Source organism: Macaca mulatta, chromosome 7, assembly GCF_049350105.2.
Source record: "Macaca mulatta isolate MMU2019108-1 chromosome 7, T2T-MMU8v2.0, whole genome shotgun sequence".
NCBI classification, from domain to species: Eukaryota; Metazoa; Chordata; class Mammalia; order Primates; family Cercopithecidae; genus Macaca; species Macaca mulatta.
In genome coordinates this window covers 51,388,160-51,452,137 of record NC_133412.1, presented here as the reverse complement: position 1 = coordinate 51,452,137, position 63,978 = coordinate 51,388,160, and the positions used below count along the sequence as shown (strand labels likewise).

Here is a 63,978-nt window from a genome sequence, read left to right as displayed (position 1 = left end):
TGAGGCAGGAAGATCACGAGCTCGGGAGGTTGAGGGTGCAGTGGGCTATGACCGTACCACAGAACTCCAGACTGGGCAACAGAGTGAGACCTTCTTTAAAAGAAATAAGAAAGAAAAAAAAAAAAACCCAAAGATGCTGAGAACCTTCCCCCATCAATTACGGTGCTCCGGGTGCAGGGCTCGACCCTGGCACACACTCACTCAGACCACAGTGCTGGGCCCACATAACCCACCAGGAGGCAGACACACTCACCCAGGACTGGGGTCCCGGGATCCCAGACAGCTCCTGGGAACGGAGGCAGCGGCAGTGACAGACAGATGCTGAAGGGCAAGGTGGTCCAGAGCAGATGGAAGGGATAACTGCAGGCCCTGTATGCTACTGAATCAGGCTCCACTCTGAAGTCTCCGAGAGCCCAACTGGATGTGAATTCCAAGTACCATCTCTACCCTGTCTAGAATCAGTTTTTCCAGCCACCCTAAGTTTTCTTCACTTGCACATTCTTACTGCCACAGGGACTGGCTAAAAAGGCAGCTGAAACAATTGGCAACTCTCCCAACACTTAAAATGTATCCAGAGATCCCACTTCTAGGGCTCCATACTGTAGAAACTCGAGCACAAGCCTGCATTATTTGTGTCTAAACTGTAGGAACTAGCAAAATATAGGCTAGAACAGCAGTACTATGAGATACTATGTAGCCATTTAAAAAGAACGAGGGAGTTCTTTGCAAGAAGCTAGATACAAAATAGCATGTACTGCACGATTCCATTTATATGAAGTTCAAGAATAAGTAAAACTAATTGGTGAAAGCAGCCAAGTGGGCAGGGCTGTTGCTTGGGTAGGGACACTAGGGAACTTTCTGGAATCCAGGAACCGTTCTATATCTTGATCTGGGTAGTGGTTATATGGGTAGAGATTTGTGTAAAAATTCATGGAGTCATACACTGAGGATTAGCATCTTATAAATACTAGAGGTATGTTACACATCAATATAGAAAGCAAAGAGGATGAGGACACTCTAGAAGAATTGACTTGGGAAAAGAGTAAAAACAGAAAAAAGCATTGCATAATGTTTGATTAACAAAAAAAAAAAAAAAATTTTTTTTTGTAAATGTGTAAGACTGGATACAACAGTCTAGAAGGAGGCCAGTCTAGTAGCAGAGCCAGGATTGAAAGTCAAGTGTCCTGACCCCCAGCCCAGGCTTCTCCTGCTGCCCAGGGTCTGCGAGTTAAGCAGAATGCTCCAAGCACACAAGTAGAAGAGGCAGGATGATCCAGATGCCCTGGCCATACCATTTTCACCCCTCCTCCCAGTCTCCTTCCTCTGGGTGGTGAGTGGTCAGATCCACTAATTGGTCTTCAAGCCCTGGTTACAAATGGTCCTAGAGGCGAATTCTGGTCACACCTTGAGCCAGGCAAATGAACCTTGCTCTGTCCTCTTTTAATATGGATGTGACACCTGCAGGCTACAGCTTGTCGCACTGTGAGAATTATTTCTCCATTAAAATGCAGGAGTTGGAGCTTTGCCCAGGAAGGGCAGCTAAAAATACTGCTGCCCAGGGCACTTGTCACCAGAGGACTTAGTTGCCACTCTCTTTACCCCTAAGCCTCCAGGCAAGTCCCACACCTGCTGGGTCCGTGCACATGTCTGAGCCTTATCCAGCCCTGTCACAAAGAAAAAGCATGGGTTCCTGTGCCTGTTTTACAGATGAACAAACTGGGCTTCAGACAGCTTGTTCCAAGTCACTGTGCTCAATCTACAAAATCACCTAAGGAGCAACAGTGCGTGGGCCCGACTGCAGGGAGGGAAAGAATAGCCCCTCACGTGTGCCCAGCACCTAATGGTTTGCAGTGTCTTTTTATGTTTATTTATTTTTGAGATGGACTCTCACTCTGTCACCCAAGCTGGAATGCAGTGGCGCGATCTCAGCTCGCTGCAACTTAGACCTCCTGGGCTCAAATGATTCTCCTGTCTCAGTCCCGAGTAGCTGGGATGACAGGCACGTGCCACTACACCCGGCTTTTTTGTATTCTTAGTGGAGACAGGGTTTCACCATGTTGGCCAGGCTGGTCTTGAACTCCTGACCTCGGGTGATCTGCCTGCCTCAGCCTCCCAAAATGCTAGGCTTACAGGCGTGAGCCACAGCACCCGGCCTGATTGCAGTGTCTTCTCACCCACTTTGTCCAACCCTCTCAACAGTGTTTTGAAACAGGAACTATTACTGTCTCTACCTTACTGGTAGGGACTGAAGCCCAGTGCGGTGAAGCAGCAAGCTCAAGGGCACACAGTGGGTTGGAGGGGCAAAGGCGTAAGTCTTTCAATCCTAATACCCACCCAGAGCACCAATGACAGGACCTCAAGCAACATGACTGATCTCACCCCTAGGGCCATCAACTTTGTAACAAACCCTGCAGTTTGTAAAGGGTGCCACATACTTTTTGGGAGATGACCTGTCACCCCTATTTAATAGATAAGGAAAGTAAGGCTCAGAGGTATGAAGGACATGGACACAGGTTACTAGCAGAGGCAGGACTGAAAGTCAAGTGTCCTGACCCCCAGCACAGGCTCCTCCTGCTGCCCAGGGTCTGCAAAGCTCCAGGCTGTCCCAGTGCCAGGACACTGTCATCCAGGGGCAAACAAATGCAGTACCCTAGGCAGGCTCCCAGAGCCCTGAATCTGGCTCTCTGGAAGCCTGCATGCCTCCTCTCAGTCTTTCAAAGTGGAAGGTGGTTAAAACCTCAGTTCTGTTCTTCCTTTTTTCTTTAGAGACAGAGTCTTGCTGTGTTGCCCAGGCTGGAGTGCAGTGGTACAATTACAGCGGATTGCAACTTCGACCTCCTGAGCTGAGGATCAAGTGATTCTCCCACCTCAGCCTCCTGAGTAACTAGGATTACAGGTGTGTGCCACCACACCTGGCTGATTTTTTATTTCTGTGCAGAGACAGGGTCTTGTTATATTGCCTGGGCTAGTCTTGAAATCCTGGCCTTAAGCGATCCTCCCACCTCAGCCTCCTAAAGTGTTGGGATTACAGGCATGAGCCACTGTGCACCGGTGGCTATTTTTCATACAAGAAAGCCAAGGCTCAGAGAAGGGAAATGTCCTGCTTAGGGTCATAGGGCAGAACTCTGTCCTGGGAATGGACCTCTGATCCCTGGCCCGGTGCCCATCCAATTGAGTCAGCCAGAAACAGCATTCAGAATTCTTCCTGGTGCCAGCTTCTTACTGAGTCTCAGCTTCCCAGTCTCTAAAATGGGTACATCAGCAGAGGTCCTAAACAAGCCTAGGTTTGAGTTTTCTGAGGGAAAGAAATTGGGTGATGCTTCCACTGGGAGGAGCCCCATAGAGTGACCAAAGGGCCTGGCTTTCTGGACAACCAACTTCACTTTATCCAGGGGGAACCTGAAGGCAAGGAGGGAGCCAAATGGCCTTGGAGATCCAGTGATTTCAGGACAGTGAGATAAGGAGGGCCAGGCTTCAACATCCAGGAGAGAATCCTGCCGGTTGAGGCCTGGGGCCCACCCTGCTTCCAAACACTTCACAGAGAAAACGTTTCTTACAAAGACATTTATTTTCCCCAAAACATACCTCCAGTTTACAAAATCCCTCCGAGTTCCACACTTAAATTAGAAGTCCTCACATCTTCCATTCCTGGGGCAGGCAGAGATGACATCCAGAAGGCATCAGAACATCTGAAGTCTCACTCTACTGGAGGCTGGGAGCTGGCCAGAGGCAAGCCAGGAAAAGACTGCCCCGGCCCCAGAATAGCACCATGGTGGGGGCGGGGGGCAGTCCCCTCTATGTCCCCAAAGCACTCCTGGCCCTGCCCTGCCCCGGGCTCTGCCTCTTCTGCTGCTATGAAAGGTCCAGAGGGCCTTGGTGCCTGCCCACCTGCCCACGCCTGCACAGACACTTTGGATACCACCAGATTCTCTAGCTGTGGTGAGGGGCTATGTCCCTCTCTCCAGGTTTCTGCCCCAACCCCATGCTCTGGGTAAGAATTAGGGGTGGGGTGGGGGTGAGGTATCCAGGAAGCCTTGAGCACAGAGGAGGTGTGGAGCAGGGAGCGAGGCAGGGGCCCCCTGCAAACCGCAGCGTGCAGTGTAGTTAGTTGTCTGTCTCCCAGCTGGATGGGGAGTCCTTGAGGGAGGAACTTGATCTTCCCAAGCAGGGCCCCCAGCACCTAACGCAGTGCTGACATCTGTAGTTGCTCAATAAACATTAACTGAATGGATACATGAAAGGAAAGGAACAAAGAGGTGGGAAGGCAGAAGGACAGAAGCTGACCCCCAGGGGCCCCATCACAGATCCCCGGAGAACCAGTGTGACCAGCACATGCTTCCGTGGGGAGGATGGGCAGGGGAGAGGGGCACTGCAGAGGAGGCTGGGCCGGGGGGAACCACACGTGTTCCAGCACGTGCATCTGCAGGTCTCTGCACAGCTGTGCAAGTGGTGGGCGCAGAGTGCCCACTGTCTTCACTTGGGGCAGAGAGGGAAAAGGCCAGTATTGGAGGAAGGAGGGGAGAGGAAACAGCTTCTAGACTCCAGGAGATGCTGAGGCCGCATTGTCCCTGTCTGAGAAGACAAGATTCTATGCAGGTGGAAGCCGGGCTGAACATGATCACTAGTGTATCAGGGCCATTGGCCATTGGAGAAACAAGGCCAGGGGTGACTATGCATCGTGTCTTTGGTGAAATAAGGCAGGGGGTCAGTCAGTCTGAATATTGCATCTTTTGGAGAAAAAAGGCAGCCAGATGGTCCACGCAGCACTGGAAGAAGAGGGTGGCGATGTGGTCAGTGTGCTGTGTCGCTAGGAAATGTATGTACGGTGAAACAAGGCAGCAGGCAGGATGACTTAGAGAGATAAGGCTGTGGGTGGTCTGTGTACTGTGTCTGTAAGAAATAAGGCAGCAGGATGACTTGGGAATCATGTCCATTGGAGAAATAAGGCTGCACAGTGGTCTGTGTATCACATCCATTGCAGAAGGAGCCCACCTGTCAGAGCAGGATGCATCTGTTGGGGGCAGGGGTCACAGTGCAGCTCCATTGCAGCCAGAGGGTAGGAGCTGTAGGGAAGGGCAGCAGCTCCCTGGTCCTCATGGTCAGGCTAATTCTTGTCCATCATCTTCATTTCATGAGGGGAAGAAAAGAAAAGGGATGGGAAAAGCATTAGATGCCAGAAGCATCTATTTTGGGGATCGTGCCAGAAGCCCAGGAACCTGGTCACACTTCAGGTGGGGAGTGTGTGTGAGACAGCAGCCCAACGGAGAGCCCCCATGCTGACCACTGCCGTGGAGGCCCAGACACAGATGCAGGTGCCAGGCATGCCGGGGCACCTGAGGGGGACCACCTCACGCAGCCCCCTCTCAGTCCCCACAGGTCCACAGCCCTACACACTTCCCTTCACTCCCCTCTAAGTGCAACACTTTTCCCTTCTCATCTCCAGATCCCATTCACCCTCCAAGGCCAGGCCCAATTCCCTCGTCCAGCAGGCAGCATACCCAGTGTCCCCTCCACACTGGTTTCCCTGAGAGTGACACGGCAGGGGCCTTCCTCCTTCCCCCGAGCTTCCTGTCTCCATGTGGAGGGCCATCCCAAAGACTCATATTTCAGACCCCACTCTGCATCTGGAGCTGAATGGAGACTTGGGAAGAAGGGCTTGGGCCCTGCCCCTGCCCTCGCCTTCACCCATTCTTGCGGCTCTGTGTGTCCCTGGGAAGAGGAGCTCTCCCATCTGGGCACTGCCTCTGTGGTTGTCCAGCATGGCCAAAGACTGAAGGGGCAGGCTGCCTCACCAAGGAGCAGGATTAGGAAGCAAACTGGTTTGTCCAACCAGGCCAGAAACTCTTCAAAACCAAGCTGACTTTTTTTTTTTTTTTTGAGATGGAATCTCCCTCTGTCACCCAGGCTGGAGTGCACAGGTGTGATCTCAGCTCACTGCAACCTCCGCCTCCTGGGTTCAAGTGATTCTCCCGCCTCAGCCTCCCAACTAGCTGGGATTACAGGCATGCACCACCACACCCAGCTAATTTTTGTATTTTTAGTAGAGACGGGGTTTCACCATGTTCGCCAGGCTGGTCTTGAACTCCTGACCTCAAATGATCCACCCACCTCGGCCTCGCAAAGTGCTGAGATTACGGGCGTGATGCACCACACCTGGCCTAAGCTGACACTTTTTTTTTTTTTTTTTTTTTGAGACAGAGTCTCGCTCTGTCCCCCGGCTGGAGTGCAGTGGCGCGATCTCGGCTCACTGCAAGCTCCGCCTCCCGGGTTCCTGCCATTCTCCTGCCTCAGCCTCCCAAGTAGCTGGGACTACAGGCACCCGCCACCGCGCCCGGCTAATTTTTTGTATTTTTTGTAGAGACGGGGTTTCACTGTGGTCTCGATCTCCTGACCTTGTGATCTGCCCGCCTCGGCCTCCCAAAGTGCTGGGATTACAGGCGTGAGCCACCGCGCCCGGCCAAGCTGACACTTTTTATCTCCATCTGCCCAAATCTTCTATGGTTATTTGATTCTGAACAACAGGAAAGAAATGACTTATCTCCTACATTTCCAAATGTCATCACTGACATTATAACAATAGGCCTCATAATGACTATGGACATTTACTAACCACCTACTGTGTACCGGGGACATGGCTACCCAGCTGAACATTTCTCTAGCCTCCCCTGAGTTAGGGCTCATATGCCTGGGTTCTGACCAATGGGATGTGACGCAGGCTACTTCCAGTCAAGTTCTAGAAGGAAACATATCCTTCCTTTTTCTCCCTTTGGCTCTGGAGGGGGTGTGTGAGCTCGAACAGCTTCTTAGACCTAGGAATGAAAGCTTGAAGTTGAAGAGGGCAGAATCCAGGTAAGCGGAACCTGGCTTCAGGTCATCAGTGGTTTTATGATTACCTATGCTGACACTATCACAGGAAGGAGGAATAAACTGTCCTGGTTAAGCCTCTGTCATATTTGGGTCCCATTAGAGCAGATGGGACCTTGGTTATTCAGCCCTCTGCCATCTCACCACGGGGAAGTTGAGGCTGCTCTTCTGCAGAGGGGGCCTCAGGTCACCAGTGAAAGGATGATGCCTACCCACCCTCTCAGTCTCTCACACACAGATGTGTGCACACACAGACACAATCTCAAGCCCAGGTGTCTTTACCTTCTTTGCTGTCAGAGTGTTTCAGAGGCTGCAGGGCTGTAAAAAAAAAAAGGAGGCATACATGGTGAAGAACTGTGGGAGGTGGTGGGGTAGGGAGTCAGGCAGAGGAAGGAGTGAGGGCTGGAAAGGGCAGGAGAAGTTAGCAGAGTGGGACCACTTCACAGCACAGGGGAAGGGGCCCTAGGCTGCTGCCCGAAGCCCCAGCCCCAGGTCCCAGTTCCACTCTGTGGCTTGTCATTCTCTCTGGGCCTTAGTTTTCTGCATCTGCAGAATGGGACAACCCTTGAGCCCTCCACCTCCAGCTGGAGTTGCGGAACTGCCCTGAGCCCACTCTACACACAGGGTGATGTGAGAAGCTAAAGGAGGCTGGCAGATTTGCAGGTGGGCCTGGGACCATGTGGAATGAGACTAACCAACTCCCTCACCCACACTCTTCTCCCCACTCCCTCCCTTCTGCCAACTACATCTGCCTCTGAGCATGAAAAATGAGGTCTGATCCCAGAGCTGTCTCTATGCCTGCCACACTGGGCACCAACAGGCAAAGAATTAATTGGCATAATTTATAGCAGTCCCCAAGTGTCAATCTCCTGCCCTTCCTTCTGCGGGGGTGGGGAGGAAACCGGCATTAACTGGAACCATCCCAAATGGCTCAGCGGAAACCTGCCTCTCCCAGCCTAGGATCCCCTGGAAGTTGGCCTCCAGCAGCCATGGGCACCAGTGCCTGGGCACCACCCAAGCTGGGCCCCCAGCTTACTGTGCCATGCTCCTATGTCCTTTGCAAGTACCTCCCTCTCCAGTCACCTGAGAGAGCTTCAAAACAGCCAGGGCAGGGTCAGGATGACATTTTACAGATGGGAAACTGACACCCAGAGGAGCAAGGCACCTTGCCCAAAGCTACAGAGCCTGTAACTAGAACAGGATTGTCTTAAGCTGTTTGCCTAATAGTAATAGGACTCCAGCGTATTAAGCACTTGGCACTAGGTATGGTACTAGGTCCTTTATGTATGTTATCTCAATTAATTAAATTAATAATTCAAACAACCTGTGAATCTGTGATTATCCCCATTTTACATAAGAAGAAACTGAAGTCAGAGAGGCAAACCATCTTGCTCAAGGCCACTCTGTTTACCTGAGATGGAGCTGGAACTTAAACCCAGACTGCCCTGTCTCTGGAGTCCCTGCTCCCACCCCTAGGAAGCTACCAGACGCCACACTGTGGGGCCAATCAGGTGGAATCAGCCCTGGCAGATGGGGAAAGGTTGGCAGGAGAAATGAAGACACACCTGGGAGGGAACCGGGTGATCCACCTCCTGCCTAACTCTGGGCAAAGAGCAGACTCACCGGGGTGGCAAGGCCTCAGTCCAGAGAACACATTTCATTCAAACCTTACAGCAAATCTGTCCCCTCCAGATCCTAGAGTCCTCTCTCCTTTCCCATATGTCCCTCTCCCAGCCAAGAGTGCCAGCTCCAAGTTCAGACTCACCTGTCTTGGATCCTTCTCCCTCCCCATCCTGGTCCTCAGCTCCTGCAAACACAAGAACTCAGAATAAACAAAACTCTTTCACAAGCCCATTTTCATGCCAGCACTTTCCCACCCAAGAGTGCAGGAAGCTAGTGAACAGGGCCTGAGTGGGCCTGACCTGTGGTCCGAATGCTAGACACGGGTTGGAGCCCGAGAGCAGAGCACAGCAGAGCTCAGCCTGTGACAACATGAAGGGGCTCCCGGCCTGGAGCCCACCACTCACCCAGCCAAAGACCACCCACCCAGCCTGGAGCCCACCACTCACCCAGTCAAAGGCCACCCACCCAGCCTGGAGCCCACCACTCACCCAGTCAAAGGCCACCCACCCAGCCTGGAGCCCACCACTCACCCAGCCAAAGGCCACCCACCCAGCCTGGAGCCCACCACTCACCCAGCCAAAGGCCATCCACCCAGCCCGGAGCCCACCACTCACCTAGTCAAGGACCATCCACCCAGACTGCAGCCCACCACTCACCCAGTCAATGACCACCCACCCAGCCCAGAGCCCACCACTTACCCAGCCAAAGGCCACCCACCCAGCCTGGAGCCCACCACTCACCCAGTCAAGGACCATCCACCCAGACTGCAGCCCACCACTCACCCAGCCAAAGACCATCCACCCAGCCTGGAGCCCACCATTCACCCAGCCAAAGACCATCCACTAAGCCTAGAGCCCTTACCACATACCCAGTCAAGGACCACCCATCTACCCTCCACCAGCCCACCCACGCATCACCTCACCCATCCGCTTGCTCAGTAGCCCTGCCAACCATCAACCTCCAACAGATGCAACCAACCAGCCGTCTACCCGCTCATCCTTCCACCTGTCCACCTCACAAGTACTCACCTATCTGCCACCTGACCACTCTCTTCTTCCCTCTCCTTCCTGACCTCCAGCCATCCCCAGCCTCTGACTACCCATCTACTCTCATGCATCTGTTTACCCACCAGGGTCAACTCACCACCCACTAATGTCCTCTCACCCACTTGCCAGTCACCAATGCCAGCTCAGGCTGACCCTCAGCCCCACAAATGGCAGCTGCTTCAGACCCTCTCACTCTGAGGCAGGCATGTTCCTCCCCAGTGCCATGCCTGCCCCTGGCGTGCCGACATTTGTGCCGCACAGCTTCCATGCTCTGGCCTGCTCTCTCACACTTACACTTTCACAGGCACACTTGTTTACACAGACACACTCATCCCCTTGTAGCACTTGGCCTTACACTCCCACCACCTTCCAGTCACACTCATCCACACTCATCCTGTGGTATCTACACATGGACAGACAGGCTCATGCTTGTTCACACACACAAGACATAGACTCAAGGTCACACACAGACAAATCCAGCCCCCTTCGCACACTCACATTCATTCTGTCTCTAGAAAGTGACACTCTATTGACACCAAAGACACAGCAACATACCCCAAGACACGTAAGTGCACACACACACACCCTCACCTGCATTCTCCTCCTCACAGCTCTGTTTGATCTTTCTCCAGCACACGAAAGCCAGGGCCACCAGCAGTGCAACGAGACAGACAGAGAGCCCCACGGTCACCCACAGGGCCTCCGGGGGGAATGTCATGGGCTGCCCTGAGAGAAAAAGTAGGAACGGTGAGACCGTCAAGCTTGGCCCCATGTCCCGGAGGACAGCACCATTGGCTCCAAGTGTGAACAGGGGCTCCCACCCTCACTGGGCCCTAACACTATGAATAAAGCTCACTGAAGTTCCCATAGTCCCTTCGCCATACACTCCCCAAACCCTGATACAACCCTGGCTGATGGGGACACGCCTCAACCAGGAAGGATTGAAGAGTCTGTGGTTGAATGATGCTCAAGAACCTTCTATGGCTCCCTAGTGACTTTAGAATAATGCTTCAAGCTTCAAGGGTGATTCAAGGACCTCTATAAGCTGGCTGCTGCTTACCCTCCCCTAACCTTTCTTTCTAATTCTACTGTAGGAGCCTCAGCTCCAGCCAAACTGGTGTCCTAACCATTCTCCCCAGAAGCAACTGGCTCCTTCCAACCTCTGCACTATTGCTATCAGTTTCCCAAACTCTCTACCTAGCTCACTATTCACCTCCTCCAGAGGCCCTCTTTTGACTGCTCCAGTCCCACCGGGTGACGTTTTCCATTCTACGGATCAGGAGGCAGCAAGCGACGGCCCATGGGCCGAAGCTGGCTTGTGGCCTGTTTTTGTACAGTCCACAAACTAGTGATGGTTTTTACATTTGTAAAGGAATACCAAAAAAAGATGGGGGAAGGCGGAGGAGGAACAGAAGGAGAAGCAGCAGCAACAGAGATGGTGTGTGGCCCACGATGCCTAAAAACATTTACTCCCTGGCCATTTACAGAAAACATGTGCTGAGCCCTACATACAGATGAGGTCACTGAGGGGGCTGGAGCGAGGGCTGGGAGTTTCCCCAAGGAGTCAGGTAGGTCTGCAGGGGCCTTGCCAGGGGGATATTTACGTGAAACACTGAGGCCCCTCCTCTTAGAGCTCACATCAAGAGGGATGAAGTTGAGAACCCAAAGCTGGGCAGGGCCAGGAGCTGTTCTGAGCACAGCCTGTGTGGCTCCATCTTACACACCATCCTCCAGGCTGGCCCCTGCACCCAGCTGGGTCCTGGGCAGAGGTCTTGAGAGGAAAAGTCTGAAAAAGACAGTGCTGCTTTCCTTTGCTCTCTGGAGACGATGCGTGCCCAGGGCCTCAGCACCTTCTGCAGGAGGCCCTGTCAGTGCAGTGCGCAGTGCCATGGACCCTTTGGCAGCAGAGACCCCAGCATAGGTGCACCTCATGCAGGGATCTGTAGATGTCACCTTCAATAGGCACCGCTGGTAAAACTGCTGCGCTGGCCATTGGAAGCAGAGGGATCCATCGCCCCAGTGATGAAGAGAGGTATGCAGAAAAGGAGGGCAGCAGCTAATGTGGTGGCCAAGAGGGCCCGTCCACAGAGCACACAGTAAAAAAAACAACCACCGCCACCCTGGAAATCCCATCATGGGGCTCTGACGGCAGAGGAGGGGGCAGAGCCACAGAAATGCTCAAGCAGAGGGTCTCTTTCCATGTTCCCCCTTAGCTGGTGTTGTCCCTGGAACACAAATTAGATTTGCCCTGTTCACCCAAGAAAGGACAGAGCTAGGGTTCAGGCCACATCTCCAGGGCTTGCTCCATAAATCCCCCTCTGAGAGGCCCTGCACAGCACATTCAACTTCACTAACTTCGTCAGGTATGGGACAGACCAGCTGGAGGACTGAAAGCCTGATCCCAGAATGTTTTACATGACACAAAGCTGCCTGAAGCAAAATACAGGCCAAGGGCTCCAAAGTAGGCCAGAACTACTCTAAGAAAAACAGGAGGCTGGCTGGTGGGGAGGAGAGGAAATTAGGCTGAGAGGCCAAAGTTGGATTCTGATCGTGGCTCATCTCCTCGCTGCAGGGCGCTGGAGCCTAGGCCTGCGGATCCACGGAGGAGTTTAGAGAGGCAGCGAACCCTCCAGAGTTACATGCAAACTGCCGCATTGATCATTTATCCAATTTTCAAAGAGGGGTCTGACCCCAAAGACTCAGAACCATTGTGCCAGTCTGTGACCTTGGGAAAGCTCCCCCTTCTCTGTGGACCTCAGTTTCTTCATCTGTGAAATGTGCTTGGCAACAACGGTCTCAATGAAATCACTCTTTTATTTTTATTTATTTTTTAAGACAGTGTCTTGCTCTGTCACCCAGGTTGGAGTGCAGTGACACTATCTCAGCTCGCTGCAACCTCCGCCTCCCAGGTTTAAGCAATTCTCTTGCTCCAGCCTCCCAAGTAGCTGGGACTACAGGTGCGTGCCACCACACCCAGCTAATTTTTGTGTTTTTAGTAGAAACGGGGTTTTACCATGCTGACCAGGCTGGTCTCAAACTCCTGACCTCAAGTGATCCACCTGCCTTGGCCTCCGAAAGTGCTGGGATTACAGGTGTGAGCCACCACACTCGGCCCTAAATTCTTTTGAAATCACTTTACATGTTAGCTACTCAAGTTTAAAATAGAGAATTTTCTCTTAGGTGAGAAACATTCTCTTTGCAATCACATTTATACTCACAAGTCCTTTCTGCACAGCATCTCAAATATCCAGCTCAGCCCAGGGTACAAATGACCACGAAGACCCCTTATGCTTCAAGGCCTTCTCAGCTCCCACTTGCCCCTGGAGGTGTCCTCACGACCACCCTCCCTCCTCTGAAAGCTTCATATCCTCTGCCAAGATCACTCTATCTTGTATTTCTTCTTTTCTCCTGTGAACAGCATTTTCACCACTAGACCATATGCTATTCTCTAAAAGGTCAAGGACATGTCTCAGAACATTAGAGAGCTCAGGGCAGCCACTCTCTCCTGGATAGCACAGGCCCATGGGGTCTCCAGGAGGGGAGTGGTTTCCATCTTGGGGAAGGGGTGGGCAGAGGGAGCACATCCTTGCTGGAAGGAAACACCTAAGAGAGAAGGAGGAGTGAGCCTGAACTCCAAGCAGACGATGTGATGGGCCGTGGCTCCGAGCTTGTCAGAAGTGAGGACCACATAGGGCTCAAGGGGAAAAGGACAGGAATAAGTCAGTGAGTCCTGAGGTGCGTGCAGACCTGGAAACTGGGGGCGAGATCAGAACTTGGATGGGCTGGGGGTCAGGTGGAAGTCGTCAGAAGACAAGAGGAGAACCAGACAGACAAAACCTGCTGTCCTGACCTCACTGTGTACCAGGAGGAGGTCCCTGGGAAAGCTCAGAGACAGATACTGAAGAGCCAGACTGAGCACATCGGCCCAGGAAGTGACTAACTAGAGGCCTCTCAGGGCCAAACACAGATGGAGACTGTGGCTCTTGACCTCAACACCCTTCACACCCTCAGGCACAAGAGGTGCCCACCAGGCTAGGACCTGGAAACCAGAGACTAAGACTCACTAAAGGGGCAGCCTCTATCTGGTGTTTGACCACATGGGGGCAGCAGAGACAGCCCCTGCCCATCCAACTGCTGCCTGGGTGGAGCTCAAGTCTGCAGGAAGAAGAGCTGACGTTGACTCAGGTGTTGAGGACTAACTGGGGAGGTCCAGCTGTCACTCAGGGCTTCAGAATCAGATGGCATCCACGGACCCAGAATACCTTCCTACCACTCAGAGGAGTTGCTGTTGGAAAGCACACTCACACAAGTCCCCTGGGCCATGCCTTGTGGCTGCCCCAGCATTCCTGCCCATGCCTCCAAATTCCGGGCAGGTACTTTGTCCTCTGCATAAGAAGCATAGGTGCCACGAAAAGCACTCTTAGGAAGGCAAACATTATAAATGGTTCTTATCAGCTCGAGTCCCTTAAGGACTTGTGGGGAAGAGTGTGAGCACCTGACGTCTATGAAAGGGATTTTGAAAAAGTCTTCTGGCCACCCAAACCTACGGAAATTCCACCTTAGGGTCCGGTAAAGAGGCAGTTACTCGCGCTGTCCTTCCCCAGCTGTTCATCTGCCCGTACCTGTGATGGTGACAGAACCATGCGCGTCCTGCTGCAGCACAGGGTTGCGCACCAGGCAGCTGTAGGTGCCGTTCGCACCCAGCACCACCCGCAGGACGCTGTGCACATCGAACAAGCCCTGCTCATTGGCCATCTGCGACGTGGTCACGTTGCCAGTCAGGGGCGCACCCTGCCCATCCTGCCAGAACACCTCGGCCTCAGGGTAGCCCCGGTAGCTGGAGCACGTGATGGTCACCGTGTCCCCGGGCCGCAGGTCCTTGTTAGGCTCCAGGGTCATGCTGGGCTTCGAGTAGGGAGCTGGAGGTGGCAGAGGACAGGGGTCAAGGGCAGGGCAATGGCAGATGACGAAAAGGATGCATGGGGCTGAGTACAGGAATCAGCACTGGGGCTGGGGTTCTGGGAGCAGTGGTGTAGCAGGGGGTGAGCTGCAGGGGGAATGGAGGATGAACCAAGGGGAAGGCGTCCCCCTCCCGGTGCTCACCGGCCACCTGCAGGCTGACTGCAGCGCTGCCAAAATCCCGGATGCTCACGAAGCAGGTGAAGCTGCCTTCGTCCGCCACACGCACGCGCTGCAGCCTCAGGGATGCGTTGCCCTGTGCCAGCAGGTCCAGGAAGAGCGCCGTGCGGTTGGCATAGGCGCTGCCCTGGTCCCGGCCCTCGGTGAAACTGTGCACCAGCTGTTTGGTGTCTGTCAGCTGCCAGATGAGGTTGAGCTGTGCCAGGCTAAAGCCAGGCTCGGGGGAGAAGGAGCAGCGCAGGGTGGCATCGGTGCCCACCAGGGCTACCACCGGGTCCTCAGGGACCTGGACCTCCACGGCTCCTGGGGGCGGGGTCAGAGGGGCAGGGTGGTGAGGAGAAGCAGGACTCTCCAGGCTACCATCCAAGTCTCCCAACCTCTTCCCCCATCAACTCCCAGACCCTGTTCCGTCTTCCTATTTTCTTCTTAGATGCAAAAGTAAACTAAGCCTGAGGACTCTCAGATATGGAGTCTTCTCAGTCCTCTGAGAACAATCACAGCAGGTGGGTCCTGGCCTGACCAGATCAATCCCAGGGCCAGGCCTGGGCTAGATGACCCTCACCGACTCCAGCCCTGGTGAATCCTGCCATCAGGACTCCTTTCTTTCTCCCACCCATCTGCTAACCCAGATGTGGCTCCAGTCTTCCCAGAGGCTTCCAGAGCCTTGAAGTCAGGAAAGCCAAGAAGGCCTGTGATTGCTCCGCCCCCAACCCCATCCAATGAACACCCCCACCTCCCCGTTATCTTTCTCCCTATCATTAGGAGGCAACTCGCTGTTCCGGGAGACTGAAGGTGGGGCCAGATTCGGAGCTCCCAACCCCTGCTGATAGAAGCAGAACCCCCCTCCCCCAGGGGGACATTGAAGCAAAGAAACCTGTGGGGCTTCTCTGGGGTGTGATGGTGATGGAGCCGTGTGCATCCTGCTGCAGCACGGGGTTGCGCACCAGGCAGCTGTAGGTGCCGTTCGCACCCAGCACCACCCGCAGGACGCTGTGCACATCGAACAAGCCCTGCTCATTGGCCATCTGCGACGTGGTCACGTTGCCAGTCAGGGGCGCACCCTGCCCATCCTGCCAGAACACCTCGGCCTCAGGGTAGCCCCGGTAGCTGGAGCACGTGATGGTCACCGTGTCCCCGGGCCGCAGGTCCTTGTTAGGCTCCAGGGTCATGCTGGGCTTCGAGTAGGGAGCTGGAGGTGGCAGAGGACAGGGATCAAGGGCAGGGCAATGGCAGATGACGAAAAGGATGCATGGGGCTGAGTACAGGAATCAGCACTGGGGCTGGGGTTCTGGGAGCAGTGGTGTAGCAGGAGTGAGCTGCAGGGGGAATGGAGGATGAACCAAGGGGAAGGCGTCCCCCTCCTGGTGCTCACCGGCCACCTGCAGGCTGACAGCAGCGCTGCCAAAATCCCGAATGCTCACGAAGCAGGTGAAGCTGCCCTCGTCCGCCACACGCACGCGCTGCAGCCTCAGGGATGCGTTGCCCTGTGCCAGCAGGTCCAGGAAGAGCGCCGTGCGGTTGGCATAAGCGCTGCCCTGGTCCCGGCCCTCGGTGAAACTGTGCACCAGCTGTTTGGTGTCTGTCAGCTGCCAGATGAGGTTGAGCTGTGCCAGGCTAAAGCCAGGCTCGGGGGAGAAGGAGCAGCGCAGAGTGGCATCGGTGCCCACCAGTGCCACCACTGGGTCCTCAGGGACCTGGATCTCCAGGGCTCCTGGGGGTAGGGGAAGTGGGGGACATAAAATGGGGACTGAGGACAGGTGGGAACTCTCTGGGCCTCCCTAGTCCCCCTCCCTGCCCCGCTAAACCCAGGCTCTATCCACCCCTCCTTTTAAGCCTGAGACCCAAAGTAATTTATTGTCTCAGGGCCTCATTCAGTTGAGAATATAGTGAGCACCTGCAGGTGTCGAGCATAAGAGTCAGAAATGCAACAGAGAGCAACACTAAGGTCACACACCCACAGAAGTTACATTTTAATGGGAGAGAGGGACAAACGGGCACACAGATTCTCATCAGCATGTGACTAAGGTATGTGAAGAAAAGAAGCCAGCAGGTTAGCAAGTGAAGCAACAGCTTTTCAAAAATCTGGCAGGTACTTTACACCTGCCTGCGCCATGTGCATTTCCCCATGAGCGTAAGTAATTTTAAAAACTGGGGAGTCCAAAACAGTATCCACCAAAAATGTCAATAGTGGTTTTCTCTGGAGGAGAGAGAATCACAAGTGCCTTTTTTTTCCTTTTCCTAAAGAAACACGATTTGTTTGTATACAAGAGAGAACACCCGTACCTTTAAATACGGTGGTGAGGCATGTGATCTTTAAAGCGATTAAGCTGAAATGTACAAGGAATGAAAAAGAGCTGACATACAGAGAACCCCGTAGAGGAAACAGCAGGTGGAAGGCCCTAAGGCAAGACTGGCCTTGCTGTGTGGAAATATCAGGGAGTGTTCCGTGTGGCAGACGCATCTGATGGGAGGGCATGTCCCACCCAGACCAAAGTTGACTTGGAGAAACCAGTGAGGAATCTAAGTTTTTCTATGAGTAATGGGAATCACTGGGGAGTATTTTAATCATGCATAATCTGAGTAGCAATGCTTAAAACTCACTCTAGCTCCTCTGTGAAGACTGGACTGTGGCAGGGCAAGGGGAAGGCCAGTTAGGGGCTATTTCAGCCATCCCTGTAAGAGGTGAGGGTGGTGTGGCTTCAAAGGGTGGCAGTAGAGAGGAAGAGAGGGGGGCAGATTCAAAGTTAATTTAGGAGGGAGAATCAACAGGACTTGCTGACGAGTTAGAAGGGGAAAAGGCCTGGCGCAGGAGGCCGAGACAGGTGGATCACCTGAGGTCAGGAGTTCGCGACCAGCCTGGCAGATATGGTGAAACCCCGTCTCTACTAAAAAATACAAAAAATTAGCCAAGTGTGGCAGTGCGCACCTGTAATCCCAGCTACTCGGGAGGCTGAGGCAGGAGAATTGCTTGAACCTGGGAGGTGGAGGTTGCAGTGAGCTGAGATCACGCCACTATTGCACTCCATCCTCCGCAACAGAGCAAGACCCCATCTCAAAAAAAAAAAAAAAAAAAAAAGGACGAAGGAGGAGGGGGAGGCAGAAGGAGAGGAAGAGGGGGAAGAGGGGGAGGATGGGGAGGAGGAGGAAAGCTGGAACAGGCATCCCAGCTGTCCAGAGTCAACTCCACTCCCAGAGACAGGGCCAGGTCATGTCCAGAGCCAGAGCCTCCAGCAAAAAGCCCCTGGGCAGGGTCCCTGATCCCATCCCTGCCCTCTATCCTGTGGAGTTACCCCGCAGCCTCCCCACCCGGTCACCTCTGTCTTCATACTAGCTCTTCTTCTAGAGCCCTGGATAGTTAGGCAGGGGTCCTGATAGCCTTTCTTTTGGGGAAGCGAGCCCCCCACCCTGGCACTACCATTCTTGGGTAATGATTAGATTGTGTGCTTCGAGCACTAGCAAAACAGGCACACTCAAAATGTGTGAAGATCAGCCTTGAAACAACGCCAACTGAATACAGCACTCGTTAAAGGTTTCCTGCATTTAGAAAAAGAACATTGACTTTATGGTTATTATTTTTATTGTGGATCATACTCAGTATCATAATCTTCGCAGTACCTAGAGATCTCTAAAGTTTTTTTTTTTTTTTTTTGAGACAGAGCCTCGCTCTGTCGCCCAGGCTGGAGTGCAGTGGCGCCATCTCGGCTCACTGCAAGCTCCGCCTCCCGGGTTCACGCCATTCTCCTGCCTCAGCCTCCTGAGTAGCTGGGACTACAGGCACCCGCCACCACGCCAGGGGTTTCACCGTGGTCTCGAGCTCCTGACTTCGTGATCCGCCCGCCTCCGCCTCCCAAAGTGCTGGGATTACAGGCGTGAGCCACCGCGCCCGGCTGAGATCTCTAAAGTTCTTAAGCTAGCCTTGGATCTCTTGCTGAAACCCCTGGTGCCCCAGGCCAGTTCTCATGCCCTGTCAGTCGGACCAGAGTGTCCCTTGGAGGGGGCATTTGGGGGAATGAAACCTGGTAAGTCACCCAGACAAAACCCTTTCTTGCTCTAGAGAAATCAGAGCAGCCATGGGTAGAGACAGGCACCACTTCTTTACGGCCACAAGATGGCGCCAGACACTCAGCTTCGTCTTCCCCACAGAGGAAGCTGTCTCAGAGCAGAGATGCTGATGAGAATTTGAAATGCGGTGAGGATATTATTAAAATAGCTATTATTATTGAGTGCACTGTGTGGGGAGAGTCACATCGTTTATTCTACACAGTTATTGGGCACCTACTATGCAGCAGCCGCCCTGGCCCTGGGATGGACCCTGCTCTTTGAACAGGGAGGAAGCAAGAAAATACCAGGTGGGGGCAAATCTAGGCAGAATAATGCAGGGAGGCCAGGGATAGGGAGGGAGGAGCGGCAGTGTGCAATTTTATACAAGGGAGCCAGGAGAGCCTTGAGAGGAGGTGAGACTGAGCAAAGACCTCAACAAAATATGGGATCTAGTCATGCAGACATTTAGGGGCAGAAAGTTCCAGGCAGAGGAAAAAGCGAGTGGAAAGGTCCTGGGAGGGGGCACACACAGTGTATTCAAGAAACAACACGATCACATTTAGCACTCATGTTCCCATTTTACAGACAAGGAAATGGAGGCTAAGAACAGTACAGTGAGTTGCCTACTGGATCCCACAGGTGGAAGTAAGGTATGGCCCTGCTAGCCAGAGCTGGCTTGGCAGGACCCCTGACAGGCGTGGGCACCCCCTCCCCAACTGCCACAATCACTGTCCCTCCCCTCCAGTCCCCATGCTGCTACCCTCACCTGTGAGGCAGAACCACAGTGCTCCCAGGGCTGCACCCACATGCACACCCATGCCAGGGCTGCCCCGCCGATGCAGCATCTTGCTGTGAGGCAGCTGACAGCTGGGCTCCCCGTGGTGGAAGGCTGCCCCTGCCTGGGAGTAAGAGGATGCAAAGCCTTTGTCTCCAAAGGTTCTCCCCAGACCGTCTCTCGCCTCATCTCTCCTGGACCAGAGTGGGGAAGGCTGCAACTGCCCACTGGGAGGTCTTCGTTCCCATACCCCACAGGGCCCCCTGCTGAGATGCTTGGCAGGGAGTCCCTGGGGAGGCCTGACAGGGAAGATGGGGCAGGGGGCAGCTGCGATCCACCCTTTCAGGTAAGATGTATCCAAATATAAGGAAGAGGAGGCAAGGCAGCAGGTGAAGGCAAGGTTGGCTTGCTCTGGGGCTAGCATGTGTGCAGATTAATTTGGCAGTAGCTGGTAGGGCAGAGCAGGAGCTCCTGTCGGGGCCAGACTTAGAGATGGGCTGACAGGTGTGAACTGTATCCTAAAGGCAGCTGGGAGCCACTGAAGCTTCCTGAATAAGGGAAATACATGGTCAGAGCTGAGCTTCATGAAAATTAATCTGATAGCACCTCCACCCCCATCTGATGGGAGGGTGTGTTTCAGCCAGATCAAGCAGGGCTTTGAGAGACTAGTGAGGAATTTAGTTTTTTCTATGAGTAATGGGAATCACTGGGGAGCGTTTTAATCACACATAATCTAGGCAACAATGCTTAAAACTCACTCTAGCTCCTGGGCACAGACTGGATTGTATCAGGGCGAAGGGAGAGGCCAGCTAAGAGGCTCTTTCAGGCTGAGTGTGTTGGCTAATGCCTATAATCCCAGCACTTTGGGAGGCTGAGGCAGGCGGATCACTTGAAGTCAGGAGTTTGTGACCAGTCTGAACAACATGGTGAAACCCCATCTCTACTAAAAATACAAATAATTAGCTGGGTATGGTGGTGGGCACCTGTAATCCCAGCTGCTTGGGAGGGTGAGGCAGGAGAATCGCTTGAACCCAGGAGGCAGAGGTTGCAGTGAGCCAAGATTGCGCCACTGCACTCCAGACTGGGTGACAGAGCGAGAGTCGATCTCAAAAAATAAAAATTAAAATTAAAAAAAGAGGCTATTATAGCCATTCCTGTAGGAAGGGATAGTGGTGGAATAAATGAGGGGGCAGACAAAAGAGAGAAAGCATGTCTGGGTAAAAGTGACAGCATTTGAGGACTTGGGTAGAGAGAAAGAGCAGTCAGGTTGGCTGTGGTTTCAAGTCTCAGTGACAGGGTGGAGCATTCACTGAGGCAGAGAAAATGGAAGGGTTCAGTACAGCTTGTGTGAAGTCAGCAGTATTTGCAAAGAAGCTTCTAGGACAGAGTTTTAGGAGGCGACTAGGTGTATGAGTGTGGGAATGCAGAGAGAGAACATTTGGTAGCTTAATATATCTGTATTGAGTGACCAAGACAGATCAGAAGTAGAAGAGGCAAGGACTGGGGATGACCCCAAGGCTGGAGTCAGGACTGAGTAAGAGGCAGGTCTGTGGCTGCAGGTCAGGCCTGAGCTGGGGATGGGAACAGCGGACATCCCTAAGTCCAGCCGTGCTCCCAATCCCAGCCACCCTCCAGGCTGCACACACCTCTTCCCTGAGTCTGACAGCTGCTGCCTAAACATTCGCACCATGTCCTGATCAAGCCACATCTATGCCAACCAACATTGATCAACCAGAATAGAAATGATTTCACGTCCTCCTAACACCCTGGGAGATAGGCTGTACCACTTGGTCCTATTTTTGCAGGACTTTAAAAAATCAAAGCCCATGGCCGGGTGCGGTGGCTCACGCCTGTAATCCCAGCACTTTGGGAGGCTGAGGTGGGCGGATCATGAGGTCAGGAGTTTGAGACCAGCCTGACCAACATGGTGAAACCTCATGTCTACTAAAAATACAAAAATTAGCTGGGCGTGGTGGTGCAAGCCTATAATCCCAGCTACTCAGGAGGCTGAGGCAGGAGAATTTCTTGAACCCAGGAGGCAGAGGTTGTACTGAGCGGAGATCGCGCCACTGCACTCTAGCCTAGGCAATAGAGCAAGACTCCATCTCAAAAAAAAAAAAAAAAAAAAATTAAAGCCCAGATAAGTGACTTTGTTGATGTCAAATAATTTGCCAGTCAGCACAGCTGAAAAGAGTCCAATTCTGCTACACCTTTCCACCCTTCCGCAGAGCAAACCTCATTAACAGCTGCTAGCCTCAATTCCATCCCAGGCGCCCAGCCTCAATCCTTCCAGTCCCAGCCAGGCACACCCGCCCCCCACCACCCTCTACTCCTACACACACACACACACCCCCAGCAGCTGGGCTGAGGGAGTCCCTCAGCCAAACCATGTGCATCCTGGCCAGCCCCCCTTCTCTCCCAGCTGTCTACAGTGGGGAAGCCCTGAGCAGCCACTTCCTTTCCAGACGCTTCCGGCCTTAAAGCCTTGCCGCCTGCTGAGTCAGCAGTCTTCCCGGGCTCCATTCATAAAGCACCTTTGGCAGGCACCACATCCTGCCTGCCCTACAAGGGCCACCCTGAGGCCCACAGGAAGATCCAGCAGGCAGCTGCCTGCACAACCTGCCCACCCCCTGCGGGAAGCACCAGGGCTAAGGATGAACGGACGCCCAGATTCCACGTCTCCCTTCCTCTCTTTACCCCCAGACAGAACCAAGGCCTGTGGGTTCTTCCTGGGCCACCTCCCTCACTCTCCACACTGCTTCTCAAGCTTCCATCTTTGCTCACTGGCCCTGCTTGCTCCTCTCTTTCCCTGCCAGCCCCATTCTCTAAGGTACCTTCTCTTAGGACCTAAGACAGGAATCTGCCCATGTCCCTCCCCTCTCAAGAACTTCCCATGGCTCCCCATTCACTATAGAAGTCAGACCCCATTCCTCTGCCTGGCACTCAAGACCCTTCATATAACTGTCTCCTTCATATATCAAGCTAATTCCTGCCACTCTGGGCAGGTGCAGGGAGCAGAGGGCACCTCCCCTGATCAGACCTACCCAGGCTCTCCCAGGGCCGAGCTGCCCTTCCCTCCAGAGGGAAGATGAGGAACTTCCAGGGCAGGGCTGGGCCCGGGACTTGCTCCCTTTCATTCCTTTCCTAGACTCTGGATCCTGGAAACCTGCCCTGGAGAGAAGGAGTTTGACAGTCCAGAAGCAAAGAGACCAGAGGAGTCCACGGCACCCAGAGACCCCTACCCTGACAGCTGGGCCTGAAGGAGCTGAAGACAGGAGACAAAGACAGAGCTCAGAAAGGAAGTGCTCCTGGATAATGGGAGAGTGGCCTGGGAACACAGAGCTGGGCATCCCGGAACCCAGAGCCACGTGCAGCCACGCAGGCCTCATGTTGCCTGTGTACCCCACCCCCACAACAATGTTTTCCACAAAGGGGAATCTCATCCCCAGCCAGGACCTGCCCTGGAGTCAGCATGTGCCACCCCTCCACGTGAGTCACCCGCCAGCACCCACTCCTGCTTCTCCTCCTTCCTGCTCTATACCAAAACCACAGAGCACCTTGGGCTTTCACAGAGCAGCAGAAGTGAGCGCTCAGGCTGTCCTCAGCCTAAGGTACAGCAAGGGCATCCAACCCTGCAGAAGCAGGGCCATAGGGAGGCTCCCAAGAGGTGACCCAAGATGTGCCCTCAGAAAGCTACAACAAATCCAGACTGCACCTGGGCTGGGGGCCAAAATGCCCTGGGCCTGGGGATGCCCAAGAGGGTCTCCTTGCCCCCACCATAATCACCCACATCACTCTACTTCCTCCTAACCCCCGACTTCCTCCCAGTCCCCGCAGGTGCTCCTTGGGCAACACTTCCCACAAAGAGGACAAAAAGGGTCAGAGAGACACAGAGTTCTGAAAATGTCAGACAAGTCCCTGGATCCAGCTATGCCTGAAGCAAGCTGCAGACCTAGACTGCCCAGATATTTGAGCCTACCATTTTTTTCCTTAAACCAGTTTGAGCTAAGTTTCTATTGTCTGCAACTGAAGGAGTCCTTGAATCTACATGCATTCATATCTTTAGTAATTCATTTCTCTACTTACGGAGCTCCTGGTAGGGAAGTACTAGGGGCAGAGATGACTAAGATACGCTTCTGTCCTCAAGGAGCAGATTCTAATAGGGAAGAGGGACGCGTGGGTAGATCACTGCAGTTCGGTATAGTATACTATTTATGATATAGTCAGGGTGACTTGGAGGCACCTCAAAGGCATAACCCAAAAGGTGATCCCTGAAAAGTCATGAGCAGTTCCCCAGGTAGCCACGCTGGGAAAGGTAGCCCTTTCCTGAACTCCAGAGACCCATCCTCCTGACACTGCCTGTCTGCCTCTCAGCCAGATCTCCTTGGAATTCTAGAAAATGAGCCCAAAGTTTGGGGTTCTGGTCCCAGCTCTGACACTTTGTTATGCAATCTTAACTAGGTGACTTCTCTTCTCTGAGCTCACCTATAAAAGAAAAGCTTTGTGGATTCTGGTGGAACTTTATCAGTATTTGATGCTTTCAGGGACTATATCCTTAAGGTTTAGCCAATTCACAGCCACGCAGTTCACACTTAAAATGCATAAAGTGACTGTGGCAGAAATTGCTAGTTGTTGTCCACTTGCACCCATTTTCTCCCTTTTATTTTTAAGAGACAGGGTCCCACTCTGTCACCCAGGCTAGAGTGGTACCATCATAGTTCAGTGGTGCAATCAGAACCCACTGCACCCTTGAACTCCCGGGCTCAAGTGATCCTCCTGCCTCAGCCTCCCAAGCAGCAGGGACTACAGGTGCTGCCACCACACCCAGCTCTCCCCATCTTCCATAGCATTTTTAGTTAGGCACAGGGCCACTCAGCTAACGACTGCAGATCCCAGCCTTACTTGCAGCTGAGTGTGGCCATGTAATGTGTACACTGGTGTGTACAACTTCTGGATCATGCCCTTAAAGAGAGAAGCACGCCCTCCCCTCCCTTTCCCCTCCCCCTTCCCACTGGCTGGAACACAGATGTGGTGTGTGTGGATCATACTGCCAAAGGCAACACCCTGAGGACAGCAGAGCAGCAGGCAGAAGAACCCTGAGGGACTGTAGTATCAGCCATGGATATACCCATATGGTCACATGGGTGAGAAATAAACATCTCTTCTAGCATAAGTCACTGCTATTTTGAGTCTTTCTTATAGCATCTGAACTAACTAAGGAGCCATCCCACCCTTACTTTCTCCTTCTCTTCCCCCTCTCCCTACCCCATGAGCACTGCCACTGCTCAGAGCCACAAAAGGAAACCACATCTAAAATAGGTATCTCAAAACACAAACAGGAGACTATCTCATCAGAGTCACTGAGTGATGCATGAGCCCAGCTTTGGACAAATGTCAAGGGTAGAAGTGACCAGGCTTGGGGACTATTTGTATTGAGGGAGGGGCTGGAGGTGTGAAGGGGGCACTGAAGGCTTAAGCAATGGGCAAACATGGACACCCATAACAAGATGGGGAGACGTGGAAATGAAGCATGTGGAGGGGGAAGATCAGCTCCTACTGAGCTCGAGCTATGGATCATCCACACCAAAATGTCCTACGGACTCCCAGACACACCCAGCTGCAGCTCAGAACAGAGGGACAGGGCAGTCATTCATGCAATGGTGGTGACAGAGCCCAAGGTGGGGTCACTGAGGAGATGATGCCATGAGAACAAATTCTGGGGAAACTGCAGAAATTAATGGTCAAGTATCAGAACAGGGCATCTTTCTCTGCCCCCCCGCCTCCCCGCATACACACAATCTGTTTGCCCTCCCCTGTGATGGGCACCCATGGCCTCCATGGGCTATCCACTTGCTTTTGGACAGAGTTCATCGATGAGAAGCTCTACCTTACACTGAGCCCAAATTTATCTGCCAATACAGCCCACAACAGTCCTCATCTGACCCCTTGGACCACACAGAACAAGTCTGCCCCCTTCCTTATCACAGCCCTGCATGTATTTGATCTTCCTCGACGAAGTCACCATTGAGCAGCCATGTCACACTATTCACCAAAACAACCCAAAATAACAGACTATCAAATCTGCAGCCAACCATGAGAAGTCACTCACACTCACTGCTGCTAATCCACACCTCTGCCAACCTCTTCTGATGGAGTTGAGAATGGGGTGGAGCTTTATATGATATTTCATTTGTTACTATTCCATTTCACCCAGTTAAACTGAGTCCATTCCTCCAACTGCCACAACATTTTTTTCACTGTCGTAAAATATATGTAACATGAAGTTGGCCATTTTATCCAGGTTTAAGTGTGTAAGTCGGCAGCATTAACTATATTTACAATGCTGTGTAGCCCTGTCGTGATCTTTTGAAGTACTCTTTTGACCGTTCCTGGTGCATAGACAATGCTCGATAATTTGTTGGTGGATTAAAAAAAGAATGAATGAATATCATCTGAAAAGGTTACTCTCCTCTCTCTGTGTTTGGGTGTCATCAAGGTCCTCAGAGAGAGGACAGGAATAGGAAACCCCACAGCATCATCTGTCCCTGGATCAATGTCCACCCACCATTCAGTACACTGGGGTGAGGAGTGTGCCTACCTGTGCTGCTACCCAGCTCCCATCTACCCATCTCATCCCCAGGGCTGTCATGAGAAGCTTCACTGCGGCCAGGTGCGGTGGCTCACGCCTGTAATCCCAGCACTTTGGGAGGCCGAGACAGGTGGATAACGAGGTCAACAGATCGAGACCACCCTGGCTAACACGGTGAAACCTCGTCTCTACTAAAAATACAAAAAAATTAGCCAGGTGTGGTGGCAGGCACCTGTAGTTCCAGCTATTCAGGAGGCTGAGGCAGGAGAATGGCGTGAACCCGGGAGGCGGAGGTTGCAGTGAGCCGAGATCGCGCCATTGCACTCCAGCCTGGACGACAGAGCGAGACTCCATCTCAAAAAAAAAATAAAATGAAATAAAAGAGAGAAGCTTTACTGCTTCTGGCTGGGGACCAATAAAATGGAGAAGAAAAAGAAAAGAAGTGCATTTGCAAAACCCCAGTGAAGCCATGCAAGTGCCTACTAGTGGGCTCTTCTTCAAGTGCTTACTTGCTCATTGGTTCCAGAAGAGGAGATGCCCACAGCATATTCTGGGAATATGGGACTCCAGGAGAGGCTAAGACTCAGGAGAGAAAGCAAGGGAGGTAGTGAGGGAGGTAGATGAGGACTCTGGATTGAATCTGTGTACAGCAGGAAACTGTGGAATACTGCGACCCACATCTCCAACCCTCTTCTACCCTAGACTGGCCTGAAATATCCCTGACAGCTTCTCAAAGATACTATCTCCAAGTTCACCCTACACCAGGACAAGCAATCCCAGGGGCAAGACAAATCCAATTAAAACAGATGAGCACCTCCCCACTTGGCCTAAACCTCAATTCCTTCTTAGCATCTTCTGCTCCTTGTTTCCTTGACAAAGAGGCAAATTCAAGGCTGAGCAGATTATCTCTGTCTCTGGTAGCTAGTCTTAACAGTTATTTTGCTCCATGTCCTTTATTCTACAGTGCCCTTCTCTTGGTCTATGCTGGCCCCTTCTGGTAGGAAGGCTCCACACTCCTGCAGGGAGCCCAGTCCATGCTGTACTGGTGAAGCTGTCCTCCCAGCTAAGGGCCTGGGCATGTTACAAGACCTGGCTCATTGGAGAAACCCTGCTCTGCCCCTACTCAGTGATTAGTTCGAGAATGAGCTGTAAGCCAAGCCACACCCAGTCAGAGACTTCCCCAGAGCCTTGCTGCAGCAGCCGTCAAAAAAGTCTCTTTCTTGCTGAGATTGCTAAGAAGGATATGGTCTGGGACTGTTAGCAATAAATCTATCTGCTACCAACAATCTAAAGAATTGATCCAAACAAATGAACAGAGGCAGAGATGGAAGCTAGAAGGATACAGAGCCCTAAAACCATCATTTAAGCCCTGAAGCAAGCTGCACACATAGACCGCCTAGGTACCTGAACCAGTCTTTTTTTTTTTTTTCTTAAATGTGCTTGAGCTAGTTTTCTATTATCTGTAACTGAAGGACTCCTCAAATATGTCTGATATATCTTCGCTATCTCCATTTCTCTCCACCCTTGCTTCTCTTCCTGGTCTTCTAAGTCACCATCATCTCTTGCCTGGATAACTATAAAAGCCTCTTCACCAGTCTGTTTACCTTTTCTAGTTCCCCCACCCAATTCTGTTCTCCAATCTATACTCTATACAACAGCCAGAATAATTGCTATTAATATAAAAACGTAAGTCATATTATGTCAGTGCCTTCAATAGTTAATCCTAGGGCTGTTCACTTTCCTTGTGATAAGATCTCAGCTCCTCCATAGCCTACAGAGCCCCATCTGCCCTGGCCCTGCCCACCTACCCAGCCTCATCTCTTCCTACTTGCTCCTCGGCACAGTGGGCTGCTTCCAGTTTCTACAACATAGGACTCCCTTTCCTACCTCACAGAGTTGCTGCAAACACAGTTCCTTCTTCCTAGATGACGTGGGTGCTATGATTTGAATGTCTCCTTTAAAACTCATGTTGAAATGTAATTGCCACTGTAACAGTATTAAGAGGTGGGGCCTGTAAGAAGTGAAGAGATTAATGCTGTTATCACAGGAAAAGTGGATTCCTGATAAAAGAATAAGTGCTGCCCCCATACTGTCCTGCACGCTCACATACCCTTCCACAATAGGATAAGGCAGCAAGAAGGCCCTCACCAGATGCCAGCACCATGCCCTTGGACTTCCCAGTCTCCAGAACTACAGGTCAAATAAACTTTTTTTCTTTATGTGTTACTCAGGCTGTGGTATTCTGTTATAGCAGTAAAACATGGACTAAGATAAAAGGTAACACCTCCATATTCTAAGGGTCACCTTGACAGAAAAGCCAGGTAAGAGATCTGCCACTCTAAGGAGGCTGTTACTCATTGCACCCAGTCTGTTTTCTTCATAATATACAGGAACCTCCTTAAGAAGCAACCACATCTGCTTTATTTAACTATTGCATCCTTAATTCTAGCAACGGCTTGGCATATAATGGGTTCTCAATGCACTATTCAATGAGTGAATGAATGAATGCATGCGTGTTTAGACAGAGAGATGGATGGATATATGGATGGATGGACGTTTGTATATGGGGAAAGGATTTGGATGCCTGAGAGCGAATGCAACTCTGACATGTGGAATAAGGGTGAGAGTTTGCTACTGTTTTCTACTTGATACACTTCTCTGTTTTTAACTATGGACATGTAAATTCTTGTGGAAATTAACAAAAGAAAAAAGGAAAACAGCAACAAGAGAGATATACTGGACTTTAGACCAGGCTCTATCACTCACTTGCCAGGCTCCCTAGGGCAAACTCCCTTGCCTTTCTGGGTCTTCATCTCATCAACCATCAAAGGGCCCTGACCACCATCCCATGCTGTGACCATATCACATGTTGGGCTGGTGTGATTGCAAGAAGCTTCATGGAAGAAGTTAGCACTAGGCCGGGCGCGGTGGCTCAAGCCTGTAATCCCAGCACTTTGGGAGGCTGAGACGGGTGGACCACGAGGTCAGGAGATCGAGACCATCCTGGCGAACATGGTGAAACCCCGTCTCTACTAAAAAATACAAAAAAACTAGCCGGGCGAGGTGGCGGCGCCTGTAGTCCCAGCTACTCGGGAGGCTGAGGCAGGAGAATGGCGTGAACCTGGGAGGCGGAGCTTGCAGTGAGCTGAGATCCGGCCACTGCACTCCAGCCCGGGAGACAGAGCGAGACTCCGTCTCAAAAAAAAAAAAAAAAAAGAAGTTGGCACTAGTGTTTAAGAAGATGACTTTGGAGTTGGAGAGACAGGTTCAAATCCAGACTCTGTCACTTCCTAGTAATGAAACTTTATGAAAATATCCTCTCTGAGCCTCATTTTGCTCATCTGTAAAATGGGGATTATAAACCTTACCATCATAGGATGATTATAGGACTCAATGAGTAAAATTATCAAAACTGACTTAGTTAATACTAGGTGCTCTATAAATGGGCAGCAGCCTCAGAAAAGAGATGGGAGGGTCCCTATAGTTCCCTGGCAACAGCCTCCCTGTTTGCCTTCCTTTTTCCTGATAATCTGAGTCAGTTTGGGCTTTTTGTGTTCAAGGATGTCCACTGGGCACCACTCCCCAGTCAAGTGATCCCATCCAAGAGCAGGAATCAGTTCTTCCTCTCCAAGTGATTTCTGTGTGAGTCAGGACAGTAGTATGTCATCAGGGCTGGCAAGCAAAGCAGGGCTACGGTCTCCCTGGAACCAGAAGCATGTGCAGAGGCTGCAAAACTGACCTATACATGCATGTGGAAACATGTACACACACACACACACACACACACTGTAGGCACAGAGCCCTGAAAAAAGTGATAGCTACATTGCGCCCAGAGGAGGTCCAGTCAAAAGAAGGGATGGCAACAAGGGGAATAGGGAGAGGAAGGAAAGGGATGAGCGCACACGAGACCACATCAGAGGACAGATCTTGGGTCAGACACTAGCAGGCCCAGAGCACATACATCTGTATTCACTCAATATCTGCTGAGTCCTGCTAGGTGCCCACCTAAACATATCCAGAAATCCTGTCCTTTCCCGAAATCTTTCCAGACTGCACTCACAGAAGGGAGCATTTTCTCCAGATGTGATCTGCCTAAATGCCTCCTTGCCTCCAAATTCCTTTGGTTTCTACCCTGAAAGAGGCTCAGTCTAGCAGAACAACTCTGCCAGCCCCTCTCCATCTAAGCGCCAGACCCCTCTGGGAGTGTAGCAGTCTCCACCAGTCCTCAGAGCTAGAAGGCCTCTTATGGTACACCTGGTCCAGTGCCTAGCTCCAGGCCCATTGTACAGATGGAAATCTGAACCCAGAGAGTGGTGGCTGGCTGCCCAAGGACCCACACTCAATCATCAGCCACCAGCAGAGGTGACTAAGAGCCAGCTGACCCTCCTCTCTTCCTCACTTGTTGAATGGAATCATCAGGCTGCCTTGCCTGCCCAGGGAACAGCATGAGCTCAGAAGCAGGCAGCCTTGGGTTTAAATCCTGACACTGATGCCTTGCTGAATACATGACCAAGTTTAAATGACTTAACCTATTTGAGACCCAATTCCAAATCTCTAAAATGGGGGTAACAATCCCTACCCCACAGGGTTGCTGTGAGAATAAAATAAGACAATAGAGAGAGAGAACTTAGGAAAGTGCCCAGTAACAAAACTGCAGTAATAGTTATTATTATTGCTCTTATTATTGCCGCAAGCATGGAGACAAGGTCTCCTAGATGAGGCCTCTGCACTGAGCGAACACTTTGCCCCTACCCCACTCTCCCTGGCCAAGACCTCCTCTGTCAGGCCACACATCTGGGTCTCTGGGACCTTACTCCTTCTGTGTCCCCACTTTTCACCTACAGCCCCACCACTGCCCCAGCTCCAAAGTAGTAAATGCACAACTTGACTCCATCTCTGGCTCTGACTCATTCTAGTAGTTCTTGGCCCCTTCCTCTTCGCAGATGCCTAGTCACAGCTCCAAGTACCATGGGCTCCTACCCTTCTGCTGCCATATCCCCTAGCACAGAGCATTCTCACAAGGACACATTCCAATGTCTCCCACAAGGGAGCCCCAGTTCCTAGGAGCCTGTATTGCCTCTAGGGTAACCTGGGACCCCTGCCTCCCAGAGACAGTATCTCTCCCTGCTCCAAGGCTCCCAGCAAGAAATGCTTCTCACTCCACTTCCTGCAGATTATGCTCCCTATGCCTAGCGAAGGTCAAATTTCCAATGGCATAAGGTATGTGGAGCAGGCATTCATTCTCTGGACCACAAAGAGAAAGAAAGGAAGAAAGGATACAGCTGGCTGGGAGCACTGGTCAGAACTGGAGGGTGGAGGAGGGACTCCTGGAAGCCCCAGCATGATGAAGGCCAGGCTCTGGAAGAGAAGAACTCTCAGCAAAAGCCCTGACTATGCTGTGAAGGCCACTAGTCGCTGGGTCGCCCAGGTCAGGCATGCCTTTTCTCTGGCTCCCCAGATGAGTCTTCCCTGGCTTACTACGGAGACCCTTGGCACATCTTGCCAGGCTCCAGAAAGAGAGGTAAAACCTGTGCCTACCTCCAGAGCAGCAGAAAAAGCTAGTTCTAGAAGGAGACAACAGCCCAGCTCCACCATTTGCCAGCTGTGTGTCTTTGGGCATGTGACTTGCCCTTTCTGGGCCTCAGTTTCCCCAACTGTACAACAGTGTTAATGATACCCTACCTCATAGGATTACTATAAGGATTACATGAGATAATATCTATTTAGCTTCCAGCACAACCCTACCCACTCCCAAACCTGAAAACCCAATGCTCCTATCTGGCACACTGCAGGGGCGGCAAAACTGGGGGTGGCAGGCAAGGGTTGCATAACTGTACATGTGGCCCCCTTCCAGGTGTGGGGTCCATTCTGAGCCAACAAGATCAAAGGCAATTTCTCAAAAATCACGTGGACCTCACCCTTCTCCCCATCCCCCAGTCCCTGGGTGTGCCCTCCCTCTTTTGCTGGTGGACTTCCCTACCACTCCTGCCCTGGGGATGTGGGAAAAGGACAATGAGAAGTCGACACCCACTCAGAGGATAAGCTTACATCATCCTCCTTGCCATTTTTCCTCTTTCCCTGACCCTATGACTCAGATCCACAGCTTAACAACCCCCATGTGGTCATAATATCAGAGGCTGGTTGGATTTGGTCATTTTTCTGCACAGACCCCCAAACCCCATATGTGCAGCCAAGTACCACCCAGCCACTTGTTCTACAACACTTTCTAGGAGTCTCTTTAGGTGCTGTGGAATTCCAACTCGTGGCTCTCTCATCACACTGCATCTCTGACTCCAAACAGCATTGTCAGGCTCCGTGTCAAACTCAAATCCTACTCCAAGGAATGAAGATGTACTCCCTCAGGGAAGGCCAAAGTTTAAGGATGGAGGAATTCCCACAGGAAGGTTCAGAAGTCAACCTAATAAGGACACAGACACCCCAGAGGACTACTTTGAAAGCACCACACTTCTATAACTGTCCTTTGCATAAATATTAAAGCACCCAACCCAGCCGTCAGGTATGTGAACATGAGACATTCAGCCAGCCTACCATCGGGTAGGAAAATGTACTCACCCAAAATACTCCCATGAAATGAGCCACTTCATACCCTACAGCCCCATAGCCCTCCACCCCGCCCTGCACTCAGATCAGCCCAACCCATCGGACAAGTTTAGACTTTCAGTTCAAGTTTAAACTTCAATTCCCCTCAGCCTCAAGCTGTCCCACCTATTTGCAGGCCCCCACACTACAAGGAAGGCAGCACAGCATCAGATTTCCTAGGGACTTCTGGGAGGCCAGAGGGAACTAGAGGAGGCCACACTAAATAAAGAACTCCCTTAAAGACAAAGCAACTTCATTACTTTCTAATATAGAAACTAACTGCTAAAGACATGCTTATAAGACAAGGACCCGGGGCTTTAATGAAGAGATGAGACTCATTTACAATTATCCACATCCAATTTGAAGGTAAATCGTTTTTCTAAATTAAGACAAATAACAGCCCCCCCCCACCCCGCCACACACACACACACACACACACACACACACACACACACACACACACAATCCTTTTTGCTTTACTATTTGCTTCATGTTTTCCCTCAGTGATAGATCCCATATCTGAGTCATTCATCACGCTTTTCTCATTAGGGCAGGTTTGGCTTAGAAATAAATCCCCTGCCTTAGGCTGCCAAACCTGCCAATTCGCTAGCTAAACGGTCGCAGGGAGGGCCCTGGGCGCTGGGATTCAATCCCCTCCCTTCTAGTGTGCCCCCACTCGGGGTCCCCACCTCCCTCCACAGTCGCCCGCATCTCCTCTCCATCCCACCTCACCCCCCACCTCCCTGAGGCTTCCCAAGCCCAAACTGCCCATCCCAGTTGCCTCCCCACCCCCAACACCTACTCACCCCGTGGCCCCTGCCAGCCGTCTCTACCTGTCCTTCCCGGAATCTAACCCCTCATGCTGCCCACGGCTGCCTGTAGACGTGCACCAGTCGCCCACACCTTCGCCCTGCTGGGCCCCGCAGAGTGGACCCGCCTAACCACTCGCCCTCCCTCCCCGCCGCTCCCCTCCCGGAGCTGGGCGTTTTCCTCCGCAGGACCCGAGAGACCCCGCTAACCTCCGAGCCGCGGCCGGCGGCTTCGTTAAGCTTCAACACGGGACAGATCTGCCCCAATGCCCGCTCCAGACCCGGGGCCTCCAAAAGCGCGTTCACCCACCCGGCCCGGTCCGCAGCTTCCGGGGTCGGCAGGTCCGACGGCGCCGGGGCCCCTCTCTGGCCGAGGGAAGTGGGGCGGGATAGGATCCGGGCGCCCCCAGCTCTCCGCGGGCCCCACAGCCCAGGGCAGGAGCGGCGCCCGCGGTTCCCGGGGCTCCTGTGCGCGGGGGACCGCCCGGACCCGGGGGAGGGCAGGTGAGCGGGAGCCCGGAGGGAAGGCACCCCCGCTCAGCTTCTGCAGCCCGGCGCGGGAACTTGCGGACCTCCGCAGGCTCTGGGCCCGGCCCGCAGCAGACAAAGGCCGCCCCACCCCACGCCGCCCGCGCCACGCCAGCACTCACCGCGCCGCGCCGACTCTGGGACTTGGGGACGCGGCCCAGCCTAGCTCAGTCGCCGCCGCAGCAGCGAGGCCCGGCCCGAATAGGGGCCGGGGGCGGCCCGGGGAGTCCGAGGGGCGGGGCGGGCCGGGCCGGAGAATCCGCCTGGGGCCCGGAAAGGCGGCTTCGGTGCGTCCCTGAGGCCGGATTGGCCCCGCGGCGGCTGCTGCGGACCGAGGCCTGAGCCAGCCCGCTGGGCAGAGCACACTGCCTGGCCCCCGCCCCCGCCCCCGCCCCGCCCCGCCCCCAGTCCTGACCCTGGCGGGGAAAACCCTCGGCTCCGGGAGCAGAGCGCTGCCCATCCCCCACCCCGTTCCCACACTTCCAAGAGCTGAATCTTCCTTTCTGCGAGAGGGGACAGGTGACTGACTGGTCATCGACTGGCGGCGGAACAGCGCTGGAATCCTGCTGTCCGACCCCAGTCCTGGGTTCTTCCTCCACACCATGCTGGCACCACAGCCCAGAAAGGGTTAACTCGACTGCGAGGAATTAAGAGCTGCAGGGAGCTCTCTATAAATACAGTGTCGTGGGCGCCTGAGCCAACCGCAGGACAATTTCCACTGAGCTGGTTTTCCTCTTTTCCTTCCACCCACGGCCATCCGACGAGCCCTGCCCCCAGCCCCACCCCAGACTGCTGGCCGGACTTGGCTCCAACAGGCCTGACACCTAGTGGCCTTGGGCTCTGTCCTTACAGGGCCCCGCTCCAGCTTAGGAGGAGATGGGGGTCGGGCCTGTCTAGATTTTGCCGTGGTGCAGCCGATCCCTGCACCTGTTCTTGGATCTGTTCTTCCTCACAGGGACAGTGACAGCTAAAACGTAGGGAGGCTTTTGTGGGCCAGAGTTAGGTTAGGAGCTTTCCATGCTGGGCCTCTTTAATTTTCCGGACAGCCCCACCGGGTAGATAGTATTCCCATTTCACAGATGAGAAAACCAAGGCTCAGAGGGATGAAGGGACTCCAACCTTGTACTGCTGCCAGACTCACCACCAGTGCCAGTGGCAGTACTGGGCAGGGCTTGAGAAATGAGTATGAAAACGTGTGTGTCTCTCTGCATGTGTTGCCACTGTTGTAAGCTCTTTACCATTTTATCTCATTTAATCTTCACAACAACTCATTGAGGTGAATACCATTATTATCCTCTTTTTTGCAGATCAGAAATAGGGAAATTAAGATACAAAGAGATTTTTTTTTTTTTTTTTTTTGAGACGGAGTCTTGCTCTGTCACCCAGGCTGGAGTGCAGTGGCCGGATCTCAGCTCACTGCAAGCTCCGCCTCCCGGGTTTACACCATTCTCCTGCCTCAGCCTCCCGAGTAGCTGGGACTACAGGCGCCCGCCACCTCGCCCGGCTATTTTTTTGTATTTTTTTAGTAGAGACGGGGTTTCACCGTGTTAGCCGGGATCGTCTCTCGATCTCCTGACCTCGTGATCCGCCCGTCTCGGCCTCCCAAAGTGCTGGGATTACAGGCTTGAGCCACCGCGCCCGGTCCCAAAGAGATTAAGTAATTTGGGGACACATAGCTATGAAGGAAGAAACCAGGATTTGCCCTCTGAATTTAAGTGTGCATATGGTATATGGGTAGGGGTGGTGGTGCATGGGTGTGTGTATTTGTGGGGGGTTTTTGTCTTTTTTTTTTTTTTTTTTTGAGACAGAGTCTGACTCTGGAGTGCAGTGGCGCCATCTCGGCTCACTGTAACCTCCGCCTCCCGAGTTCAAGCGATTCCCCTGCCTCAGCCTCCTGAGTAGCTAGGATTACAGGTGCGCACCACCACATCCAGCTAATTTTTGTATTTTTAGCAGAGACAGGGTTTCACCATTTTGGCCAGGATGGTCTCAATCTTCTGACCTCGTGATCCGCCCACCTTGGCCTCCCAAAGTGTCAGGATTACAGGCATGAGCCACCACGCCCAGCCAGGTGTGTATATTTGTGAACACATTCAAGCAACTCTGTATTTGAGTCTTCGTGCGTATGTGTTTTTGAATCACACAGCAGCTGTGTCTGTGTAACTGCCGACTGCTCCTAGGGATGGCGGCAGAGAGGCCCAGCTGTCTTGTCCCTGACGACCTCCAGGAACTCTGGAGAAATCCACGCTGCTCCCCGCTGCCCTGCCAGGTCTTATCCAGCCTCGTCCAGCCTGGGTCTGGCCTTACAGGTCTCAGGATGAGTAGCCTCCACTTGACCCAGCAACCTAGGAAAGAAGCATCACATGGAGAGGTGTGCCCGGGCTGAGGGAGCCAGGAGCCCTGCTGGAGGACCCCGGAGGTGGCGTTGAACAGATCTAGAGAAACTTACTTTCCTTCCCTTCACAAAGAGTCAGTCCTGTGCCTTGTGCCCTGCAGTGGTGACACTGGACCTGTCCTAGGGGATTTATAATCTGGCATGACTCAGCCATGGTGAACAGTGAAGCAACATCACAGAGCAGTTTATAGTGTGTCTATGGGGGGAGATTTTAAAATAATCATTCAAGGGCAGAGGTCAGGAGGGAAGGAAAGGTGTATTGGCTCTCATCCCTGGAAGCAGCAGATTGAGAGGGCTCTGATCCCCTAGGAAGGGGAAACAGCTTGGGCAGGGCACAGATAGCATGTGTGTAGGACCAGCTCATCTGAGACTCAGACACTTGGATCTGGACACAGATAGCTAGAATGACCATCCCATCATGCAGGGGCCTCCTTGGTTCAGAGAATGTTTGTCTGATTGTCCCTGGGAACTCAGGAATGGGGCAGCTACACAGAGATTCCCATCAGAACCAGAAAAACTCAAGATGGAAGGTTGTCTTCATGCATTCTTTCTGGACAACAGCCTTACCCCTCTCACCTCTATCCATCCCACCCCCCACCTCCCCACAACCTGCTTCCTGGGCCAGCACAGGAGTAGATGACTCAGAATGTGCTATCTCCAGTTTTGCTTCAAGTTCCCCAAGGAGGTCACAAACCAATCCCAAAAGACCCAGATTGGGACAAGTCTCATCCTACTTTTTATCTACCTACCATCCTGCAGGTTCCTCAAATTGAACATGTGCAAAATTGAACTATCACCTGTCCCCCAAACCGGTTTCCCCTTCTAGATATACAGGAAGGACTATGCTCAAAACCTGGACTCATCCCTCCCTCCCTCCCACTTCTTCCCCCTTCCCACTGCCAATATCAGAATATCTTAGGAATCCATCCCTTTTCTGAATACCCTACTGCCACCCCATCTTCATCTGAGCCCCCATCACTCCTCACTGGATTGCCTCTTAACGGATTCTGTTGACTATGACTCCTCAGTCCATAGCTGCCAGAGAGAGCCTTCTAAAGCGCAAATCCTCCCACAATGCCACAATGTATCTTGCCTACGTGAAGCCCTCCAGTGTTCTCATTTGCCCTTGGGCTGCTAGTTGTCCACTAAAATTCATTCTCTTCTTCTTCCTTACCAACAGAGTGTAGCATTTGTTCTAAGAAGTTCTATGCCTGGTTGAAAATACATGGGTTCTCCGATCCACTTGCAGCTAGAGGCAGTCACGTGACCCAGTGTGGCAAATGAGATGGAAATGAAACACTGATGGAGGCTTTGGGGAAAGCGTGTTACAGGAGCAGCCCTGAGCTATGGAAACCAGTCTGGTAGTTCCTCAAAAACATTAAAAATAGGCCAGGCATGGTGGCTCACACCTGTAATCCTAACACTCTGGGAGGCCAAGGCAGGCAGATCACCTGAGGTCGGGAGTTCAAGACCAGCCTGGCCAGCATGGTGAAACCCCATCTCTACTAAAAAAAAATAATAATACAAAATTATCCAGGCATGGTGGCGCTCGCCTATAGTCCCAGCTACTCGGGAGGCTGAGGTAGGAGAATCACTTGAACCCAGGAGGCAGAGGTTGCAGTGGACTGAGATTATGCCACTGCACTCCAGCATGGGTGACAGAGTGAGACTCTGTCTCAAAAAAAAAAACATTAAAAATAGAACTACTATATGATTCAGCAATTCCACTTATGGGCATACCCACAAAGAATTGAAAGCAGGGTCTCAAAGAGATATTCGTACACTCATATTCATAGTGGCATTACAATAGGCAAAATGTAGAAGCAACCAAGTGTCTACATCTCCAGATGAATGGATAGGCAAATGTGGTGTATCCATACAATAGAATATTATAACTTTCCTCAGGGCACAAATTGTGACTGAAATTAGGAGACAACTTCCTTTTGCCTCCTTTGACATACAAAAGGAAAAGTGTCTCGCTCATCTATTTAAATACACTTAAATAAAGCAAACTGTACAGTGTAAGCTATGGAGACATTTCGGTCTTTTTAGAGCAGCTAAGCAGTCCATCTCATAGAAAGCAGCTCAGAAACATTGCGATGCCTCTCCTAAGAATGATACTGAAAATGTATTCATTTTGACTGCTTCCTTAAGAAACAAAAATCAATTCTTGGCAGTGTCAGGGATTTAAGGCCCAAGTGGGGATTGGGGATTTTATCGAGGATCACTGTGATGCTGAGCCAACATCTTGGCACTGGCCTCCCTTCCCTCAGGCTGGGTGGTGCATATTACTTCCCAAGTTGTTTGCATTTTTAGGCCTCAAATCCTTGATGTCTTGGCAAAGGCCACCCACCCACACTCCACTCTGCCCACTCACTTAGGACTCATAGGGTGCCATCAGGAGCTGTTCCATCCAGCCTAAACTGAAGGCAACCACATTTCTCTCAAATGACTGAATCCGGTGCAAAATTGAATACGGTGCATAGCAACCACTGCAGGTTCCGGCTTCCTAGTTTCTTAGTCCTGGGAATTGAGTCTTGGAATAGGCTTCAAATGTCTAGAACCAACTAATTCCAGCTGGAAGCGTCTGGCAAGCAAAATAACAGGAGCAGCCTAATGAAAGAGGAACGGGTCCTCCAAGGAGGATCACCGGGGAACACTTCACAACCCTAAGGCCCTAATACATACACAACAACATAACAAAAGAGCTTCTACGCAGTCTTTTCTAACTATCTGCTTCTCTCTGACTCACCAGCCTCTGTTCTTTTTCCCTGTTCACCCTTTCCATTATCTGTCTTCCTCCTCGTCCCCAGTGAAACTGAACCATTCAATCCCCTTTCTCTTTCCAATTTCTTTACTATAACCTGGGCTGACAACACTCCCAATACCAGGAAGCCATTTCAGCGTTTGTGTCCTGCGGCTGGTAAGTTGGAAGGAAGGTGGGAGGTCCTCCACATAGGAGGGTTGGACAGAGTTTAAAAAACAAAACAACAGAACAGACTAAAAACAGCACCATGCTACCAGGGGAACTCTTCTATCTCATTGGGAGTTGTTATTTATAATAGCTCTCACATGCAAATAACTGAACAGGCTCTGCCCTCGCACTGACCTGAAAGTGAGCACCCTCCTTCAGTTTTGCATCATAGGTGCAGGCACCTCATGCTAGTCCTGGCCCTGCTCTTAGGCTTGCCCCAAGACAGGCTCAGAGAAGCAGGCACTGACCAGAACAACTAAAGGTTCCTGCTAGATGAATAAGATCAAGTGCCCCTCCTCACAAGTGCCCAGCCTCACAAGCCAGTGGTGATGGCCCTCTTAAGGAAGACAGTGGATAAACCACATGGAATCCAGAAATCTGAATTTCAATCCAGGTGCTTAATCCTTTTTTTTTTTTTTTTTTTTAAGAGATGGGGTCTTGTTCTGTCACTCAGGCTAGAGTACAGTAGTACAATCGTAGCTCACTGCAGCCTTGTATTCACCCCTGGGCACAAGAAATCCTCCTTCCTCAGCCTCCCTAGTAGCTAGGACTACAGGAGTAAGCCAGGTGCTGAATCTTAAGTGCTAATATTGCTGTTTTCAGAATTACAGGGTCTCTTTGTGGTATTTGTTTTCAGCTGGGCTTGCGACATTATGCCTAGACATCTTCAGGGCACCTTACCAAATGGACTCAAGGGAAGGTTTAACTGCCCCAATGGTGAGAACAGTGTATCCAATCTTCCTTAATGGAGCACTCTTCACCTGCAGTTCTTCATGTAAACCCTAATCCCTGAGGCAGGACAACCGACTGCAAATCTCCGCCCTTTTTCTCTCCCTGGCTTCTCTCAGTCCACTCTCCCTCTGTCCTGGAGATAGGCATTTTGCAGTGAAAGTGACCCTACTTGGCACCATGTCTTGGCTGCTGCTAGGTCTCCACTTGGGTTACTGGTGCTAGGGAAGAACCCAGTTCGAGACAAGCCAGGCCACGAAGCAGGATGTGTGAGTTGCAGCATCCTCAGTCAGTGACCAAGGCTCAGTTCTCTTTCAGTTTCCTTCCCACCCTGCTTCTGCCACCAGACATAGGGCTTCCTGCCCACTGGCCTACCTCACCCAAAGTTACTACCTGAGGTATGGGGTATTATATCTTATTGGCTTACCTGCTTCTTCCATTATTGTGGTTAGCAGTTATTCATGAATACAACCTTGCATTTGTTTTCTTAAAACAGGACTTTCAGCAAAATAACATATGTGGCTCCTCTTCCTTCCTCAGTTCTCATGATGAGACCATCACAAACATAACTTCAAAAGAAATCCTTTATAAGCAGACTTTCTGCAGGAACCTGGCACCTTCACAGGCAAACAGGGATGGGCTCTGGGTTTCCAAACAGGAACTTGAGCAGCAGCACTGACGTTGTCTACTCAGGGAGATGTGCAGCCAGATGTGTGGCTTCTGAGGAGTGACTCCAGCCAGAGTTTCTCCCCTCACCCTAGTAGTTCCTCAACCAGCCCTTCATTATTCTTTGGGGTCAGCATTGCTGTCGAAATGTGGCCCCTCTCCATCACTCTCCACCCCTCCACAAATACTCACACAGTCCGGTTCCTCCCAGCTTAGGAGGAGGGAGTCTATCAGAGGTTGTCCTCTCAAACTGGACCAATCCACTTACTTCCCTAAGCCTCCTCCAAGGAGCAGGTGCCAGCTTCAACCTTGGTCTGTTCTGATGTGTGCTGCCCACAGTGTTCTCCACTTGACCCGAGCCATGTGTCATATCTCCCCAGGCATTTTGAGGGCTCCCTTAGGGCAGGAACTCTGGCTCATTCTCCTCCAGGCTCCTCACTCATGCTCCCCAACTCCCACCTGGGATGCTGTAGCTGAATGAGGGCTTGAACTCTGGAGTGAATGCCTTGACCCTGGCTGGCGGGAAGGGGCATTGACAGTACAGTAGGCTGAAAACCAGGACACCAGGGCTCACCTCTCATCCCTGCCACGAACTAACCATGTGGCCAGAGGAGGTAGCTTAACTGTTCTGGGCCTTTTCCTCTCAGAGTCCTCCCAAAGCTCCTCTGCAACCCTGAGCCACCATTTCTCACTGAGAGTATCAGAATTTCCCCCTCAGCCCTGCAGCAGACAGGACTAATGAAGCAGGCTAGCGCCAAGAACAAGCAGCCTGCAAGGCCAAAAAGGAATTAACAGTCTCCAACTTCCCTACTCCTCTTCGAGTTATTTCCATCATGGTTGACACAGGCACTTGCTACTCTGAGCCCCCTCCTGGTGATAAGTGGAAACGCAGCTGAAATGGGCTCCTGTCCTCACCTGTCCTAGGACTCCAAGGATGCTCCTCAATGCCCAGCTTAAAGGAGGAATGGGAGGGAAGGAGAGGGGAAAGCGGTGTGGGCTGAGGCTGTGGAGGTCAGGGAAGGGTTCGCAGAGGAGGTGGACTTATACTGACCTTGAAGGGTGGGAAGAACTTGATAAGTGAAAGGCATCAGGGACCTGCCCAGGTCTGGCCTTCTCTAAGACAATACACACTTGGGAAGACATTGATCTAATCACCCTGGTGGTGCTGCTTGCAGAGTCTGACACCAGGAAAGTGGTCAAGTGCAGGGGGCAGAAGGGGAAGGCCACCTCGCAAAGAGCAGATCTGGGAGCAGAGAAAAGAGCACCTGGGCCACAGCCTCTGCCTTCCCTCCCTATGCTACCATTCAGGTCAGCCCTCCTCTTGCACAACTAGCCTACACAGGAAATCACACCAGCAATTCTCCTCTCCTGCATCATCAGTCTTTTCACTATCTCCCAAATCATTCACTACCTTTCTTGAAACACTTTCTGCCTCTAGAACAGAAAGTTCTTGCTTTTTCTCTCACCTTGTTGGTTATTCCTTCTAGTCTCCTGTGCTGGATCCTTCTCCTCTCCCCAACCCGTTAACGTACAGGAACTCCAGGACTTAGTACTCACACTCTTTTCTTCTGGGTCTAGGCCCACTCCCTCGGTTATCTCATCCAGTCTGACGGCTTTAATACAATCTGTGTGCTGAGAACGCTGTAATTCAAGTTTCCAGCTTGGACTGTATCTTTTTTTTTTTTTTTTTTTTTTTTTTGAGAGGGAGTCTCGCTCTGTCGCCCAGGCTGGAGTGCAGTGGCCGGATCTCAGCTCACAGCAAGCTCTGCCTCCCGGGTTCACACCATTCTCCTGCCTCAGCCTCCCGAGTAACTGGGACTACAGGCGCCCACCACCTCGCCCGGCTAGTTTTTTGTATTTTTTAGTAGAGACGGGGTTTCACCGTGTTAGCCAGGATGGTCTCGATCTCCTGACCTCGTGATCCACCCGTCTCGGTCTCCCAAAGTGCTGGGATTACAGGCTTGAGCCACCACGCCCGGCCTGGACTGTATCTTTTAATTCTGTATACCCGACTGCCTACTCAACATCTTCACTAACTTGTATTGAATCAAACTCATGATTTTCATCCTCCTGCCTACCCACTGCCACCAAAACAAACCACAAACCATTTGTCCTGCAGTCTTCCCCATCTCAGGTGATGGCAACTTCATTCTTCTTCTGGCTCAGGGCAAAAACCTTGCGGTCATCCTTTATTTTTCATTTTTCTGTTTCTTTTTTTTTTTTTTTTTTTTTTTTGAGATGGGGTCTTACTCTGTAGCCCAAACTGGAGTGCAGTGGAGCGATCTCAGCTCACTGCAACCTCCGCCTCCAGGGCTCAAGGGATTCTTGTGCCTCAGCCTCCTGAGTACCTGGGGCTACAGGCATCTGCCACCAGGCCCAGCTAATTTTTTGTATTTTAGTAGAGATGGGGGTTTCACCAGGTTGGCCAGGCTGATCTCGAACTCCTGACCTCACGTGATCCACCTACCTTGGCCTCCCAAAGTGCTGGCATTACAGGCATGAGCCACCACACCCAGCCGATTTTTCTGTTTCTTGCAAAACCCACACAACAATCCTACTGGCTCCTACCTTAGAAATATATCCAGAACCAGGAGCACCTTTCTGATCTCCACTGCTACCACCCTAATCCAAGCCATCCTCATTTACCTGTATTGCAGTGGCTTTCTGATTAGTCTCTTTCCTTCCACTTCTTCTCTCTATAGTTTACTTTCTACACAGCAGCTACTATGACCTCTTTAAATGCAGGCAAATCAAGTCATTCCTCTGCTCAGAATTCTCTGGGGTAAAAGTTAAGTCCTTCAATTGTTCTATATGATCCTCGTACATGATCTGGCTCTGTGCTTTCCTTCTGATCTCATCTCTCTCCCCCTTGCTTCCTCTACTCTGTGTTCGCTTCCTTTACTGCTCCTTAAATACACCAGTCATGCTTGCCTCGGGGCCTTTGCTCTTGCTCTTCCCTCTGACTGGGACATTCTTTCCCCAGATGTCCATAGAGCTCATTCCCCACTTTCTCCAGGTCTCTGTTCAAGTGTTACCTTTCCAGGAAGGCCTTCCCTGACCACCCTGTATAAAGTGGTGTCACTATCCCCAGCCTTGGTCATCCCCAACTTCTTTACTCTGCTTGATTTTTTTTCCTTAGCACTTATTTACCCTCTAACAATATTTTATATTACTCGGTTATGCATTTATTACCTATCTCCCTCCATAGAATTTGAGTGATGACTTTGTTGTCCACTGCTGTATTCCTGCACCTAGAATAGTGCCTAATAACTGCTTGTAGCATGAGTGTGGATAAATGAAAAGACCAGTAGTTGACAAGTACATGGATGGAAAATGTTGTGGTGTTGTTTTTAAAAATAGATTTTATTTTTTAGAACAGTTTTAGTTCACAGCAAAATTGAGCAGAAGATACAGAGATTTCCCATATACCCCCTGGTCCCACACAGGTATAGCCTCCCCGATAATCAATTTATGGGGTACGTTTGTTACCATCAATGAACCTACCTTGACATATCATCATCACAAAGTCTTTAGTTTACATGAAGGTTCATTCTTGGTGTTATACAAATTGTGGGTTTTGACAAATATATAATGACATGTTTACACCATTATAGTATCATATAGGGTAGTTTCACTGCCCTAAACAGTCTGTGTTCTACTTATTCATTCCTCTCCTCCCCTCAACTCCTGGAAACCATTGACTTTTTTACTGTTTTCATAGATTTGCCTTTTCCAGAATGTCATATAGCTGGAATCATACAGTATCTAGGCTTTTCAGATTAACTTCTTTCACTTAGTGATATGCATTAAGTTCTCCTCAAGTCCTTCCACAGTTTGCTAGCTCATTCCTTTTTAGCACTGAATAATATTCTATGGTCTGGATGTACTACAGTTTTTTATCTATTCACCTACTGAAGGACAAGAGGATGTCCTTGGCAATTGTGAATGAAGTTGCTATAAACATTCATGTGCAGGGTTTTTTGTTTGGGTATAACTTTTCAACTTCCTTTGTTAAATACTGAGAAGTGTGATTGCTCCTCATTTAACAAAGGAAGTTGGATTATATGGTAAGGGTATGTTTAGTTTTGTAATTTAGAACTAGAAATACCATTTGACCCAGCCATCCCATTACTGGGTATATACCCAAAGGATTATAAATCATACTGCTATAAAGACACATGCACACACATTTACTGCGGCACTATTCACAATAGCAAAGACTTGGAACCAACCCAAATGTCCATCAATGACAGACTGGATTAAGAAAATGTGGCACATATACACCATGGAATACTATGCAGCCAAAAAAGGATGAGTTCATGTCCTTTGTCGGGACATGGATGCAGCTGGAAACTATCATTCTCAGCAAACTATCACAAGAACAGAAAACTAAATACCACTTGTTCTCACTCATAGGTGGGAATTGAACAATGAGAACACTTGGACACAAGAAGGGGAACATCACACACTGGGGCCTGTCGTGGGGTGGGAGGAGCGGGGAAGGATAGCATTAGGAGATATACCTAATGTAAATGACAAGTTAATGGGTGCAGCACACCAACATGGCACATGTATACATATGTAACAAACCTGCACGTTGTGCACATGTACCCTAAAACTTAAAGTATAATTTAAAAAAATAAAAAAATAAAAAAAGTAAATAACAGAAAAGAAACTGCCAAAAAGAGTCTTTTAAAGAGGCTGTACCATTTTGCATTCCCACCATCAATGAATGAGAGTTCCTGTTCCTCTGCATCTTCACCAGTTTTTAGTGTTGTCAGTGTTCTGGATTTTTGGCCATTTCAATAGGTGTGTAGTCATGTCTTATTGTTTTAATTTGTATTCTCCAGTGACATTTGATGTGAAACATATTTTCATATGCTGGCCGGGCGCGGTGGCTCAAGCCTGTAATCCCAGCACTTTGGGAGGCCGAGACGGGCGGATCACGAGGTCAGGAGATCGAGACCATCCTGGCTAACACGGTGAAACCCTGTCTCTACTAAAAATACAAAAAACTAGCCGGGCGAGGTGGCGGCGCCTGTAGTCCCAGGTACTCGGGAGGCTGAGACAGGAGAATGGCGTAAACCCGGGAGGCGGAGCTTGCAGTGAGCTAAGATCCGGCCACTGCACTCCAGCCTGGGTGGCAGAGCGAGTCTCCGTCTCAAAAAAAAAAAAAAAAAAAAAAAAAGAAACATATTTTCATATGCTTACTTGCCACCTAAATGTCTTCCTTTGTTAAGGTCTTTGGCCCATTTTTTAATAAGGTTGTTTGTTTTCTTGTTGAGTTTTAAGAGTTCTTTGTATATTTTTGGATACAAGTCCTTTATCAAACATATAATTTGCAAATATTTTCTTCTATCTGTGGTTGGTGCTTTTTTCCAGATATGAGAGACCTAAACATATTTATGTACCCATGGGAAGGTACCAGGAGAGAGGAAACAGGTAAGTCCCATGAGGGAGAAGGGTCATGATAATTGACATGTAGAGATTTCTAAGGAAGCAGAAAGGGGCAGGGCCCAGTACCTGGGGAGGACCACCCTTTCTTGGGCTGGATGGGAGGAGGTGAGAATAGGGTAACAAGGATACGAGATGTGAAACTCATGAAAGCTTCCCAAAGGCTTCATTTTCATTTTTCCTGTAAAGGACAGTACGAGGCAAGATCATCTGCTGAGAGTGAGGGAGGTGAGAGTGAGCAGAGCCCAAGAAGAGGGGTGAAGATTTAGGGGGAGATTGATCTACTGGAACACCTAGCATTGATTTTAAGCAGTGATTGTAACAGTAATAATCACACAGCCTCTCCCTGCTCTGCTTTGAGGGTTGCAGACAAAATCATAATTGGGCAGGTGAGCTGCTATGGAGAGGCAGGAATCCAGGCCTCCAGGTCCAGGGTCTATGCCCCACCTCATGACCCATCTCTCTTCAGCTGCTCCCCAGCCACGACTGAAGCCACCAGACCCTGGCTGCTTCCCAAATTCAGGCTTCCTCATGACTGTAATTCAACCCAAATGTGGCAGGATGGGTTCTTTAAGAAGCAGACTCTGAGATTAGATGAGATTAGAATAGAGAGTGCTCTGCGGCTCAACACCTGGGGAAGAAAAGGGAGAAAAGTAGAATTGGGCAGGGGAGAAGTCAGGCCACAGTACAGACTCAGCAAAGGCCTTGGCCAACCACATGGGGCACTCTGAAGCTGGAACAACCTCTTTCCAGTTGTCCTGTGTCAGGGACAGAGCTGGCCTTTAATACTCAAGCACAATTCAGTCATTGGATGTGGATCTTCTGAAAAGGGGGAAGTTATTTTGATCCAGGTTGCTTTCTTCAGCAGAGGCAATTCCCAAAGAGGACTTACAGCTGAGAGACCATCTTCCTGCAGTCCTCCTAGCACCTGCAGGGCTAGGTCCTTCAACCACAATGGGGATCCACAGCGTCTGCCACAGTACTGCACATTTAATTAGCCCTTATTCTATACCTGACCCAGCATTTCCTTCAAAAGCAGTGGGGGGCTTAGAAGCTTCAGGAACTTACCTGAGGCATCCAGGTGCAGGTATCAGACTCCTGCATAGCAGTAAGAGGCCTTGGGTTCTACTCCTAGTTCAGCTACTGCCTCACTATGGTGATGTCAGGGAAGTCTCTGAGCTCTTTCAGCCTATTTCCCTATTTGTATATGAGGGTCGAGCTGAAGCCCTTGCCCAGTAGTCTATGGCTTTATAGTACCTAAAATCATCGATGGCAGATTGGGCTATTCTCAAATTGCTATAAAGAAATACCTGAGACTGGGTAATTTATCAAGAAAAGAGGTTTAATTGGTTCATGGTTCAGCAGGCTGAACAGGAAGCATGAAGCTGGCATCAGCTTAGCTTCTGAGGAGGCCTCAAGAAACTTAAATCGTGGTGGAAGGTGCAGGGGAAGCCAGCATCCCAGTGTTTCCTTCAACTCCTGCAACCTTTCTCAGAATGGTTTTTAGCTCTTCCCAGAAGCATGAATGGTTTCTGCCTCTACAAAGAGACATGACTGGATGCTATATTTGATAGGCAAGGTTCTTGGAGTCATTCTGTCTATTGCCCTGTTTTCCAGCATCAGAGGCAGAGATATCCCTATTTCCTAGAGAGTTATAGTCTCACGTTAGTCATTGGCAACTTTGGGGGGCTTCAGAGGATTTGAAAGAGGCCAGAATGCAAGATAAAAGGAATTTAAAAGTCTGCTTTTGCTTTGGGAAGGAATAAAACAAATCCCTCACATCATCCCCCACTCTAGATACCCCATTCCGTGACGGCAGGTTCATTCACATTTCTCGGGACAATCCTCTGTTCACCTGCCTCAGCTGCTCGTTATAGGAATAGGTTTCTGTAGATGGTTGTGCTTTTTGTTTTTCTAAGAGGAAACAATCTTCATTTTTCAGCTCTACATTTTGCTCTCTGACTACCAATGACCAGAATGAAATTAGAAAGAAAGTGGTGCCACCACTCACATTTCTGAACTAATGCGAATGTACAGCAGAAAATGAGCCAAACAATGGTTGGGCCTGATCTTTGGAGCTACAGCACAGAGACGGTGAAAGGCCCCCAAACATCACTTACTCCTCTGTTCCCATTTTACAGACAAGAACACAGGAAAGAGTGAATGGGATGAATGAAAGTTACAAAGTTGCACAAGAATCGCTGCCTCTACTAAGTAGGGGATTTCATCTTCTTCTCCTTCTCCTTCTCCTTCTTCTTCTTCTTCTTTCTTCTTCTTTTTGAGACAGAGTTTTTCTCTTGTTGCCCAGGCTGGAGTCCAATGGCGTGATCTTGGCTCACTGCAACCTCGTCTCCTGGGTTCAAGAGATTCTCCTGCCTCAGCCTCCCGAGTAGCTGGGATTACAGTTGCCTGCCACCACGCCCAGCTAATTTTTTGTATTTTTAGTAGATACGGGTTTTCACCATGTTGACCATGGTCAAACTCCTGACCTCAATTGCTCCACCCATCTCGGCCTACCAAAGTGCTGGGATTACAGGCATGAGCAATCGCTCCCAGCCAAGGAGATTCTTCTTAAGAGGAAATGGAAGGGTCTCAGAACATGCTGTCACATTTGAAAATGGCAGAAAAGATACAAATAGTTTTTAAGACAATCAATACGTAACAGGGCTAGAAAACAAAATGAAGAACCATTAGCAAACCAGAAATAGTGGAGAATTTTTAGAAGATGGAAAGTAGATGGGGCTTCAGATTTTTACCTTGGTGCTGGATGGAGTGGACTGCAGATTCCCTCCCCCAGACTCGGCCCTGGAGACACTGTATAAGGGAGAGAGGGATGATGTATCCAGAATCTGACCCTGAGAAACAAAAGCTAGATAGGTCCTAGTCTGGTGAGCACTGCAGCCTGGAGTGGTGACAGCCAGAGGTCATGGTCGATATAAGTCTGGGAGAGGGCTTTCTTGTTGCTTTTCTGTCCCCCATACTTCTCCAGGTGGAGGGTAGCCTGCCCTTTCACCTCTGTAGGCAGAAAACATCAACACAGCACCAGCCGAAAATGGCAAGGGAACCTCAAGGCACTTCTGGAGCCAGCCGGACTGGCTGGTGGAAAACAGATTCAATAGATGAAGGCTGGCCAGGAGCCATGGAGCAGTCCCTCCTTCCTCTTGTACCCTTGGTTGGGATAAGAGACTACGCAGAGGGAGGCAGCTCTTGGAAAAGAGCAGTGACTAGGGCAGAGGTTCTCTGGAAGGCGAGGCACTTCACTCTGGCTTGTCTGTGGACAGGTGGCAAATGGGGAATAGCTGCTAGAGGCTCTGCACCCTGAGGCACTCCCTTCATACCTTTGCCTGGAGGAGCCAAAGCTGGAGGCCCATCTTTAACCTCACTCCTTCCCACAGAGGACACATTATTCACCAAGATAGCCGACACTTCCAAGGGAAGATGAGCTCAGAGCCAAAACCACCACGAAATGAATAACTAACAAAAGGGATAATATGGGTCGGGCGTGGTAGCTCATGCCTGTAATTCCAGCACTTTGGGAGGCTGAGGCGGTCGGATCACGAAGTCAGGAGATTGAGACCATCCTGTCTAACATGGTGAAACCCTGTCTCTATTAAAAAAATACAAAAAATTAGCCAGGCGTGGTGGCAGGCGCCTGTAGTCCCAGCTACTTGGGAGGCTAAGGCAGGAGAATGGCGTGAACCCTGTAGGCGGAGCCTGCAGTGAGCCGAGATAGTGCCACTGTACTCCAGCCTGGGTGACAGAGCAAGACTCTGTCTCAAAAAAAAAAAAAAAAAAAAAGTCATATGAACAGACTAGGCAAAAGAGGGATTTACAATAAGAACAATACACATCCTCCAAGACATAAGGGAGGACACTGTAAATATCAAGCAAGATAAGCAATGATTTAAAAATAACTAGAAATGTTGGCAATGACAACATTTAATAACCATTGCAACAAATAACTCAGTAGATGGAGTAAATAGCAGAATGTATTCAGCCAAAAAATAAAGTAGAGAGTTGGAAGATCAGGCAGAAGACAATCACCAAAATCAAAAATATTGGGGCCAGGTGCGGTGACTCATGCCTGTAATCCCAGCACTTTGGGAGGCTGAGGCGAGTAGATCATGAGGTCAGGAGATCAAGACCATCCTGGCCAACATGGTGAAACCCCATCTACTAAAAATACAAAAATTAGCCAGGCGTGGTGGCGCGTGCCTGTAATCCCAGCTACTCGGGAGGCTGCTGAGGCAGGGGAATCACCTGAACCTGGGAGATGGAGTTTGGAGTGAGTTGAGATTGTGCCACTACACTCCAGCCTGGCAACACAGCAAGACTCCATCTCAAAAAAACGGAAAAGGTCTAAAAACAGAAAATATAAAGAAAAGTGGGCCAGGCATGGTGGTGGCCCACACCTGTAATCCCAGCACTTTGGGAGGCTGAGGCGGGTGGATCACCTGAGGTCAGGAGTTCGGGACCAGCCTGGCCAACATGGTGAAACCCCATCTCTACTAAGAATACAAAAATTAGCTGGGCATGGTGGCATGCACCTGTAGTCCCAGCTACTCAGGGGGCTTAGGCAGAATTGCTTAAACCCGGGAGGCAGAGGTTGCAATGAGCTGAGACTGTGCCACTGCAGTCCAGCCTGGGTGACAGAGCAAGACTCTATCTCAAAAAAAAAAAAAAAAGTTATATGGATGACAAAAGTATAAGGGCCTATATCCATTTAACAGGAGTCTCAGAAAAAGAACCAGAAAAATATTTTAAGATACAATGTTCAATTATTTCTCATAATTAAAGATGTAGGGTCTCAGATTGAACAGAGCCCTTGAAGCATGGCCAGCTTTTCCCATGGAACATTTGCCAAGTGCCTGAGTGGCATGGGAGGCTGTGGGAGGGGCACAGAATAACAAACTGAAACTTTCCACAGCTGGTCCCGCTCTCCTATTTGCCAAAATTGAAGCCGTGTTGAATGGGAAGCTAAAGAACCAAGCTCAAACCTCTAGGAGGCATAAGTGAATTTCCCATCGTGTGATATGGCTGAGTACGTAGAGACTTGACAAGCTCCCCATCAAACCAGAGATTGAGTCTAGCGGAACTACAATTCAACCCCAATCTAGTTTAGTTTCTGATCATATTGTTGTGATTAGTCTCTTACCTTACCTCCCTAATAAGAAAAGGGTAAAGCACGCCAGGCACAGTTTACGCCTGTAATCCCAGCACTTTGGGAGGCTGAGGTGAGCAGATCACCAGGTCAGGAAATCGAGACCATCCTGGCTAACACAGTGAGACCCCGTCTCTACCAAAAATACAAAAAATTAGCCAGGTGTGGTGGCATGTGCCTGTAACCCCAGCTACTTGGGAGTCTGAGGCAGGAGAATCATTTGAACCTAGGAAGCGGGGGTTGCAGTGAGCCGAGATCGTGCCATTGCACTCCAGCCAGGGTAACAGAGCAAGACTCTGTCTCAAAAAAAAAAAAAAGAAAAGAAAAGAAAAGATAAACTTAGACACCTTAAAATCTTAATGAGTTTCTTTGTTTATTTGAGCATTCTGCGATCCATCAGTCAACACCAGACTATGAGCAGGTCAGTGCTCTACTGAGAAGATACAAGGGAGAAACCTTTATAAGGTGCTCATGAAAGCAAGACAAAAAAAATATTTAATTGGTTAAAGTGGAAAGTCTGTTAGAAGTTAGTTAACAGTTTATGAATGGTTTAGCCTAAGTTTCATTTTACAGTTTACACTGAGTTGGGGTTTGGTTTCTCTGCTAAGAACCTCAGGCATTGGAGTGTCTCATCCTAATGATGTCCCAATTATCTATTTTAACAATATAAATAAACTTATCAAAGAATATACAAGAAAAGCTTTAAAACTCTAATAAAGCCGGGCGTGGTGGCTCACGCCTGTAATCCCAGCACTTTGGGAGGCTGAGGCGGGTGGATCACGAGGTCAGGAGATCGAGACCATCCTGGCTAACACGGTGAAAACCCGTCTCTACTAAAAATGCAAAAAATTTGCCGTGCATGGTGGTGGGCGGCTGTAGTCCCAGCTACTTGAGAGGCTGAGGCAGGAGAATGGCATGAACCCTGGAGGCGGAGCTTGCAGTGAGCCGAGATCGCACCACTGCACTCCAGCCTGGGCGACTGAGCGAGACTCTGTCTCAAAAAAAAAAAAAAACTCTAATAAAATACATAAAGACTAGAAAAAATGGAAAGACATGTCATGTTAAAGAATGGAACATTTGGGGTGGGCATGGTGGCTCATGCCTGTAATACCAGCATTTTGGGAAGCTGAGGGGGGCGGATCACTTGAGGTCAGGAGTGACCAGCCTGGCCAATATGGTGAAACCCCATCTCTACTAAAAATACAAAAATTAGCTGGGCGTGGTGGCAGGCACCTGTAGTCCTAGCTACTTGGGAAGCCAAAGCACAAGAATTGCTTGAACCCAGGAGGTGGAGATTGCAGTGAGTCGAGATCTCGCCATTGCACTCCAGTCTGGGTGACAGAACAAGACTCCATCTCAAAAAAAACTAAGAATGGACCAGGCATGGGGGCTCACGCCTGTAATCCCAGCACTTTGGGAGGCCGAGGTGGGTGGATTACAAGGTCAGGAAATCGAGACCATCCTGGCCAACATGGTGAAACCCTGTCTCTACTAAAAATACAAAAATTAGCCAGGTGTGGTGGCACACACCTGTAGTCCCAGCTACTCGGGAGGCTGAGGCAGGAGAATCACTTGAACCTGGGAGGCAGAGGTTGCAGTGAGCCAAGATCATGCCACTGCACTCCAGCCTGGGTGACAGAGCAAGACTCCATCTCAAAAAAAAAAAAAAAAAGAGAATGGAAAATTTTAACATCACAAAGATGTTCATTGTCTTTCAAAATCATCTATACATTTAGTACAATTTATATCAAAAGGTTTTAGCAACTTAAAATATTCTGAAATACATAGGGAAGAGTAGAAATTCACAGATAATTAAGACAACTGTGAAGAAGAGCAGAGATTCTCTACAAAGCAAAGATATTGATAGGGACAGGAGGCAGAGAAATTCTGGGCAGAAGAGGGCGGGTCCCTGGCTAATGCCCCACCCTCAAGCTGAAAAGCCTGAACCTGCAGCCCAAAATGAAAACTGACATCCCTGTGTTCCTGCTTGAATGCTGACTTTTCAAAAACCACCCATGGCCTACATTGTCCCCCATCCTGTGCACCTAAAAACTACAGGCTCAGCCAGTAGAGAGAGGAGAAGCAGTTGGATGTCAGAGACTACAGTTGGAAGTCAGAGAGAAGAGGCTTGACTTCAGAGGGACAGCTTGACAGTGTAGCTTTGGAGAGGAGTCCAGCCAAGGACATCTGGACTTTAAGGGAAGATTACCTTCCCCCTTTGTCTCCTTTTCAGCTCCCCTACCCACTGAGAGCCACTTTCATTGGCAATAAAATTCCCCGCATTTACCACCTTTGATTCATTTGTGTGACCTCATTCCTCCTGGACACCAGACGAGAACTCGGGTGCCTCAAGTGTGGGTGCAAAAGGCTGCCACGCTGACCCTCCACTGAGCTGTTAACACGTAAGCAGTCCATAGATGGCAAAGCGAAAAGGTCACTGTAACACTCCTTCTGGGGCTTCAGAGGTGCAGGGATGACTCCCCCAGTCACTGCTGTGGGGCCCACATGGAGTTTTGCCCCTATCAGCGCCCAAAAGCACTCACCCTGGCTCCTGCACCTGCTCATATGTGCTCCCCCTTCTGTGAGGGGTGGAGCACTGCGGGCTGAGTAATATGCTGCTGTGAAAACGTAGCAATAGAAAAACAAAAGAAACTTTGGCATTTATAAAGATCATTGCCAAATAAAATTCAAAATTAAATATTAGAAGCCAATAATGCAATGGCCATGATTGAACGCCAATTAAAGGTCTGAATAAAGTCAAAGACATCTCTCAGAATGAAGACCATAAAAATAGAGATACAGAATATTGGAGAAAAAGTAAGAGCTGTGGAAGGCAGAGCTAGAACAGTGCTGTCCAATAGAACTTTCTGTGATGACAGGACTGTTCATTCTGTGCTGTCCAGTATGGCAGCCACTTGCCAGGTGTGTCTACTGAGGATGTGAAATGTGGCTAATGTCACCAAGGAACTAAAATTTTAATTTACTTAATTTTAATTAGCTAAAGTTTAAATCTTAATAATCACCTGTGGCTAGTGGCTACTGTACTGAACAGCACAAGTCTAGAAAAGTCAATGGATGCTTCACAGAATTCCAGGAGACACAGAATAATAAACAGATGATTCAAAAATAGTCCAGGCATGGTGGCTCATGCCTGTAATCCTAGCACTTTAGAGGCCGAGGTGAGCGGATCACCTGAGGTCAGGAGTTCAAGACCAGCCTGGTCAACGTGGTGAAACCCATCTCTACAAAAATACAAAGATTAGCCAGGTGTGGTGGTGCAAGCCTGTAATCCCAGCTACTCAGGAGGCTGAAGCAGGAGAATAGCTTGAACTCAAAGGCGGAGGTTGCAGTGAGCCAAGATTGTGCCATTGCACTCCAGCCTGGGCAGCAAGAGCGAGACTCATCTCAAAAAATGAATAAATAAAAAAAAAATAGAGAAACTCGGCCAGGCATAATGGCTCACACCTGTAATCTCAGCACTTTGGGAGGCCGAGGCAGGTGGATCACTGGAGGTCAGGAGTTTGAGACCAGCCTGGCCGATATGACAAAACCCCGAATCTACTAAAAATACAAAAATTAGCCGGGCATGGGGCACATGCCAGAAGTCCCAGCTACTTCTGGGGAGGCTGAGGCAGGCTAATCGCTCCAACCTGGGTGACAGAGCGAGACTCTGTCTCCAAAGGAAAAAAAAAGAAATAGAGAAACTCTTACAACTCAATAACAACAACAACAACAAACCTCAATTTTTAAAAATGGGCGGAGCTTGCAGTGAGTTGAGATCCGGCCACTGCACTCCAGCCTGGGCAACAGAGTGAGACTCCATCTCAAAAAAAAAAAAAAAAAAAAAAAGGGCAAAGGACGGCGGGGCGCAGTGGCTCACATCTGTAATCCCAGCCCTTTGGGAGGCCGAGGTCAGTGGTTCACTTGAGGTCAGGAGTTCCAGACCAGCCTGGCCAACATCATGAAACCCCATCTCTACTAAAAATACAAAAATTAGCCGGGCGTGGTGGCTGTGCCTGTGGTTCCAGCTACTCAGGAGGTGGAGACAGGAGAGTTGCTTGAACCCGGGAAGTGGAGGTTGCAGTGAGCCGGGATTGCCCCATTGCACTCCAGCATGGGCGACAGAGGGAGACTCCGTCTCAAAAAATAAATACATAAATAAATGGGCAAAGGACTTGAATATAAATTTCTCCAAAGATAAACAAATGGCCAATATGCACATGAAAGATGTTCAATATCACTAGCTATTAGGCAAATGCAAATCAAAAACACAATGAGATACTGCTTCACACCATTAGGATAGTCATTATTAAAAAAGAAAAAAGAAAATAACAAGTGTTGGTGGGGATGTGAAGAAATTGGAACCCTTGTACATTGTTGGCTTTAATATAAAATGATGTGACTCCTGTGGAAAACAATTGGCAGTTGCTCAAAAATTTTAATGTAAAATTACCATATCCAGCAATTCCATTTCTAGGTATGTACCCAAAATAATTGAATGTAAAGACTCAAATAGATCCTTGTGCACAAATGTCCATAGCAGCATGATTCACAATAGCCAAAAGGTGGAAACAACCCAAAAGGAGATCAACAGATGAATGGATAAACAAAATGTGATATATACATACTTCATAGGATATTAACCTTTAAAAAGAATGAAAGTCAGATACAACATGGATAAATCTTGAAAATATTATGTTAAGCGAAATAAGCAAGACGGAAACGGATAATTATTTTAAGATTCCACTTACATGAAGTGCCAGGAATAGGCAAATTTGTAGGGATAGAAAGTAGAACAGAGGTTAGCAGCGGCTAGGGAAGGAAGGAATGGACAGTAACTATTCAATGGGTTCAGAATTTCTGCTCGGGGCGATGAAAAAGTTCTAAGATGGATAGCGGTGATGGTTGTACAACATTATGAGTGAACACAATGGCACTGAACTGTACACCTAAAAATGGATTAAATGGTAAATTTTGTTATATATATATTTTTTTTACCACAATAAAACTTTTTTTTAAAAAAACAGAGTAATCACAAATACTAAGAATAAGAAAGGAGTTCAAAATAACGATAAAGGCTGGGCGCAGAGGCTCACGCCTGCAATCCGAGCACTTTGGAAGGCGGAGGCAGGTGGATCACGAGGTCAGGAGATCCAGACCATCCTGGCTAACACGGTGAAACCCCGTCTTTACTAAAAATACAAAAAATTAGCCGGGCGTGGTGGCGGGCACCTGTAGTCCCAGCTACTCGGGAGGCTGAGGCAGGAGAATGGCGTGAACCCGGGAGGCGGAGCTTGCAGTGAGCCGAGATCACGCCACTACACTCCAGCCTGGGCGACACAGCGAGACTCCATCTCAAAAAAATAAAATAAAATAAAAATAAAGATAAAAAGGGTAAGTGTAAAGCTAATAAGAAATTAGTAGGTCTAATTTTTCATTAATACATTTAATAGAATGGATGATTTCCCAGGAGATGCATAAAATACCAAAATTGACGGTAAGAGGGTGGGAGCTTTTTCCTCTACCCACATAGGTTCTCTGGCCAGGGCTCTGGAAATTAACTGAGAAAAGACAGATTAATAAGGGAAAAACAAGTAGTTTATTAGCATGTACAGTGGGCATGTACCCAGGAGAAACTCAGTGATGAAACATTCAAAGAGGTGTTTAGAATGTGGGTTTATGCATTTTACAAAGAACAATAAATTTGTAGAGAAGTGACAAGACAAAGGAAAAAAAAAATCTTAGGCTCCCAAAGGCAGTAAACCACAGGAAAGTAAATATATGAGGGAAATTAACGGAGTAAGGTTTGTTTGTTCAGATCCATCTTGGCGCCAACTCCGTCTTCTTTGCAGCCATAAAACTTCCCTAAGAGAAGGGGATTTATGGCAATTCTCATTTCTCAGAAGTTTCTGCTTCTCATCAGATAAGGGAAGCCCTGAGACAGCTTCTTTTTGCATCTATTGAATCTGAAATGCCTTCAGCTCAAAATAATCGTATGCCAAAGTGGCATGTTTTGGAGTGGCATATTTTGATCTTTACAAGACAAATTGTAAAAAGGAGTCAAAGAACGACATTCCCTCCACCTGCCCTGCCCTCCGCCACCAAGCCTTAGGGCCGTGGGGTTCTATAGGTAAGTACTTTCACAATTTCAAGAAAAAACTAATTCCTATAATATCTATACTAGCGGTTTCTAAACTTGATTGCACATCACAATTACCTAGGTACATATTTAAAAACATATATAGATTTCCTGGCTTCCCAGACTCAACAAACTTAAGTCTCCAAAATTTGGCCTGGGAATCTATATTTTTCATAAATTTTTTTTTTTTTTCATTTCAGAAGTTACATTTAGTGGTTGTAAAAAAAATCCAACAATATGTAAAAGAAAAATTGTCTCCCCATTTTCTCCTTGATCTTACTCCTGCTGAAACAAATTTTATTAGTTTGTGTATAAATGTAATGATTTATATACATCCTTCCATATTTTTCCAGTGATTATACAAAGACAAGTGAAATATGCACTTTAAAATATATTCCCAGGTGACTGCAATGCAGTGAGTTACTGGATCAGTGTGTGGATGAATTTAAACTATCCCAGGGCATAGAAATACATGGAATGTGAATCAACCATTCTTTAAAGTTCCTGTAACCCTGAACCCAAAACCAAAGAAACATGACATAAAGGAAAAGAAAAGCTATGTAACAATCTCATTTATGAAGATGGATGAAAAATTAAAAATAAAATTTTAGCAAAGATGATGGACCAAGCACAAACACTTACCTTCTCTCCCTCCTGAAACTCGATTAGAATGCCAGTAAAAGAAAATGAGGCCAGGCGTGGTGGCTCACGCCTGGAATCCCAGAACTTTGGGAGGCCAAGGTGGGCGGATCACTTGAGGTCAGGAGTTCAAGACCAGCTTGGCCAACATGGTAAAACCCTGTCTCTACTAAAAATATAAAAAATTAGCCAGGTGTGGTGGCACACACCTGTAGTTGGGAGGCTGAGGTGGGAGAATGGCTTGAACCCGGGAGGTGGAGTTTGCAGTGAGCCAAGATCATGCCATTGCACTCCAGCCTGGGCAACACAGCAAGACTTCTCAAAAAAAAAAAAAAAAAAAAAGCCAAAGAAAATGATCTGAATAGAGCAGAGAATGAGAGTAGACCATCACCAAAAAGAGACTTTCCAAGATTTGTAGAAAATAGTAAGTGGAGAGAAGCTGCTGATGGATGAGAAGTAGAAGTGGGCCCCCTGTGCAGAGTAAGTGAAGGAAGCTGAGGGGCTGGTACACCTGGCAGAGCCCAAGAGCTGGCTGGTGAGGAAAGAAGAGTTATGAGAGCAGAGATTAAATGGAAGTCTTTCCCTAACAACTTCCCAAGATGCCCTCCTTAGACCACGCCCTTTGCTATCTCTACTCTTGTAGAGCTCAGCAAGATAAGACTAACCATAGAGAATACCCTTCTCCCAGTGCTAAAAGTCAACTCCTAGCCCAGTCTCACTATAGTAACAAACTTCATTCTTATGACCAGAACAAACTTCATGAACAAACTTCATTTTTTTTTTTAAATTTATAATTTTTTTGTTTCTTTATAACATAAAAGACCACAAACTTCATTCTTACACCTGGTCAACCTTTTCCTTCTGGGAGATACTAAATGGGAAAACAGACTTCATGCAGTACCCAGGAAACTCAAAACTGGTACCCGGAAAAATCAACATGGTTTCTCTTTCTTAAATATAAAAAAGCAAATGTATATCTTTGCACATACAAATAAAAGAAACAGATCATGATAAAAATATATTTTTTTAAAAACTAGCTCAAGAGGAATAAAGAATGCAGAGAACAGAAAACCGTTACAAACTATATTTCCAGAGAGACTTTTAAAATATATCCATAAAACAAGTACAGATTGCTATGATAAAGGAACAATCATAGAATAAGAAACTCTTCTTTGTTATTATTAATTTTGTTGTTGTTGTTTACCAAGAAGGCAAGGTCTCACTTTGTTGCATGAGCTGGTCTCAAACTCCTGGACTCAGGCAATCCTTCTGCCTTGGCCTTCCAAAGTACTGGGATTATAGGCATGAGCCACCACACCCAACCAAGAAATTGTTCTTAAAATTTTAATTGTAATGGCTGAAATTAGAAATGTAATAGAAGAATTGGCAGATAAAGGAGATCTCTTAGAACATAAAGGAAAAAGCAAAAGGGATGGGAAATATGATAGAAAATATAAGAGACAATCAATCCAGAAAGTCAAACATTCAGAAGGAGAACAAAAGAGCACAGAAGGTCATAATTTATCTCAAGTAGTAAAGACATAATAGTTTTCAGATTAAAAGAGCCCAGCAAGTATTGCACATAATGAGTGAAAAAGACCCATACCTTGACATATCATTGTGAAATTTCAGAACACCAAAAATAAAATTTTGTAAAAGCTCCCCTACAAAATTTTTTAAACCACTTGCATTGGTGCAAAATCAAATTAATAGTGGACTTCTCGTCAGTAACATTAAATGCCAGAAGAAAATGGAGCAATATCTTAACAGTTGTGAGGGAAAATTGTTTTTAAGCTAGCACTGTATAATACATCCAAACTATCAATCAAGTATGAGAACAAAATAAGGAATTTTCAGACAGACCCTGACTAAGAAAGCATCTATCTCCTGTACTTTTTAAGAGAGAGAATCTTGAGGACATCATCAAGCAAAATGAAGGTGAAAACCAAGGAAGAGGAAGCGGTTGGATTCTTGATGTATTATCTATAAATGGCAGCTTAAAGAAATAAGGTTATATTTTCCCCACATCACAGAATGTCTGGTTACAGGCATTTTATGACTGGCTTAGCAGCTCAGGGATGTCCTAAAGTTTCCTGACATCTTCTTTTTCCATTTCTGCCATCTGTAGCATTTGGTCTTCACCTATCACAAGATGGCCACAGTAACTCCAAGCATCAAATCTCCATTCTCAGTAAGAAGGAAGGGGCCGGGCGCGGTGGCTCAAGCCTGTAATCCCAGCACTTTGGGAGGCCGAGACGGGCGGATCACGAGGTCAGGAGATCGAGACCATCCTGGCTAATACGGTGAAACCCCGTCTCTACTAAAAATACAAAAAACTAGCCGGGCGAGGTGGCGGGCGCCTGTGGTCCCAGCTACTCGGGAGGCTGAGGCAGGAGAATGACCGGAACCCGGGAGGCGGAGCTTGCAGTGAGCTGAGGTCCGGCCACTGCACTCCAGCCTGGGTGACAGAGCGAAACTCCGTCTCAAAAAAAAAAAAAAAAAAAAGAAGGAGAAAGTATGAAGACCATACTTATTCCCATTAAAAAGGTTTTCCTGAGGCCCTACTCAGAAATTTGTATTTGTATCTCATTCGCTAGAATTTGATGGGTCTTACAGTCCTCTCTAGCTGAAAAAAGGAATCTGAAGGGCAAAGCCTCTCTTTCTCTCTTTCTTTCCTTTCCCTTCCCTTCCCTTCCCTTCCCTTCCCTTCCTTTCCCTCCCCTCCCCTCCCCTCCCCTCCCCTCCCCTCCCCTCCCCTCCCCTCCCCTCCCCTCCCCTCCCCTCCCCTCCCCTCCCCTCCCCTCCCCTCCCCTCCTTTCCTTTTGTATAATGCCTCTCTGTGGGAAAAAATGAGGTTCTCCTAGTGATAAAGAAGAGGAGAAAAAATATTGCACAAGCAACCAACAGCATTCTTCACATAAAAAATATTTGGTTCTAAGAGACAGGAAACTGGCTTAAGCAATAAGGAAACAGAAAGTCCGGATGCAGGGCTTCCAGAATTAGTTGAGTCATTAGCTCCATGATATGATCTAGAGTTCAGGTTCTTTCCATATCTCTGTTCTGACACCTCTTAGTGTTGGCTTCAGCCTCAAGCTGACAGCAAGATGGCTGCCACAATTTCAGGTGTCATATCTCATTAGATAAGACAATGTCCAGACGAAGAAAAAGGACTGTGTTTTCTGTTTTTTTTCCCTCTTGGGACGAAAATCTTTCCTAGAAGTCCCCTTGCTAATTTATTCTCATGTCTCATTAGCCAGAATTGAGTCACTAGCAAAATGAATGGGATTATTATTGTTAATCTAGACTAATCCTCTGAGTGGGATGTGAGTTGGGGAATCTACCAGTGTTCATTACAATACTTCCTGTAGTGTTCACCTAGCGAAAAGAGTTTCACTAAGACCATACTGTAACAGATCTAGAAGCCAAACTTTATATTAGAAAAACAGATCAGTTGGCTAGGTGCAGTGGCTCACGCCAGTAATCCCAGGACTTTGGGAAGCCGAGGCAGGTAGATCACCTGAGGTCAGGAGTTTGAGACCAGCCTCACCAACATGGTGAAACAAAAATTAGCCTGGAGTGATGGCAGGCATGTTTGTAGTCTCAGCTGCTGTGGAGGCTGAGGCATGAGAATCACATGAACCTGGGAGGTGGAGGTTGCAGTGAGCCAAGATCGCGCCACTGAACTCCAGCCTGGGAGACAGAACAAGACTCCATCTCAAAAAAAAAAAAAAAAAAAGAAAGAAAAGAAAAACAGATCAGTGGAATTCAGCAAGAATGTCTTCAAGAAGAGTAGAATTGATTCCCAGCAAAAATGGTAGATAAGAAGCTGGAAGAGCTTAGTGGCTTATTCTTACATTAGTTTTCTTAACAAGAGGAAGGTAATTAGAAATTTTAGGAAACAATGTGTACAACAAAGTCATGGTCCAAATATGAAGCAAAATAGAATCCATTTGACCTCGACTCATTCAAGTATTACAGGTTTGCATCATTGACCTCATAAAGAAGGAATTGTAAGTTGATCACACAGCTTGACTCTGCAGTAAATATTTTTTTTCTTTTTTTCTTTTCTTTTCTTTTTTTTTTTTTTTTTTTGAGGTGGAGTTTTGCTCTGTTGTCCAGGCCAGAGTGCAGTGGCACAGTCTTGGCTCACTGCAACCTCCGCCTCCCAGGTTTGAGCCATTCTCCTGCCTCAGCCTCCCAAGTAGCTGGGATTACAGGCACACACCAGCAGGCCCAGCTAGTTTTTGTAGTTTTAGTAGAGACGAGGTTTCATCATGTTGGCCAGGCTGGTCTCGGACTCCTGACCTCAGGTGATCTGCCTGTTCGGCCTCCCAAAGTGCTGGGATTACAGGAGTAAGCCACTACACCAGGCCAGTAAATATTTTCTTAATGACAGTAATATACATTATTTTCTATTAGTTTTCAACTTTTGGAAGTAATCCCTAGGCAAAACACAGAAGATTTAAATATGTTTACACAACAAAATATAAATGATAGCAACTACAGCAATGTGGGAATTAAAAGTACAGGTTATTAAAGAATCAGGGAGTTGGAAGTCAAGAAATAGAAATGAAGGGAAGGGTAGAGTGTTAGTAACCTCATTTTTTTTTTTTTTTTGAGACAGAGTCTTGCTCTGTCGCCCAGGCTGGAGTGCAGTGGCGCAATCTCGGCTCACTGCAACCCCCATCACCTGGGTTCAAGAGCTTTCTTTAAAAAAACCTTTTTTTTTTTGTGACAGTCTTGCTTTGTCACCCAGGCTGGAGAGCAGTGGCACGATCTTGGCTCACTGCAATCTTGGCTTACTGCAATCTCCACCTCCCGAGTTCAAGTGATTCTCCTGCCTCAGCCTCCCGATTAGCTTGGATTACAGGGGTGCGCCAACACGCCCTGCTAATTTTTGTATTTTTAGTAGAGACGGGGTTTCACCACATTGGCCAGGCTGGTCTCAAACTCCTGACCTCAGGTGATCCACCTGCCTGGGCCTCCCAAACTGCTGGGATTACAGGTGTGAGACATCTTGCCCAGCCAATAACCTCATCTTACACAGTCATTGAAGATCCAAAGATTCTATCAAAAGATGATGGAATGGCCGGGTGCGGTGGCTCACGTCTGTAATTCCAGCACTTTGGGAGGCCGAGGCGGGCGGATCACGAGGTCACGAAATCGAGACCATCCTGGTTAACACGGTGAAACCCCATCTCTACTAAAAAATACAAAAAAATTAGCTGAGTATGGTGGTGGGTGCCTGTAGTCCCAGCTACTCGGGAGGCTGAGGCAGGAGAATGACGTGAACCCCGGAGGCAGAGCTTGCAGTGAGCCGAGATTGCGCCACTGCACTCCAGCCTGGGCGACAGAGTGAGACTCCGTCTCAAGAAAAAAAAAAAGAAAAAAAGATGATGGAGTGAGAAATACATTATCAAGTATACTACTGAAATTTACACAATAAGTGAAGAAGAACAACAACAAAAACATCACATGACTATTCAAACTGGGAAGAGGGATGGAGAAAGTGGAGGGTAGGCGAAATCTTCATCATTCATAGCAGGAAGTTGAAAAACTAAAAATATGTTGGCTTCAGAATATCATTTAACCTTATGAAATCAACTAGTAGAAGAACTAAAAGAGAAACAGTTAAAAGTAGTTAACTCCTACTTCTTCCCGTGAAGGATTAAGTGCTACAAAAATTGCAATCCCATTATAAACAACTAGTAAACCAGGCAAAATACATAAAACAACATGGGCAGCACAGGACTGCAGTCCCTGAGCGAAGGGGAAGGTATTGTGAGTTCTGCAATTGCTGCCTTCAG

The 63,978-nt window shown here is 49.2% G+C and overlaps 1 protein-coding gene across 14 annotated transcripts; it reads right to left on the bottom strand.

The window, feature by feature from the left end:
* Positions 1-3,549: 3,549 nt before the first annotated feature.
* On the bottom strand, positions 3,550-34,719 carry CD276 (CD276 molecule). 14 transcript variants are annotated; one of them, XM_077939826.1, is made up of 12 exons: positions 34,543-34,719; positions 27,965-28,088; positions 26,587-26,653; positions 19,480-19,612; positions 16,045-16,383; positions 15,547-15,861; positions 14,637-14,975; positions 14,156-14,452; positions 10,125-10,259; positions 8,630-8,671; positions 7,147-7,182; positions 3,550-5,122 (listed from the first exon to the last, which is right to left on the bottom strand). In XM_077939826.1, exons 4-12 carry the CDS (start codon positions 19,556-19,558, stop codon positions 5,100-5,102), a joined length of 1,605 nt encoding a protein of 534 aa, XP_077795952.1. In that variant the 5' UTR covers positions 19,559-19,612; positions 26,587-26,653; positions 27,965-28,088; positions 34,543-34,719; the 3' UTR covers positions 3,550-5,099. The 14 variants fall into 14 exon arrangements, with proteins under 14 accessions (XP_077795952.1, XP_077795953.1, XP_077795946.1 ...); XM_077939827.1 differs by lacking the exon at positions 34,543-34,719 and adding an exon at positions 34,137-34,354; XM_077939820.1 differs by lacking the exon at positions 26,587-26,653 and having other exon boundaries at positions 34,137-34,719.
* Between the last annotated feature and the right edge of the window lie 29,259 nt (positions 34,720-63,978).

What these genes read in the sequence shown, in the direction of transcription:
- CD276 (XM_077939820.1), bottom strand. Translation starts at nt 34,618, where the DNA reads ATGGTGTGGAGGAAGAACCCAGGACTGGGGTCGGACAGCAGGATTCCA. An exon ending in GTTTGCAGCAACTCTGTGAG is followed by an intron (nt 19,613 to 27,964) that starts GTAGGAAAGGGA and finishes TCTTACTCCCAG; the next exon opens with GCAGGGGCAGCCTTCCACCA. An exon ending in AGTCAGCCTGCAGGTGGCCG is followed by an intron (nt 14,453 to 14,636) that starts GTGAGCACCGGG and finishes TGCCACCTCCAG; the next exon opens with CTCCCTACTCGAAGCCCAGC.